Source organism: Camellia sinensis, chromosome 1 (assembly GCF_055761805.1).
Source record: "Camellia sinensis isolate YWXY chromosome 1, ASM5576180v1, whole genome shotgun sequence".
Lineage (NCBI taxonomy): Eukaryota > Viridiplantae > Streptophyta > Magnoliopsida > Ericales > Theaceae > Camellia > Camellia sinensis.
In genome coordinates this window covers 148,109,677-148,181,765 of record NC_138961.1, presented here as the reverse complement: position 1 = coordinate 148,181,765, position 72,089 = coordinate 148,109,677, and the positions used below count along the sequence as shown (strand labels likewise).

Genomic DNA, 72,089 nt, shown 5'->3' with positions numbered 1-72,089 from the left:
ATCTTTTAAGTTTTGAATTTGAACTCTCAACCCTATACTTAAAAATAAACTGTTATAAAAATAATGTTATAAAAAATTAAATAACTAATAAATTTAAATGTTTGTATTTACCTATTTGTTGTGGAATTTCTAAAAAGCATAAATGTGTCAATCAAAGCAGCCACAAATTTCGACTTGTATGTACCCAACCAAGATGAGGTAACATAATGAAGTGCATCTTCATAAGTACTGAACTCACTATGTAACAAAGATAGTCGTTGCATGTATACTTCTTCAGGCGATGACATAACCAACATATTCTAGCTCATTATAAACATTTCCCATTTATCCTTTGTCTCAAACATCTTTTTGCAATTAGCAAGCACATTTTTACCAACATGCCATCTACACAACAAATTTGTAGTTCCAGGAAACACCATACATATGGCATTCATAAGGGCCAATTCTCTATCTATGACAATAACAGAAGGAAGAGTATTTTCATCCATGACACTACGCAAAATACCAAGTGCCCATGCATAGTTATCCTCCTCATACTGGAGGTATACAAATGCAATTAAAAATGTCATGTCTGTCGATGTCACATCTACAATCTCTAGAATGGGAAACTGATATCAATTGGTCTTATAAGTACAATCCATCAACAATACTTTTGGAAATGCACGTAACAAATTCAAACTAGTAAGATGTACATAGAACAAATCAATCATTGTCTCAATATCTACATAGCTCCTATGCCACTCAATGTACTTGTTGACTGCTAACTGACCCAATAGTTGGTGCATTTAAGATCTCCCAGCTTTCTTAGCAACTTCATACCTATGACGTGCTGTCAAGAGACAACCCCAGAGACTTAGAGTTGGAATCGTGACTTACTAACTTATTCTTATTCAAAACAAATTAAACTGCACAAGCGAAAAAAAATATATATATATATACTTAGACAGAAGTTTTATTCCATATTGCTATTTTAAAAAAAAAAGAAATACATTTATAGGGCTTTCATTATTTTATTATTCAGTGACCAGCCCCGAATAGAGACAAAGGAAGCAAAAATATAAAAAAAGAAGGATAAAATAATAGTTTAACAACAATCCATAAGCAGATTCCATTTCGTGGGGTTAGGGATTTTCCGTACATCTCATCACCTGAAAGGGTAACATCTATAAGCACACAGCAGAGTGAGAAATACTATGCCAAAAATGTAGAGAATACAAAATATCCATGGATAATTAATTAGGCTAAAACATTTGCAAAATTTAAATTAAAATGACAATTTATTTAAAGTGGCAGAATACAGAAATCATGTAAATAAATAATCATAACCACGGTATAAAATAGAATAGAACAGAGGTCACAGAAGTGACAGTCAGAACAGAGGTCAATGGATCCATGACAAACAGAGGACCACAAAGTGGTCAAACAGAGGCCAGTAGTTATTTAAGTCCCCCAAGGCGTGGGACTCCCGTGGTGGTACTTATAAAACATAATTGTTTATAAGGTTATAGTCAAATATATACTAAAATTTAAACTAACATATCCACGGGTTTCCTTTTACGTAAATAGAGTTTAGAAAGTAGCCCACGTAACTGAAATATTTATAAACATAACTTTTATTTATATAACTTAATAAATGTAACTTGAAATAAATAAGCTATGATAACTCAAAACATTTGTAAAACATATAGGCCATGTTTGTTTGGGTGGACATGAGCTTGGAATTGGACTAATAGTTCAATAAAATTATTAATCCGATGTTTGGTTAAACAATTGAAGTACAGACTAAATATTTTAAACTTGACTATTAGTTAAGATAGGATACATAATCCAACGGATTCATAGTTCTAGGACTATTAGTTATGGAAATGTTAATCCAGTCCGCCCAAACAAACATGGCCATAATGGTAAATCAAGGTATAACATATCTCACCTTAGTTATAACCCTTAGCCTTACTCTTTTTTTTTTTTAAACTCTCCTAGTATGAGTTTCTTACCCTCAACTGACGAGTCTCTCTCTCTCTCTCGGTTTTTTTTTTCTTTCTTTACTTCCTTTCCTTCACATACAGCACTACCACCCCTATTTATACACAATATAAGTGATGACTCAACACCCTAAGCTCCAGGTACTCACTCCCTCTATCCGAGTCTAGTGTCCAGGTGGCTTCTCCGTTTCTCCTTCGGCAAATTTGTAATCTAACTCATTAATGGTCCTTGATCTGTTTGGATAATATGGCAAGATTGTATTTGATAGCCATTGATTTGTTTTTATCTACACAACTAATATATCTTAACTAAAATTAGTATTTAATAATAAAATTGATATTTAATTTATCTTAATAAATTTCTGTGTCATATATTTAATAACCATAATGATAAATTAATTTACTTAGCACATATAACTTATTCATTTTATTATTGTCATCATTATTCTTTTCATTCCATATATTATTGTTATTATTATTTATTTATTTACTATCCTTAACTTTAATTTGACCCAACTAGTATTAGAATTTCATATTTCTGGTCTTTTGGCCCTAAATAAAAATCCCTAATTAATCCCATATAACCCCGTGCTAAATTAGATTATGTATTTATTAGTAATTATTTAGTAATATATATTGCATATACCCATAATTATATAACTATAAACATTTATGTGGTATTTAATTAAACATTCAGAGTGTCACATTTCTCCCCTCCTAAATAGGAGTTTGTCCCCAAACTCGACGTACCTCAATTTTCGAAGAGGTGTGGGTATTTAGCTCGCATTTGACTCTCCATTTCCCACGTAGCTTCCTCGATGTGATGATTTCGCCATAAGACCTTTACCAGTGGTATGGTCTTGTTTCGGAGAACTTGATTACGACGATCTAGAATCTGCACTGGCTGTTCTTCGTAAGAGAGATCTTCTCGAACTTCCAAGTTCTCATAGTCGATGACATGTTTTGGATCTCGGAGGTACCGTCGGAGCATTGATATGTGAAACACGTTGTGGATATTAGATAGCTCAGGAGGTAGTGCAAGGCGATAGGCCACAGGACCAATTCTTTCCAGTATCTCGAATGGCCCGATGTAACGCGGGTTTAGCTTCCCGCGCTTTCCGAATCGGATCACTCCTCTTGTTGGGGAGATTTTAAGAAACACATGATCTTCTACTTGAAATTCCAAGTCTCGTCTCCGAATATCCACGTAACTTTTCTGGCGACTCTGAGCAGTGCGAATCCGCTGTTGGATGAGTTGGATTTTCTCACTGGTGACTTGCACAATTTCGGGGCCTAATAATTTCCTGTCTTCGACTTCCGTCCAGCACAGGGGTGATCGACATCTCCTTCCATACAGAGCTTCGTATGATGCCATTCCAATGCTTGCCTGATAGCTGTTGTTATAGGTGAACTCTACTAAAAGTAGGTGCTCATCCCAGTTACCTTTGAGGTCCAACACGCATATACGTAACATGTCTTCCAACGTCTGGATCATTCTTTCGGATTGCCCATCGGTTTGTGGATGATAGGCCGTGCTGAACTTCAATGTAGTTCCCAAAGCTTCTTGCAATTTATTCCAGAAGTGAGACACGAAACGAGGGTCTCTGTCAGACACGATTGAAACTGGAATACCATGCAACCGGATAATCTCTTTGATATATAAAGTGGCAAACTTATTCAGAGGGTACATGATTTTGATTGGTAGAAAGCGTGCCGACTTTGTCAATCGATCTACTATAATCCATATTGCATCATTCCTTGAAAAAGACTGTGGTAGCCCGACCACGAAGTCCATAGTAATGTGTTCCCATTTCCATTCAGGAATAGGGAGTGGTTGCAGCAGCCCCATCGGTCTCTGATGTTCTGCTTTAACCTGCTGACAATGCAGACATTTAGAAACATGGTTTGCTATATCTCTTTTCATTCCGGTCCACCAGTAATGTTTCTTCAGATCATGATACATTTTTGTGTTGCCAAGGTGAACTGCAAATCTTGAGTTATGAGCTTCCTCCAGTATCTTCTTCTTGAGTTCTGGGATGTCGGGTATGCAAATTCGATTTCGAAATTTCAGTATCCCATTGCTTATCATAAAATCAGGATCAGGCGTGTTCCCTTGTTCCTCGTACCTTTTCTTCAAGAGTTTATCTTCCCATTGGCGTGCTTTGATTTCTCCAATCAATGTAGGCTCCACGATTACATTGGCGAGCAACCCATTGACCTTGTGGGAAACGAGAGTGCATGCCAAACTTCTCGTCGACTTTCGGCTTAGTGCGTCTGCCACCACATTAGCTTTGCCCGGATGGTGATGGATCTCTATCTCGTAGTCTTTCATAAATTCTAACCACCGACGTTGCCTCATATTCAGTTCCTTCTGTATGAATAGATATTTTAAACTCTTGTAGTCAGTATAAATCTCGCAGGTTGCACCATAGAGATAATGACGCCAGATTTTGAGAGCAAAGATCACCGTAGCCAATTCCAAATCGTGAGTCGGGTAGTTCTTCTCGTGAGTCTTCAATTATCGTGACGCATAAGCAATGACCTTTCCGTTTTGCATGAGAACACAACCCAACCCATTGTATGAGGCATCACTATAAATTACGAACCCATCTGCTCCGGTAGGGAGTGCTAGCATAGGGGCTGACACAAGTCGACCTTTTAATTCTTGAAAGCAACGCTCCTGTTTATCAGTCCATTCAAAGGGTATGTTCTTCTGAGTTAGCTAGATCAAGGGCGATGCTATTTTTGAGAAATCTTGTACGAAGCGTTGATAATAACCGGCTAGACCCAAGAAACTTCGGATTTCTGACACATTAGTAGGTCGCGGCCAGTCCACGATTGCCGTAACTTTTTGGGGGTCAACCTAGATGCCATCTTTACTAATGACGTGACCGAGAAAGTGTACACTAGTGATCCAGAATTCGCATTTCTTTAACTTGGCATAAAGTTTATGATCACGTAGTGTTTGTAGGACCATTCGCAAGTGCTGCTCATGGGCTTCTGGTGACTTGGAGTATATGAGGATGTCGTCAATGAAGACGATGACGAACTCATCAAGGTAGGGTTTAAACACTCTGTTCACGAGGTCCATGAAGGCTACTGGGGCATTTGTGATGCCAAAAGGCATAACGAGAAATTCGTAGTGCCCGTAACGGGTTCGAAAGGCCGTCTTTTCAATGCTTTCCGTTTTAACCTTTAGCTGATGATAGCCAGAACGTAAGTCAATTTTGGAAAATACTTGTGCACCCTGAAATTGATCGAACAAGTCATCGATTCGCGGCAGAGGATATCGATTCTTGATGGTGACCTTGTTCAGCTCTCGGTAATCGATGCATAATCTCATCGCGCCATCCTTTTTCTTCACGAACAATACCGGAGCTCCCCAGGGTGAGGTACTAGGCCGAATGAAACCTTTGTCCAAGAGTTCCTGGAGTTGAGTCTTCAGCTCTTTCAATTCTGTCATCGACATGCGGTAAGGAGCTTTTGATATAGGCTGCGTACCAGGTTGGGTTTCAATGGTAAATTCGATCTCTCGATCAACGGGAATACTGGGTAGATCTTCAAGGAAGACATCCGGGAATTCTCGAACTACAAGAATTGTATTAACGGTAGGAGCCTCTTTTTGTATATCAATCACATAACAAATATAACTACCACAACCCTTTCTTAGAAGTCGTTGGGCCGCCATGGAGGATATGATACAGGTAGGGTTAGAAACTTCAGCCCCATCAAAGACAATTTCGGGTTGGTTTGGTAATTTGAGGGAGACCTTTTTGGCTTTACAATCGATAGAGACGTGGTTGGCAGCCAGCCAATCTATACCTAAGATTACATCAAAGTTTTCAATATGGAGGGGAATCAAGTCTACATATAAGGTTTTTCCTTTTAGGAATACAACACAAGATCTGTACACATCAGTACTACAGGCAGACTTACCAGAAGGAAAAGACACAGACAATGTATATCCTAATGGTTTGGGTGGTGATGTCAACTTGGTAACAAAGTGTGGTGCAACAAAAGAATGAGTTGACCCAGAGTCAATAAGGACAAGAGCTGAAAGACCACAGATAGAAAGTGTACCTGACACAACATTTTCGGTAATTTCTGGTTTTCCAGGTACCAAGGCGAAAGCCCAACCTTGGCGGTTTTGGCCCTTCTTTTCTCCTCCAGGTCCTGCGGGTCTCCTGACTGGGCCAGAGGGGCTAGCTGTAGGATTAACCATCTTTGGACAATCCCTTAGCAAGTGGCCAAACTGTCCGCATCTAAAACACGCTCCCGTGTCTCGATGGCATTGTCCCCAATGAATCCTCCCACAAGTGGGGCAAGTTGGAATAGTGCCACATCAGGGGTTGGTAGGACCGTAGTGGCCTGAGTTGGTTGTGCCCATGTTCACCTTTTTTTGAGATGCAACACCAGGTCTTCTGTTATCTCTTTCCCAGAATCGCTTCTTGTAGCTTGGTTTTCCGGAACGCGAGGCTTTAATTCCCTTTTCTGCTATGTATGCCTGTCTATCACTTCTGCATAGGTTGGGAATTTCAAGACTTCAAGCCTGTCTTTAATTCCAGCATCCAATCCTGCTTCGAATTTTCTTGCTTTTCGAGTTTCGGTAGGGATGGCGTATGTTGCAAACCGAGCGAGTTGCGTGAACTTGTTCTCATATTCGGCCACTGTCATGGTTCCTTGCTTAAGATGTATGAATTCAGATGCCTTCTGTTCCCGTAATGAATCCGGAAAGTATTTTTTGTAGAATACTTCCAAGAATCTTGCCCGAGTCGTAATCTCCTCTTTGGCCAGAGCGAGAAGCCACCATTCCTGTGCATTGTCTTTGAAAGTGAAAGTGGCGAAAGTTACCTTTTGCCTCTCGGTGCAAGGCAGGGCACGAAAAATCTTTTCCATGTCTTTAACCCAAGCGTCTACTATCATTGGGTCTGGGCCGCCGGTAAACGTGGTAGGTTTCAGATCCTGGAATTGTTTTATGGTAACCAACCCTTCTTGCTGTCTCGGCGTCCCATTATTGATGTTAGCTTACAAGGTTTGTAGAAAACTAGTAACCGCTCTTTCCATTACTCTTTCCATTGATTCCGTACCACTAACTGATGACTCACTCCCATTACCATTAGCCATTCTACAAGTAATAAACGAGGTATTATATTTTCAATGCAATATATATATAGCACAACATGTAGTATACTTTATATTTATATAAACTGTCAACATTACACATTTTTATTCATTTATTTTACAATTCATATTACATTAGTCAAAATATGTTGGTGTCCCATCCCTGTGGTAAACAAAAACAGAAGTCAACAAAAAGGGGATTAGAACATATCAAGATTAGCATACAAAAGATTTTCTACTAGCCAGATCTAGAGTAGTGGGTCAGATGGGCCAAAAAACCAGGGGAAATAATGCTGCATAAAAAGCTCGAACTCCCACCCCAACTGGATTACACCAAAACACACCTATGCTACCTGGACCGCAAAAATGGGGATAGACCGTATATGACCCACAAATGTTCGGTCGACAATCCAAACAAGTGTCTCAACATATAACAAATCATTTTCGAAGTCAACACTTTGCATATTAATGATCTCTAATGGATTTGGGACTGTGGTGAAAATGTAATCCTCGGGGTACACGTTTCCCCTTCTAGCTGCAAACTCTAGGGGTAGAGGACCTATAATATAATGTGGGCGGTCATGACCCGGGGTGAAGCCAAGGACGCGAAATGGTCCGAGAAAACGTCTGCGTGTATGGGCAAGGCTGTGCCTCCATAACAAGTGTGGGTCGTTAGTAGGGTCAACCTGGATATAAATTGGCCGACCTATCAACCGGCGAAGACCTGGGTGCAATTCCCTGACTATCTCCTCATAATCTCCCCAACCTTCAGGTGAGGCGGGGGCAGGGGCAGGGTGTTCAGCTAAGATTTCATCTAAGTTGATGGCCTGGAGGTCATTCCAAAAAGCATCGTCAAGGTAAATTTCTGACATCCTACAACACTAGAATAAACGTGAGATTTTACACAGTTACATGTAAATATTTATTATTATTATTATTTTATTTCGATTTTACCATATATATATATATATATATATTGGTTTTTAGCTATATGGTTTTAGTTATAGATTTATTTATAACTCTTTTCTTTTTTTTTTTGAACCGTTGCTCTGATACTACCTTTGTCAAGATCCAACCCCAGAGGCTTAGAGTTGGAATCGTGACTTACTAACTTATTCTTATTCAAAACAAATTAAACTGCACAAGCGAAAAAAAATATATATATATATATACTTAGACAGAAGTTTTATTCCATACTGCTATTTTAAAAAAAAAGAAATATATTTCTAGGGCTTTCATTATTTTATTATTCAGTGACCAGCCCCGAATAGAGACAAAGGAAGCAAAAATATAAAAAAAGAAGGATAAAATAATAGTTTAACAACAATCCATAAGCAGATTCCATTTCGTGGTGTTAGGGATTTTCCTTACATCTCATCACCTGAAAGGGTAACAGCTATAAGCACACAGCAGAGTGAGAAATACTATGCCAAATATATAGAGAATACAAAATATCCATGGATAATTAATTAGGCTAAAACATTTGCAAAATTTAAATTAAAATGACAATTTATTTAAAGTGGTAGAATACAGAAATCATGTAAATAAATAATCATAACCACGATATAAAACAGAACAGAATAGAGGTCACAGAAGTGACAGTCAGAACAGAGGTCAATGGATCCATGACAAACAGAGGACCACAAAGTGGTCAAACAGAGGCCAGTGGTTATTTAAGTCCCTCAAGGCGTGGGACTCCCATGGTGGTACTTACAAAACATAATTGTTCATAAGGTTATAGTCAAATATATACTAAAATTTAAACTAACATATCCATGGGTTTCCTTTTACGTAAATAGAGTTTAGAAAGTAACCCACGTAACTGAAATATTTATAAACATAACTTTATTTATATAACTTAATAAATGTAACTTGAAATAAATAAGCTATGATAACTCAAAACATTTGTAAAACATATAATGGTAAATCAAGGTATAACATATCTCACCTTAATTATAACCCTTAGCCTTACTCTTTTTTTTAAAAAAACTCTCCTAGCATGGGTTTCTTACTCTCAACTGACGAGTCTCTCTCTCTCTCGGTTTTTTTTTTCTTTCTTTACTTCCTTTTCTTCACATACAACACTACCACCCCTATTTATACACAATATAAGTGATGACTCAACACCCTAAGCTCCAGGTACTCACTCCCTCTATCCGAGTCTAGTGTCCAGGTGGCTTCTCCGTTTCTCCTTCGGCAGATTTGTAATCTCACTCATTAATGGTCCTTGATCTGTTTGGATAATATGGCAAGATTGTATTTGATAGCCACTGATTTGTTTTTATCTACACAACTAATATATCTTAACTAAAATTAGTATTTAATAATAAAATTGATATTTAATTTATCTTAATAAATTTCTGTGTCATATATTTAATAACCATAATGATAAATTAATTTACTTAGCACATATAACTTATTCATTTTATTATTACCATCATTATTCTTTTCATTCCATATATTATTGTTATTATTATTTATTTATTTATTTACTATCCTTAACTTTAATTTGACCCAACTAGTATTAGAATTTCATATTTCTGGTCTTTTGGCCCTAAATAAAAATCCCTAATTAATCCCATATAACCCCGTGCTAAATTAGATTATGTATTTATTAGTAATTATTTAATAATATATATTGCATATACCCATAATTATATAACTATAAACATTTATGTGGTATTTAATTAAACATTCAGGGTGTCACACGTGCATTGTAAATTGTCTTCATTTTTGGAAGCATTTGCATCATCACGTTGTTTCAATGTAACCAATATCTCACCAGCCGTACCATACTATTCGACACGTCTACCAACAAAGAGGTTTCCTCATGTGACAACCTTCTAGCATAAGAATGACCCTCAAGATATTCTATAGTAGGATGATTATGCACACCACAAACAACCATCAAGATCCAGTCATCATTTGCGGCTAATTTTTTGCCCTTCAATAAAAAAGGACATTCACATTGTTAGTACCAATCAGTCTTGCTTTTTTTGTCTTAGGCCTGCTGTTTTTTCGAGTGTCCCTATAAGATCCACTCATCTCACAAGCTAGGCTAAGTCTTGGCTTCCTATCACGAATACCACCCCCATCTGATTTCTGCACGACAATAAACAACATCATTCTCCACTAAATCACTACTCCCACCACTTCTTGAAATCTAGTGGTAACAAGAGAAAGAGAGAAGTTAGGGAAATATGATAAAAATCAGTGATAAATTTATCACTGATATCTTATCACTAATAACAGACATTTATCAATTTTGTTTAACTCACTTAATCAATTATTCCCTTTCACCCTTATACTCATATTCACATACATATACTTTGCTTATTCATTCACAGAAACACATCAATATACCTAAGCATAAAAATAAAAAATAAAAACTGATAAATGTATCACAGTAAATTTATTCACTAATATCCATATTTTACAAACAACAATTCTACTTTAACTAGATCTTTGTAAACAAATTGATAAAGTTCCATCAGTATGTATACATACGCACACACACTTGATCTCATTTGTAAGAGTTTCGGTAACCATGTCATAGCTAGATCAACATCCAAAAAGGGCTAGATTTGAAGTCACCAGTGAAGATTTGAGTTGAAAATGGCTAAATCTAAAAGCCACCAGCGATAACAACAATAGAAAAAGACAACAATGAGAAGTGTGCGACGTTGATGGTGATAGAGAAGAGTGGTGATGTGTAGATCGGCGACGGTGGAGTATAGGTCAGTAACAATAGAGGTAGTTGTTAAACAATGATGGCAACTGAATGATGACAACAACGATGGTGAGTGGATGACAAAGTGACGGTGAAGGTGGACGGTGGTAGTGTGGTGATAATGGAGGAAAACAATGGTAATGTGAAGCTCTCTAAAAAAATGATAGAGAGAAAAGAAGAAAAATATGAAAAATTATTTGAAGAAATTGTGGAAAAAGGGAGAAGATAATAGAAAAAGAAAATTTTAGTAAGGAAATATATTAAATGAGGGCAATATAAATATTGTAGGATTCATTGGTGAATTCAAAAAGTAACTGTTTAAGTTCATTTAATGGGATTAATTGATAATTAACCCTAAAAATAAAGGGGAAATTACCCGTATATCCCGTTTGAAAGATCTCTACTCAGTTTAGTCCCATAACCTTCTGTGTAGACCTAAAAGTCCTCAGGCATGCCTTCATTCTTCTCTTTTTCTTTCTGATATACACGTATCGGCGACCACCATTGATTGGGGTTCACTGGCAACCACTGACTCCTTGTTTCGCCCTCACTAACAATGAAGGAGATAAGTTCCCGATGATATTTTTGACATAGATATACTTAGATGTCATGACTCGAAGCCGTCCTTAAAAGTTTGCATCATAACCAGCCAGTAATCATGAGATTACCTATGGCCTCAGATAGAAATCTAATCATATTTAATCATATGGGGCCAAAAGTAGAAACAGAAATATAAATTTTGTCCAATGAGTTGTGCATAAATGACATAAACAGAAACTTCTCATAAATTAATAACTCACACTCATACATACATCAAAAGATTCATATGTCCAAGATCATTCATATTTCATTGGCATACAAAAACCAAAGCTTATTTACAGACACAGTCAAGCATGACCAACAAAAGAAAATAGAAAATCAATTGGCAAAAGCCTCGTGCGTAAGGCATCATTAACTGACTCCACAAAACTTGGTATTTCTCCACAGGTTCCCTAGAGCTAAGGCTGGACATCTCGCTGCTCACCTACATACATATATTAATAGAGTGAGCTAATTAATATCAAAGTAAAGAGGTTATATGAATGAATTTTCATACTTAAATACAATCATTCTCATAATAATTTCGTATCATAACGGAACGACCTTGGGTCCAATACATGACAACATGACCTCGGGTCCAATATAAATAGAGATTCAGAACAGAAACAGATCTTACTCATCAGAACGACCTCGGGTTCAATTAGTTACAACTGTATAATGACCATTGGGTCAACAGATAAACAGATATTCACACTTATCAAATAATCAAAATGACCTTGGGTCCATCTTGTCAAAAATACGGAACGACTTCGAGTCCAATTCAAATATAAATAATGACTTTAGGTCCATCATACATATTCATGCCACATCAATTACATTTACAAATCTCATGTTGATTAGACAGATAGAACTCATTCACACTTGGAAAATCATAAATTCGGAAAACATACCACTTTAGGACGTTCAGAAAATATAGCAAGTAAGAAAATATCTTTATTAAGATATTACTCACAGTGATTCGGTTGTTATCTCATTCTTGCGGATGATCATACACAATCATAACACACACATGTTGACTCACATTACTTAACTGAATTGTTCTTTAACTCATTCAATTCTCTTAGGCTTCATTCTAATTCTTAAATTCATTTAGAATGTTCAACTCATGCATAAGAATGCTCAGAAAGGAATGAGAATGCACATCTGATCAGAACATGTCTTTAAAATTTGCTGAAATAGAGCACTTCGCTCAAGCGCAACATTGGCTGCTCAAGTAGACCACTTGGTCTGCAAAAGTACTAGATGGTTCGAATCTAGGCTCGATGTTTGCTAGAGCCAAGGTGCAAAGTAAAAGGAGGTCATTCGAGAGGTGACTTGGTCGCTCGAGCCGACTGCAATTATTTGCAAAAATACTAGATCCATAAAATGTGCACTCGAGCAATGGATTGTTCACTCGAGCGGTAAGGCAAAATTCTGAAAATTCCATAACAGAGTTGAGCTTCAAAGCTTGTAGTTTCAAAACAAATTCTTGCATGGCTTATAAACAACTTCTCAAACACTTAAAACTTTTCCAAAAATATGATTTCAAGACCCATTCTCAAGCCTCATGGCCAAACTTCATGAATTCAACTCAGATGATCATGCATGTATGATTAAACTTCAAATTCCTGTCCAAAGTTTACAAAATCATGCAATTCACTTTCAAAACCTTGTAAATCATGGAATTAAGCTCCAAAACTTCATAATTCATGAATGCATGTAAAAGATAGCTTCAAAACTCAACATGGATGACATAAATCTTGTTCAAACTTGTAAAACTCTATCAAATTATGCATGCATGTATGAATTGACTTTGATTCTAACTCAATTCTTACATTTAAACACATAATCTCTTTGAATTCACATATTTGATGGCTTAAACTCTTGAATTATGATTCAAACTCTTACCTAAGGCCTTCAAATACACCAACTCTAGCAAAACTTGAGTAGTCTTCCTTAATTCTTCAATCCTTAGGTAAAATTCTTCAAATTCAAGCTGTTTCTCGCTGTACAATTGATTTCTCCCTCTCTCTAAGGCTCTTCCCTCAGATTTTTTAGTTCAATTATGATTAAGGAAGTCCAAACTCCAAATTATACCACATATATACATGTGGATTAGTTTATGAGGTTAATTAAGGTTTAAGTTAAACTAATCACACTTAATTCTAATTGATTAATTCTAATTAATTTAGACTAAATCAAATTTTAATCAAACTTTCTAATAGACTCTAAAATTTATGTTGATCACAATAAATTAACTAAGCCGTTAAGGTCTTTAATTTTCAGATCCAAGCAGAAGTAGTAACAGATTTTCCTACCATCAACATATATGTAGTCAAAAGCACATTAATGACATGATTATCACACAAATTCACACTTAGCACATACACACATGCACAATTAAAGAATTAAAAGTATAATACAGAACGGGGTTGTCACATTAAATCTAGCCAAGCTCACATGACAACTCATCGAAATGTTCAAATTTTGAGTAGATCTACATTAGATCAGGCTAGGTTTAAACCAAAAATGATTGTCGGAGTACAATACTCTCTCTATTTATGTCTCTCTCCTTCGATCTTTCGGTTTTTCTTCTTCTTCTTCTTCTTCTTCTTCTTCTTTTTCTTCTTTATTTTTTTATTTTTATTTTTATTTTTTTAACTACACACTTCTCTTTTCCTATTTTAATGGAGAAAATTTGCAAGTTTCTAAACAAATATTTTTTGAGTTTTAGTTACAGGCGGTGAAAATTACAAAATTTTGCAATTTTGAAGATATGTTTCTACTTTTCTCCATGACTCTAGTTTCTTTTTTTTCTCAATTTATTAAAACAACGAAAAAAAATAGCAAATATTGACAAACTGAAAAGTTACAAACCCTTAGAAACTACTGATCTAATATCTCCACCATTGTCGCGACATGAAATTGTGTTTTAATAAACTACAAACGAGAAACTGATAATTTTAATAGTTTTGAAACTACAAACTGATAATATTTTCAGTTTTGGAATAGCACAAATTTGTGCAGTTTGATGAGCAATAAATTCAAATTCTAAATTTTTACAATTTTGTGAACTAAAAATTATGTGTGATGTATGATAAAGATTTTTTTTTCATGTGGCATTGGAGAGGATGTGATTAAATTTTGTTATGTTTTCACTCTAATTTCTCCCTTTCTTCTTCTTTCTTTTTTTTCCGGTGATATTCTAGACATTCCGGTGAATCTCTAGCAATGTTCTTGATGTCCATCGACATTCTGGACATTTTAGTGACTTTCTGGTAACATTTAGAATAGTCCAGCGGATTTCTGACGATACTTTGTTGATTTTTCAGCGATATTCTTGACGTACAACGACGTTTTGTACATTTTGGCGACTTCCGGTGACTATTAAATGAAAGTTTGGTGGTGGTCCGACGGTGATGGAATGTGATAGCGTCTTTAAATTGGAAAAAAAAAAAAAAAATTGGTGATAATTAAAAATATATAAAACTAATTGATATAAATGTTTTATTTTAAAACTAGATGAGCTTTGAACTGTACGAATAGGACCTCCAGATGAGTGACCCAAAAAAAATCACCTGTTATACAAGCCCAAAAAGTTTCATCAGTTGGTTTGACCCAAACTTTGGCAATGGCTCTCTACGAAATCATCCATCAGAGTCTCAGATAAGGCCCAAGCCCAATTTATACCCTCTCTCCCGCCCAATTTACAACTCAAAAACTGATCGCACGGCCACAAAAGCACATAAATCTGCGAAAGTAGAATGTGCAGACACCTACTACTAGCATCAAGATCAAGAACTCAAAAAGGCGCCAAAAACTCTCTCTCTCTATCTCACAATGGAGAACCAATCCCAACAATCTCCGACCAAATTCACTGGCCAAATTCTCATAGTCATCGCGCTGTCGTTCTTCTTCTTCTTCGTTTCCGCCTCGGCCACCGTTGACATCGGCGAGATAATCACAGAAGGGGAACTGGAGAACGTGACAAGAGCCATGAGAATGAACGGCTACACTCTCTTCGGCAACGCCATTGCTACGTCGGACCTCCGGTACCAAATCCTGGCCGGCAAATCCTTCACCTTCTTCGTCCCTCCCGACTCCAACCTCTTCTCCCTCGACATCTCCTCCGACGCCTCCCACTACGTCCAGTCCCTTCGCTATCATGTCTCCCCTCTCCGCCTCTCCATTTCCGACCTCCGCAATCTCTCCTCTTTCGCTGCCCCCTACCTCCACACTCTCCTCCCTCACCACAGCCTCTTGATCCGTACCCACAACAAGCTTCCTACAAACAACGCCCCCCTCGTCACCACCGTTGATGGAGTTCGAATCTCCTATCCTGATCTCTGCCACGGTTCCAGAACATTCGCTGTTCACGGACTCGACGGCATTCTCTCTGCCGTACCCGTGTCCGTCTCCGTATCTTCTGATCGAATTCAGCGGAAACGCCATCAGAATCAAATTCACCGGAAACGCGACCATTTGAGCTTTTCTCGGTTTTGAGACTTGCTGATGATGATGATGATGATGATGAGGAGGAGGAGGAGGAGGAGGAGGAGCAGGTTAACGATTTGCAACAGTCCAGATGGTTTTCGTTTCGGTTCGGTTGAATTTGCTTGTTTCACCGGCGAAGACCTATATGATCTGTAATTCCAATTAATGCTCTTGTTGAGGAGATTAAACGGTTTTTCTTGTTAATTAGGGATATAGTACATGCTGTTGTATGTCGTAAGTAGCAAACAGTTTTAACCATTTGCAGTGTAAAAAACCCTAGACGATCTGATCATAACTGTTGTATATGATGTCACATATATCCAATGCTACACATCGCAAATTTCAAATTTACACGAGTTGAGTGTGGAGAGAGTGCCAAGAATCTGTCCCCAGTTCTCTTTGTTCAGTTTTCAGCCACACACAACGGATGAAAATCTCCACACACACATACACCAAAATTTCAATACATGATCATATGATTAACTAACTGTCTGTTTGGATGTGATGATTTGGTGAGAAATAAAAAGAAAAGTTAAGAGAAATGCAACTGTTTTTGCAATCATTTTTTTTTTCTTCTCTCATTTGTTATATCAAACGGACTCTATGTTGTGTTTGGTTGGAATTTGGGAAGAGATTTAGAAAATAAAAGGGAAAAGTTATCTGAAATGTATGTATATTTTATTCATATTTTACTTACATTTTTTCTTTGTCTTTCCAAATTATTTTTCAAATTTTCTAACCAAACACAGCATAAAAATGTGTTTTGATTTGACAGAAAATCTCATGCCATTGCCAATTAGGAGACTTAGCAGACATCACTGGTGCATGATAATAGTAGTTTTGATCTTTTTAACCAAAAAATTGTGCCGTTTTGGGAACTAAAATAAAAAGCCACGTTTTTTATCTTTGGCCAAAAACGCAAGTGACAAAAACGTAACAAAATTGGTTTGGGAAGTTATAAAAACACAAGTGTGAAATTACAAATTGGGACTTATGACAAAAAAATAAAAAAAATAAATTTCTTATGTTGGGTAGGGGTATTTTGGTTATTTTAATTTGATTTGACACCATAAACAAATATTAAACTAAAAAGTCAAAAACCAGCTTTTTACCAACTTCTCAAATCACTTTCCAAAAAACTAAAAAACTTCGTAAAAAGCCTGATAAAAAGTCAAAAGTCAATTTTTTACCAACTTCTCAAAACACTTTGTAAGTGTGATGAAACAGAGACTCATTTGATAACATGTTACTCTTTTAGCCTTTCTGACATTGACAAGGCAACAAAGCAGACGCGTACATACCAAAATCCACCAAGGATCCTCTAGAGTATTTTTTTCCTAAAGTTTTCTAAAGTAGTTTATTGTGTGGTTGAGATTTAATGCTGAAAAATTGATGTGACTTGTCATTAAATCTCAACCACACAATGCACCACTCTAGGAAACTTTAAGAAAAAAAAACTCTAGAGGATCCTTGCTCACCAAAATCTATTGCAGAACTTGGTAAACGACTTTTTTGCCAATGACTTCATTCAAACGTTGGACAGTAGAATTCTGAGAGTAAGAAAGACACTGTCAAATTTTATTGGGATTTTGGTCACTGAGATTGGTACTTAAATTGTAGTATGGGGGTGTTGGAGATGGAGTTGTGTGAGGTGTTGACTGATGCTGGGATCGACTTTGGTGTTTGGAGGAGGTGGGCTGGATGAGACACAGTAGCCACGGAGGATATCACCTTCTTGGGAGGTGAAGCCAAGGGAGCCAAGCATGGCCTCCAGCACTAGTGTTCGATGGTTTGGATTCCACTTGCAACAAGTGTGAACCAGATATGTCTCACCCTTTAGGTAGAAAAGAAATGAGCTGCCTCACCAGCGCAGGAGTCCCTCAAAAGGACTGGAGCCGAGCCCTCTTGGTTGTTGTGGTTGGGGTTGTTGTCTAGTTTTAGCCCAGCCATCAGGAGCGGGGGTTAATTTGGAGTCCAGTGGTAGTGGTAGTGCCATGACTGCGGACGCAATGAACCATGCTAGCAGAATTGTCGGGAGGAGTTTGAAAGGGTAAGCCATTTCACACACAGATTATAAAGACGTGGGCAGTGAAGGATGTCCGAGGAGGAGGTGTTTGATATATGGGAAAAGTCAGGATCATGAAAATTTTGTCATGAAAATAATCATGAAAAATTTATGATCCTTAGATTACCTTGATTAGTGTGTGGTGCTTTATTCTAAGTGTAATCCAAGGATCACAAAGCTTTCATGATTATTTTCATGACAAAATTTTCATAATACCTAGCATTGCTGCTGATATATATATATGGGGGGATGGCACGTTTATGCGAGGGGAGATGAAGAGATCACACAATGGAATAGAAAAATGACATAAATCCCAAGAAAATTATCAAAATTTTTACCAAACGGTCACATGAGTATGGGACCTATTGGGTTCTCTAGCATTGTTCTCTAGCATTGCTCAATGGAATATAATCCTGCTTATGAAGTAGGAAAACCCAAGGGATTAGGAGGCTAGAGAGTTTTAAGAGAAATGTTAGAGGTCATGAAAATTTTGTTATGAAAAGGGTCATGAAAAATTTGTGACCCTTAGATTACCTTGATTAATGTGTGGTGCTTTATTGTAAGTGTAATCCAAAAGTCACAAATCTTTCATGATCATTTTCATGAAAGACTTTTCATGATACCTAGCATTGCTGGAGTTTTAATTGCCTAGTTGTTAGATGAAGAGTTTGTGAAACTGCTTCATACTATACTTTTCTTTATACTACACTTTTAGCGTAGCATTGTGTTATTATGGCCCTGTTGTGTTACCTGTTATGCCTGATGAACAAAGAAGGCTCTGTTATACCAACATTGCTGTTTAGTAGTTTGACCAGATATTCTCAAGCTTCAACACCACCACCATATCTTCTTCTTCTTTTCTTTTTAATTCAAAAAGTGTAGATGTGGATTGATAAAACTAGAAAGATAGTCATTACCCTAAAATATTTAGAAATATTTTGCAATAGAAAATACTCTTTTATCTAAAACATTTTTATGAAACTTAATAAATAAATAAATAAATGTTTAGTTGATATTCAAAACATATTTTTCCAGAATCAATTCTGGTGATTGTAGGAAATAGCCCACAACTTTGTAAAGCATGGCGAGCATCTCCAACGGTAGTAGGCATTTTACCTATCTAAATATTATTATAAAGTATATATTTTATTTTTATGTTTTTACTCCAAGCATACTCTTTATTTTAGCTACTAATCCAAATACTATTAATTTTATAGAATGCCACGTCAACAACAAAGATGGAGGGAAATGATCCTAATGATTGAATACATTTTGCCTAGCGTTGAAGGCTAGCTACATGTAGCTAGTGAATATGAGTTGAGCCAAAATGCCTAATCATATGCCTAGTGCGTTGGAATTGAAAAAAGTGAATCACACTAGGCATTTTAATTAACAAGTATGATATGCCTAGTGCATTGGAGATGCTCTTAACTAAGTAGCTCGTAAATACCCATAGCAAACCCAATAGTCAATGATGCCTCTCTACTTCTTCACTCTCAAGCTTTTTCAGATTTTTTTTTTTTTTTTTTAAATTTAGAGGCTTTTTCCTAGGAGTCAAAAAAAATTGTATTGGAATTAATTTTTGACAAAAAATAAATAAAAATTATTTTAAAAGTGTTATTATTCTTCAACACTGCTAAATCAATTCATTCATATTATTATAGCATAAATGGCATTGTGTATCCCACAATCCCTCGCTCAGGATGAGACTCTTGTGACTCAAACCCATAGCAACACAACATGGCTCTAATATCACTTGTGCTCCCGACATATGATATAGACCCAACAGAACAATATGCATTAACTTGTGACATGGAGCACCATTTCGTAAGTGTACACCATTCAAAAGTAAAAACAACATTTGTAATTTGCAGACTCGGGATGCAATGATGAAAATGAAATCAACCATGTTAAGAACGCGAAGGACTAAACATAAAATGGACACAAATGTCTCACAAATAGTTGGTTCTCTTGTACACTTATAGAGCCGGCCCTACAGTGTAGGCCCTGTTTTAGGCCCTGTTCTAAAATAATGCAATAGTTGCATGTCTTGATTAGTCTTTGGTTTAAAAAAAAAAAAAAGAAGATATCATAAGAACTAACAAACCTTGAAATCATATAAGTTTTTCTTATTAATTGATATGTTATGCAATTAATTTGTAAAATTTGTTAATTTATATAACATTTCATTTTATTTTAAAGTGACAAAATCAAAACTTCAACTATAAGAATATCATCACCATTGAACACAAGATCCGCAAACCATTCATATATATATATATATATATATATTCACCCATAACAAGGTGCAAGAGAACAGCAAATACCCAGATGATGGAAAACTCCACCAACCAAAATAAAACTAAAGCAGAGACAGATGAAAATTAAGTAGTCTACTCATAGCAATCACCCAACTATGGTAAAACAGTCCAACATTACTGTTATTTTTTGAAAACTATATCAACATGAAGTCATGAGTGGAAGCCGGAGGTTGGACCGAGGGATTAGCAGCCGGGGCTGAGGAAGAGGTGGAGGAGGATGAAGAAGACGAGGATGCGTCACAGTAACCTTGTAGAATGTTGGTTTCGTCGGGTGTGAAACCAAGTGCAGTCAACATGGAAGCCCAGCAATGGTGAGTGATCATACTAATGGCTTTGCAACATGGTGGACCGATATCTGTGGTGCCGTTTACAAAATAAACTACAATCTCATTCGAGCATGATTTAATCTCTGTCAGCGCATTCCAGCAATCAACCACACCTCCATCGGTTTCCAGTCTCGCTGTGAGGTTGAACCCTGGTTTCATAAGAGGATGCAGCTCCCTACCTGCACTTGCATTTTCCATCAAACACGTCATTGAAAAAACCAAGAAAACTATCATGCATTTCACAGCCACGCCCATCTTATGCTTGCTTGCTTTCTTGCTAAAGAGAGGAAGAGATATGTAAAGAGAGACGCAGATGATCAAGAAAAGTACAAGGAAAGGAATGAATTTATAGGTAGGGATGGTCTCAAAGAGAGAGAGGAGAGGAGAGGAGAGGATTGTAATTATTAGTTTCAATAATGTGGATTTATTAATATTGCAGAATCCAAAAGGCAGATGAGAAAGAAGATGAAGGGGTATTGGAAACTGTCATTGATCTGAAATATTGCACATGCACAGACATGGCTGCACATGTTAAAAAAAAAATATTTGGGGAACAATTAAGGTCAAGTAACAATGAACAACCATTCACCAGTAGTGGAGGATAAATCAATGTGAAGTGTTTTTTGGGCGTTTAGACGTAAAGAGCACAAAAGGTCATCCCATTTGCACAGCACACCTTTTTTTTTTTAATACACATTTGAATATCAGTTTCTAAATAAAAAATTAATATTTCAACAATAATTAATTTTTATTTAACAGTTGATATCCAAACAATCGATTTTGTTCAATTCAAATAATATAAATAGTGTGTACTAAAATAATGTGTGGTGTGCAAATACAATTTCACTTCACTAAAAGGTTTGGCTATTTTCCCACTTTGACAAATGAAGTTTTTTTTTTTTTTATTTTATTATTATTATTATTATTATTATTATTATTATTATTAACTTTGATCCTTCATATTTTAAGTTGTTTTTTTCAATTTTCCTAAAGCAAATATATGTTTAAAATTAGGGGGGGAAAATTCAGTAAAAAATGTCATGTCATAAAAATATATATAGAATTTAGATTTGTATTAGAGATGTGAGTTATGTTAATAAAAAAAATTAACATAATTATGTTTAAAAAAAATTAAATAAATAATTTTGAATACTCCTACAGTATTAACTTCTTTTTTTTTTATATAGATGATATAATTTTGAATTTTTTTGTTTCAACATTAATTTATGATTTTATTAATTAATATTAAAAAAATTATGATAAAACTATACGAATTTGATGAGCAGCATATGTATGCAACCATAACATATGCTTTCCCCATGAAATAGGGTGCCTCTGTTTACGCACCACCTTTTATCTCAAAGCACACTATTAATTAGTTTATTTTTTATTATAATATTAACTAGGGGTGAGCAGCAGATATACCGATCCATCAAAACCGACCGAACCTAACCAATCCGCCGTATTTTGGACGGATGCGTGATGACGAGCGAACGGTTGCAGATTGATTTTTTCCAATCCGCCAATTTGGCTGACGGATGGCAGATTTGAGGTTCCTTTTACCACAACCAAATCGCCAAACCACAAGCACCCTTAGTAATTTATAAGATTTTGTGTTTTCAATTTATTTAAATATTTAGTTTATGTTTTCAATTGAAAAAGAGTTCAAATGTTCTGTTGAAAAAAAGTTTTCAACTTGAATATATTTTTTGGTTTTTAAATCTAACTCTAAAAGTAATAAATAGAAAATATGATATATGCTAGTTGGTTTTTATTTTCAAAAACATATATAAATGTAACAATACAAAGACATACAATCTCTACTATTACTTTGTTCATGGTTTTAGTGATTTGAATTGTTTTTATATTTTAAGAATCACATATTGTAATACTTTATGTGGATGAGACATGCTGCGATTATAATATGTGGATGAGACATGTAGTGATTGTGATATTCTAAAATTTCAAACTTCTTTCTTTGGATGAGGCATACAGTAATTGTAATACTTTTTTAAGTCATTGACTGTAATACTTTATTTTTTTCTTTTTTTTTTTGAGGAAGTGCACAAGTTGAACTATGTTGAAAATTTATAAAATTTCAAACCGCCAAACCGATTCACATCCATCCGCCAAACCGCCAATCCGCTCAATCCACATCCGCCGGATTGGTGGACGGATGCGGATTAATTTTCTCCAATCCGCCAATCTGGCGGACGGATGACGGATTGGAGGTTCTGTGGCCGCAACTGACCCGCGCCCACCCCTAATATTAACCTAATATAAAATGACCACAAAGGACAAATGTTATAATACACTCTTTACGTAATACACACCAATTACTCATTACACACCACACCCAATTTTGATTTTTTTATTTTTCACTCAATACACACTATCAATTTTCAAATATTCTCAAAATATCCTCATCTTCTCTAACCATAACCATAACCTTAACCCTAACTCTACCCCCAACTGTCGAGCTACTTTCAAATTTTCAAAGTGACATTACCCATTGGCAACTGTTGGTCCTTGTTAATTGAGGGTGCTAGGAGGGTTAAGCCTAGTTGCAAACCTTACCATTGATTTGATAGAGAATACGATCATAAAGAAAGATGATAAAGAAAAAAGGATTTGATTTATGAAAATCAAATGAAAGTATAATGGGTATTGATATTGATTTAAGACATGATATGATTGCCTTGGTCTCAAGGAGGGTATAGCTTTAAATAGAGTTAAGTGGGATGAGTTATTTACTCAAGCAATCAAGTGACTGGGATTAAGTAATTGAAGGATAAAGATGTAATAAAAAATTTTAAGGAAATGGAAGATTGAAGATTTTGGGTGGGGTGTGTGAGTGAGTTAGAGTAAAGATGGAAAATTGTATACGGAGTGTGTAAGTAAGAGTAAAGATGAAAAATTGTAGTATAGATTGAATAAATTTCTTATTTATTAAATTATTAAAGGTGTGCCTTGAGTAATGGTGTGCCTTGAGATTAAATGTGCTGTATAGGAGAGCGAGCTTCTATCTACAGACACCAAATACCCTCTTTGCACATCCTTCTCACTACACACACCAAAAAAAAAATCATTCCTAATTCTTTTACTCACTGTACACACATTTGATTCCATATGTAGCCTCACACACACACACACACACACACACACACCCCCTCAAACCCAACTCTCCCGATAGTGCACACCCATTGAAGCTGCATCTCTCACATTGCTTTCCCAAAGGTGCAAATACACCCATTGAAGTTGCACTGCATCTCTCACATTGCTCTCCCAACGATGCAAATAGCTCCCTGCTTCACATAGTTGGGGTAACTTTTTTCACCAATCTTTAATTTTTTTCATTTGCCAAATAGCTCCCAACGGCTAGCATACCCCATGTTCTGTTGTAGAGTTTTTTCATTTGTAATGTAGAGTTTTTCATTTGTAATCGTCGTTCGGAACTAGTTTTCTGAAAGATAACAATTGGTTCGAACATAGAAATCCGAAAATAATCAATAATTTCATCAGTAGATTTCCGAAAATGTTTCATTGTTTCGATAGTCAACTTCTGAAAATTTTGAATTTGGACAACACTCAACTTCCGAAATTATGTTTGTGTTTCGGATTTCAACTTCCGAACAGAATATGTATTTTCGGTTGTGAACTTCCGAATAGGTTTTTTTTTTCCCCCCCTTCTGTTGTATATTGTTGTTTGAAGGGAGCTTATATTTCCACATCCCCATTCCCTTTTTTACACACATTTAATAAAAATTATTTTTATTATAATTTTATTTTCAAGTGAAATTACTATTATAGACATTAAATAAACGCATTCGGAAGTTGAATGTCAAAAAAATAAAAAAAATTCTGAACTCTACTTCCGAACAAGTTGTTTATTTTCGAAATGCTACTTTCGAACCAATTGTTTATTTTCGGAATTCTACTTCCGAACCAATTATTTATTGAAAAAGATGTGTAAAGAGGGAAATGGGTGTGTGCAAATAGAAACTCCCGTGTTTCAACTGTATAGTCATTAAACATATTATTTTTTGCAGATAATATGGATTCTGAATGTCAACAATGTGTCCCACCTACTGCTTCAAATAGACGACGTTGTGAATTGGATGTAGACCATGAACGGGGACGAGGGCGTGGGAAAGGACGAAGTCAAGGTCGTGGTCGAGGTCATGATCCAGTTTCGGTAAAATATGATATCCCCAGTGCCAGTCAAAGTGGGAGCTGAAGCCAAAGACGAGTTCAAGGTTATGATATGCCTGGCATTGTTGTGGAGGATGCCTCTTTACCTGATTCTCCTCTTGTCCAGGAAGAGGACCTTACTCATGCTTTTCCAGGTGGACCAACTGATCCATCAATACTGCGGAGTTTCAATAGTCATGTCGCTGCAGCTGTTTGGCACGGGGAGGTAAACATTCCTGAGTAGAAGTGAAATTCATTTGTATATGAATTTTTTTTTCCTGTGTGTGTTGTATAGTAGTTTCTAATGAGATATTATTTGTGTTATAGGAACGAGGGCCCCTAAAGTGTTATAATTACTCTTCGAAGATCCTTGCATGGCCATGGTGGTCAATAGACAACAACGCCAGATTCAAAGCCATTATTGAGCAGTCTGGGCTGTCACAGTTAGCTCGTTGCACTTATCGGTTTGTCAACAAGCTTCTAATCTCCAGTTTTGTTGAGAAATGGTAACCTGAGACGAACACATTTCACATGACAGTTGGTGAGATGACCTTGACCCTGGATGATGTTGGCACTATTCTTGGCCTTCCCATTGTAGGCAAATCAGTCAGCCTACCAGATGTGACAGATCATCATGGAGTTACACTACTGGTTTATGGCTTGGGGATTACTGAACATGCAGCACATGAAGAGGTTTCTACTGCTGGTGGCAATTTAGTTAGGCTTGAGTGGTTGCGAAGTCAGTTTGCTGGTGTCACAGATTCAGATCCTGAGGAGGCTATACAGTGCGTTGCTAGAGCTTATTTGTTGTTTTTGTTGGGATGTACACTCTTTAGTAACAAGAGTGGCGGTAGGATTCCTGTTGTTTACCTTGGCTTATTGATGGATTTGGGATCCATTCATACTTACGCCTGGGGTGCTACTGCATTAGCATTTTTATACAAATAGTTGGGGTATGCTAGCCTGTCCGGGGTTAAGCAGATGGGTGGTTATATGACTCTTTTGGAGGTGTGGATTTATGAGCACTTCCGAGCATTCCGACCTCACCAGAACATGGGCTACAATGAAGACATGCCACACGTGTACCATTGGACATCTAGGAGAGAGGCAGGTTCCTCCATTGATCGTTTGAAATCTTTTCGAGCCAAGCTTGACAGTTTGGTAGCTACTAAGGTAAGTTTACTCATCCTGAGATAATTTTAACACTTTCCATTTATCTTACCCTTTATATACTTTAATTCAAAAACACTTTATGTTTACAAGTTATTTGGGATCCATACCACAGCTGCAGAGACCGGCATCCACATGTAACCCGGTTACGTTCTACCATGAATGCTTTAAAGTGCTTAGACGTTGTCGAACCCTATCATCCAGATAGAGTTCTAAGGCAGTTTGGCAGGGTTCAAACCATCCCAGATGCACTGCTAGCTCCCAGTCGTGGTGCTTGAGGCAACATATCTGCACGATATACAGTCATGTATAGATACTTGGATAGGATCTAGGAGGCTTGGGATAACCACGTGTTATCTGAGCAACAGAGGAGCACACCAGTTCGTCAGCCTTGGGAATGTGTACCGGGTTACATGAATTGGTATAAGAATATCACGCACCTATATGTTGAGCACACTGATGAACCGCGTGTCCATGACCATCAGGATTTCAGCCAACATGTCGATGTAATATATTATCCTCTTTTATGCATTTGTAAATTACTTTTTATTTTCTGATATGTTCCCTAAAATGTGATATTCTTTTTAATGCAGCGTATTGCACATGCACTGCAGATTTCACATCCTATTATTGACGCTGGTTATGAGGAGGGGATTCGACATCCTTACCGACTTTACCAGGCTATTGAGAGTATGACGCATGTCCTTCAAGGTCAGCACATTGACGAAGCTGGACCTAGTTATACTGGAGGTCGCTTTCCATCTTCGACATTGACATACAATCGTAGGCCTAGGCGTAGGCATATAGCTGATTCGTGGCATGTTATTTGTTAGTTGATGAATTTTTTTTGGTGTTTTTTGTAAGATGATATTGTTGTAATGGTAATAGTGGATAATATTTTCTTATTAGAATGGAATGGCAACAATGGTATTGTAATGACATTTAATTATTAGAATGGAATGGTAACAATGGTCGTTGATTTTGTAAATGATATTTTCTTATTACAATGGAATGGTAACAATGGTCAATAACATTCAATCTAGATTGCAAAACAGAACACATCAACATCAAAAACACATCCATTAATTTCTTCCATAATTCTAACATTGTCAAATGCATACATGTGTCATGCGACATCAACAACATCAAATGTCTCTCGAGTAGCTACATTATCATGAATAATGTCCTTGAAATGTTGAATGTGACGCACATATGCATCATCTCAGTCGACAGCGCAAGGGTGACGGTATTTTCGCCAATTAGTGGCTATAGGAGGAACTGGTTGGCCTAGCTGCAACAAAACCTGCACCAAATAGAAGCTAATTTTGTTAGTGGTCATACCTCATAACTTCTTGTACATGCACAAACCCAATTGATAAGTTTCTGTTATACCTGGACGAAATGATTTCCGTTGACAAACCCAATGGCAATCTCACGTCTATCAATTTGAGGCACTAACACTGTTCTAAGAGGTAAAAAGGTGAGTATAGCGATCCCGGTTATCCCTTTACTGCTCTGTTGTATTCCGGACTCGGTTTCGTAAAGTTGATAGTTGTATCTATCTTGTTGTCGTCCTTTAATTCCATTTATTTGAGTTTTAGGATGTATTGGGCAGAATTGTTACAGGTTGGTTGGGCTTTGGTTTCAATTCTTTGTTGCCCAGTTTTTAAGAGGTCCGCTCGAGCGGGTCTTCTTGCGCTCGAGCGGAGATTGCACACCTTCAGTATTTCGTGTCCCTGCAAAACTTCTGCAGGTGTGATTTTTACGCTCGAGCGGGTTTCTTTATGCTTGAGCGGCAGCGCTCGAGCGGGTTTGTTGGCGCTCGAGCAGGTAGCACTTTCTAGGTATAAGTTCTGGGAGGGGGAAATCTATGCTCGAGCAGACTGGTTTTCGCGCTCGAGCGGAAGTGCTTTATTCTTGTGTCTTGGTGCTCGAGCGGGCCTTCTTGAGCTCGAGCGTGTCCAGATTTTTGTTCTTGGCGCTCGAGCGTTGTGTTTTCCGCTCAAGCGGGAATGTCGTATATCAGTTGGCAGCTGGACATTTAAAAATCACTTTTTCTCATTCTTTCTCTCTCTTACTTTTCCGAAGAAGCCATTTGAGAGCTCCTCTCTCTAAAACCATAACTTCTCTATAAGTATTGATCTAGCTAGGGTGTTTTCCTCACCTTTGGTCTTCATAAAAGTTGGGTTGATCGTCGAGGGCTTTACCTTGATCTAAAAATTTTGAGTTTTGGAGCACGTTGAGTTTCGTCATCTTTTTTCCTTGAGCTCCAAATTTGAGGTAGGGATTCCTACTCACTCTTATGGGTTTTAACATAGACTTTGAGCTTATTGTTTAAATGGTTGATTTTGGGACTTAGGGTTTCAAAATGTGTTAAAGAGAGTTTGTGATTTTGGGCTCATAATATGTATTTGGGGTTTCAAAATGATGATATAGTTGTTGGTTAGTGATATTTGAACCTTTGAGTTGATATTGAGAGTTGGGGGTAAAAGTCTTAATTTGTTGTTTAAAATTAATTGGTATAATTAATTTGGGAAAATTGTAGCTACACGGATTTGAGTTGAAAATAATGAAATTGGTTCATTATATGGTAGAATAGTGGAGTTAGATTTATTAATCGCTCACTTTTGAAAACATTGATATTTTATCTGTTGGAGCTTTTATTATCTGTTTAGAAATAATTGTTTGGGCTACCGGTGGAGAGTAGTTTTGATTGTTGTAGACAATGCATGATGATTAGGCAAACTAAAACTAATCAATTGGTTATGTCATAGAGTATGACGGTTGATAAAATACATTAACGTTATGTATTGTTTGATTGTGTATATGACCTTTGTGTATATACGTTGTGTGTGTGGGAGGAGATAGGGGATGTACTCCACGGTTTAGGGAAAGATAGGGGATGGACCTCTAAACCGGATGTTGTTTGGGAGGAGATAGGAGATGGACTCCACTGATACAGCTCATATGCTTGTCAGATAATGTGTTGATATAGTTCATATGCTTATCTTTGGAAGTGTTGATACAACTCATATGCTTATCTTTGGAAGTGTTGATATAGCTAATATGCATATCTGTTGAAATGTAGATACAGCTTGTATGCTTATCTGTTGAGATGTGATACAACTAGTATGTTTATCTATTGTAAAATGGGAAATGTTTAATATGAGTCACTATCTCATATAAGTGGTTGGCCAGGTTCTGAGCCGTTGATGTAAATTGTGAAACTGATAAGAAATGAAAATTGAAAAGAAATGGAAACGGGTTATGAATTGGTTTATGGAAATTGAACATTTATCAATTGCAAATGTCTTAGTTATTGCTCATACTGTGTTTAGCATATCTCTACTGGGCGTTGACTCACCTTATATGGGACATTATTTTCAGGTACAGGTAGTATGCCACATCCAAGGACATAGCTTGGATGAGGATGAGAGTTGAAGACTCTTTTTTTTTGTTTATTTTGATGTATTACATGTAAATTCAAGCCAAGGGCTTAATATATATTGAGTTAGTACTCTTTTTTTGTAACCAAGTGTTAACTTGGAAAGCTGTAAGCCCATAGGACATTTGCTTTTGTTGTTAACATGTAATACAGTTGTAAGAATTACTCTGATGAATAGCAATGGTTGGTTTCTTTTATATTAATGCATGTCTAAAGTAATGGGTTTTATGTATTTTTTTGAGGGCGTTACAGTGAGACATCGCTGTAATGACAAGTGGTATAACACAAAATTGTAGCACGATGCAACAAGATGCCCCATGTCTGACATAGTCATCCAATATGAGTATCTAGGACTGTCTTCAAAGTATGACAATATGCTTGTCAATACTTCAAACCTTTCGTAGGACCCATAAAGTGTAATGTATTCCTCTTTGTGTGTGTGCAGCTTACCCAACAGATCACGCCTAACCTGAGCCCAATCATCTTCTGTATGACCAATTGAAGCAACTATAGCCCTGAAAACACAATTCCCATCTGCAGCTACATCCTTGACAAACTTAATGTATGGTTTCAACCCAGAAGGGAAAGCATCAACATATGCACTAGGTTTCATTGTTCCAGTAATGTATACCTTCCCTTTCAGATTCACCTTCTCCTTCCCTTAACAGGTCGCTTCTTCTTGGTTTACAGAGTAGAAGCTAATGTAGTGATTTGAGTGTCCCTAGGTGAGAAGAAATCATGTCCAGATTGCACCAACTCAAATGCACATGGGTCACGACGGGTAGAAACATTGATCTTCTTATGATCCCGAGGACGTGTTTTGGGCTTCACCTCCGGCTCAACAAGGAAAGTGCTTCCCGGATATACAATCTCTTTCAACTTCTTCAAAAGCTCCAACCACATGGTTCTATCACTTTCATTAAACTTGTTCACAAACAACTCTACTTCTGCATGACAACTCACCTCCGTTTCCTCTTCTTTCTTGCATGTGGAGATATGAAGTTGCCTCCACTGTGAGTGTATGGTAGCAAGTGGTATAGGACGATATTGTCTGATGTAGTCAGCAATCTCATGGGCACAAGGTAAACCATGAGTGTGGCGAAGGACGCATCTACAAGCTTCAACATCAATACCAATGGAATTGGATCTCTTACTCTCTACAAGCAAATACTCCAATGCAGAAATAGACACATTACCCCGTAGCTCCCTGAACTGAGAAGATTTAAATTGATGTTGCACAACAGTTAGACTTTTCTCAAATGAAGCCTTGATATCAGTGTGTTGCAACTCAAGTAGACTGTGTATTTTCTCAAATGATGTCTGAAATGAGGCTTGACATAAACCCAATTGTCTTTTAAGTTTTGCATGTGCACTCTTAGCCTTGTTCAATTCAATGTAAGTCAAATTAAAATCAAGTACATGGCACTTATTAATAACATATTGAACAAAAGTAATCTTACCGGTTCGTTGTAACATTGCCACAATGTATACACGTGTCTGTCCATGCCGCCACAAATTTGTCCTTGTAAGGAACCAACCAAGTATCCATGACGTATTTGACTGCATCAGAATAACTACTGAATTCCTTAAGTAATGATTTAAGACGCTCATCGTATTGAATTTCAGAAGATGAATAAACTAAAGAGTTCCACTCATGGTTGAACTTCTCCCATTTCTGCTGTGTCTCAAACATTTTCTTGCATTTGGTCAATACATTCTTACTGATATGCCAACGACATAATAAATGTCTGCCACTCGGGAATATCTTTTGTGTGGCATTCATCAAGGCTAGCTCTCTGTCAGTAACAATAATTGTTGGCACAACAAAACCATCCATGACATCACGCAATGTAGCTAACACCCACGCATAGTTATTGACCCTCTCATACTGTAAGTATGCGAAAGCTACAGAGAATGTTATTTCAGTTGATGTCACTCCCACAATTTCAAGAAGAGAATACGATATCTGTTGGTTTTATATGTGCAATCCATAATTAATATACGTGGGAAAGACCGAAATAAGTCCAAACTGGTAGGATATGTCCAAAACAAGTCTGTCATAGTCAACGTGGACTCTTTAGATCGATGGCGCTCAATGTAATTATACTTGGCCAATTCACCCAATAAGTGTTGCATCTGTGATCTTCCAGCTCTCTGTACCACCCTGTTTCGATGGCATACATTGTAAATGGTTTTAAGTGTGCTTACATTGAGGGCATCTCGCTGTTTCAAAGTTACTAGGATTTCTTTTGGCCGAACCATACTCTTTGACATATCCATTAACAATGCTTTCTCATCCTTTGATAGCCTCCCCGCATATGAATGTCCCTCAACGTGCTCCGCAAGTGGATGATTATGTAATCCGCATATTACGGTCAATGTCCATTCATCATGTGTGGTAAACCTGTGAGCCCTCATATCAAAAGGACAACCACACTTCTTCGTACCGGTTATTCTTGATGTATTGTTGCCATCATGTTTTAACTTCTTTGTCGCTCTATATTGGCCACTCTTCTCACAAGCAAGATACATTCTGAGTCTTTTTTTCCCTCCACCATAGTCTGATGTTTTGATTACAATGACCAAACCATTTCTCTTTCCAACTTCACGTACCCAGTTGAGCAATTCATCCTTACTTTTGAATACCTACAAAGTCAAATAAATATTATCAAACATTTACATTTGTTGCGCAATTTGAAACATAATCATTATAATTTCGTAGAGTGAACTTGTTCAGTTGTGAATTGAGTAGTGTAATCCAACACAAAATCCGCGCAAACCTGACTTCCTTGAGTTGACACATATTTCTACATATTTTGTATAACATTACAAATTTTTAATGGCATTATAAAGATTAATTTACAATTCGAAACTGTAAATTTAGTATGCAGTTTGCAAATTTGGAATATAAAATGGGAAATTTTGTTTTTTTACTTCATTCGGAAGTAGTTGTCCGAATTTATTTTAAAATTTCGGAAGTTGAATGTTGTAAAAGTTAACTTTGTTCGGACAACAACTTCCGAAAATAAATACTTATTTCGGTAATAGATTTCTGAACCAAATAATACAATTCGACTCTGGTTATTCGAACGACGCTGGAAAAAAAAAAACAAGAGAAACTCACATTCCCTTCGCTATGTTTCTCATAAACACTTATTTACTGATTTTCAAAAGGCAAATCCTCCATAACAATGATGCTTTCCCTATGAATGAGGAAGGTTGATGAATGAGTGCATTGAGAAGCTACGAACTTGGAGCTTAATGGAAGAAGTTACGAACTTGGAAGAAGTTACGAATGAGTGAATACTCTGCTTTCACTTCTAGCCCAATGAAGCTACAAACTTAGAGACATTTTGAATTGGATAGATGTATGCACGATGCAATAGATATAAAGTCTAGATGGATGTGTGCATTGAGATGTTTTGAATCAACAATGATGTCTAAAATAATAATTTCATTTAGGATAAAATTATAATAAAATTAAATATGATTAAGTGTGTGTATAGAGAGGATTTGGTCTGTGTAGATAGAAGCTCCCGCTGTATAGAGGCAGCCATGAAATATGGTCGAAATAACCTCAGCCCGCAATAAAATTGGGGGCTGTAAAGTGAGAAGTGACACAGAGAGATGAGCGGAGAAGTGCTGCTGCCGGGGAAGGAGGCGAACGTATTAAAGGGGCACGAGGGGGCAGTGTTGGCGGCGAGGTTCAACGCAGACGGGAACTATTGTCTGAGTTGCGGCAAGGACAGGACCATCCGCCTCTGGAATCCCCACCGTGGCATCCACATCAAGACTTACAAATCCCACGGCCGTGAAGTCCGTGACGTCCATTGCACCCCGTACACACTCTCTCTCTCTCTCTCTCTCTCTCTCTATATATATATATATATATATATAGAATGATTACACTGTTGTTCCATGTTAATCTGGTTATTATGTTAGCTCTTGAAAGATTGATGAATTGAAATTTTAATTTTAATTAGGACTTGCGACAAACCTAAACCCTTTATTATTATTAATAACCTTCTCGCTCTGTTTGATTGGTCAGAAAGTGGAAGCAAAGAAAAATATGGTTTGCATAGGGTGGTGGTGGGTATGATGGTCCAATTAAGCACTAGTATAACTAATCAAATTCTGGTGACTCCTGAGATTCAAAGCCCTTTGTGAATTATTTGTTTTACTTTTGATTATTGGGGGCTGAGGTTTTGAGTAACTGATGAGTTGAATTCAGCTGTGTACATGGCTAGAATTTCATTGAAATTTTCTCCTGTGAGCCTATTGCATTTCTATTTCAGGTTTGAAATTACTGACCCACTTGTATCTCATCAATTGCCTGTTTATGAATGAAACTTTATTCTACAATATGCATATGCAATTCATGTGCATCATTCAATTACTTCTAACATAAACTCGGATTGGCAGAAAAAGTGAAGAGGTTGTCTTCAACTCCACTGTATGTTTGTCAAGTATTCGAAGTTCTAATTATCTAGGATGTAAAAGTGGGATTTGCCTCTCGGTATGTGGGCCATAATTGAACAGATATGTAGGTCATGCCCCGGCGGCCTGTTGCTTTGCACAGTGGCAGCTGCATGGTGGGAAACCATTGACCCCACAAGGACATTTGGTCCTATAGGAGGTGAATGTATACCTTGGGATCTCACCTGGTTAGAGAAAGTACATGGGCTATATATGTGATCGTTTACTGGTGACGACATGTTTTAAAGTTGAGTCGTGGACAAAATGGGTAATATCGTTGCTATTTGGGATGAGGCCATTACACGTGGTGTCCATGATGTAACGGCAGTGAGGAAGGAGAATAGAAAGAAGAGATGACAATAAATAGGTCATTTGTTGTTTTAAAAAGCCCTAACTAACATATGTATGTGTATTGTATACATGCCATGGTGTTAAGGCAATGTAGTTATAAAATAAAGGTATTATAAGACTTTGACAGTAATTGGGGCCGGAGTTTCCTATTCCCAATCTCAACATGAACATAGTCAGGTTTTGCCTCATTGCCCCAAACTCGCTCCTTGTCCCATTAGGGGCGGGGCAAGCAAGGTAGATACATGGTTTTTTGGGTGGAATTACCATCCCTAGTGGACCAATACATGTATGATGTATCTTCTAGTGGACATTGGCAAATGGGTGGAATTAGGAACTTTGGCAGGTGTGACCATGGTCCCTACCAGTTCTCCTGCCCTCAGCACTTGTTTCAAATTGCAAGTGAAAGGAAAGCTTGATGGCCTTTCAATTTTTATTTGAAAAATGTTATTTACAAATGCATTAATTCCCATCAAGTCCTATTGAAGATAAGTCTTGGTAAAATTGTCGCTAAAAATAATTTTTTTGTGATAATTTTTTATATATATCGCTAAAAATTGACAATTGGTGACTTTTTTTTGTCATGATTTTTATAAATTGTCGCTAAAACTTACAATTAGTGAATTTTTTTATGACAAATTTTTCCCATAGGACCTATTAGACAATAAGTTCACTAATTAGGACCTACATGTAAGTTTCCCTAAACATATTTGCACATTTCTCATTAAATTGTTATTCTATTGTAGGCATATGTGCACATTCTCATTAAACTGTTATTCTATTGTAGGGATAACTCCAAACTTTGTTCTTGTGGTGGTGATCGGCAAATCTTTTATTGGGACGTATCGACTGGTCGTGTGATTCGAAAATTTCGTGGTCATGACAGTGAGGTTTGTGAAAGTTAATTTTCTTCTCATTATTAGCATATTAAATGCCTTTATTATCAAATTTTGTTTGATGTTAAGGTAGCTCTGCTTCAACAATTAACATCATTGTTGATATACTTCTAAATTGACTTTGAAACTGCATTTTCTTGCCACCATCTCCAATAATTCAGACATATTAACGTCCTGCCTACTGGGTTTAAAGGAGCAAATGGGAGTTAAAATGAAGATATTTCCGAGTGTATTTACCTGCTATGAAACAACTTTATATTTGTGCTTAATACTTAAATGACAAAAGTTAAAATTGTGACAGGCAGGTTACTAGTCTAGCAAACTCCAATTCCAGCCATACAAGTATTGAACATGGATATATAGTTGTCTCGTGGCTGACAGATGCATTTGCAAATATCATTGTGGTTTGGTCCTTTAACACGGTAGACTTTGAAGCAACAAAGCTCCTAACAGTTATCTTTCTTTAAAATTGTTTAGTGATTTTGAAATTTCTTAATGGACAAAAAGGAAAAAGATATGTACCCTGAACATGTAACCATGAAATCTACCCTGGAAGTGAAGTGCGTGGTGGAGGTTCAACTTATTGTTGTGTTTGCCTTCCTAGAATGAATGTGATTCACACATTCCATTTTCAGGGTTCCTTTTTAGGGTGCCTAGCATTGCTGTAATAAAAAAAAGTGTTTTATAGGAATGGAGAAGAGGGAAGTTATATTTTATTGGTTAACAACTTAAAATATATTTTATTGATTAACAACTTAAAATATATAAAATACAGCAGCCTGCACTATAGGGGTGCAAATCATTTTTATATTTTTAATATTTGTAACTGATAAATTTATTTTTCTGGTGCACTGCATTTATCTTTCACTATTTTGTACAATTGATGATATTGTGTGGTAGGCAACCCTAGCTTAATTCTTGCAAATAAATTGAAGCTTTTAAAAGTGGATTTAAAGAAATGGAATAAAGAGGAGTTTGGTGAACTAGAAAAGTAGAAGACAAAGGTGTTGGATGAGATTCGAGTTTTGGATCAGCAAGAAGCTAGTGGTAAGCTATGGAGAAGGTTAAAAGGAAGAGAGGCATACTTTGTAAGGGTTGCAAGGTGAAAGAGATTAGCTAGAAGCAAAAAGCTAGATCTTTGTGGTGTAAGGAAAGGGGACAAAAATTAGTAGGTTATTTCATTGGATAGCTAATGCATATCGAAGAATAATCTTACAGGGAGGGTGTGTGTTGATGGAAGGCTTCTTATAGAGTATAAAATTTAACATCTCTCTCTCTCTCTCTCTCTCTCCAGCTGTGTGGTTGGAAAGATCTTTCATGGAGGGAGTTGTTAGAGCCCTCATTGATCTCAATAGGGATAAAGTCCTAGGACCTTGTAGTATAATTATGACTTTTGTTAAGAAATTTTGAGATGTGGCAATTCAGGAAGCATTGGAAATGATGACATTCTTCCATGAGCATTCCATTTTTGTAAAAAGCTTAAATGTGCCCTTTGAAGCTTTGATTCCTAAGAAAGAAGGTGTAGAGGATGTTAGAACCTTTAGACCTATTAGCTTGCTTGGTGTGCTTGTATGTTGTTTGCGTAAGTGTTGACTACCCATTTGAAAGAGATAGTGAATGGGGTAATTTTGGAGTCTCAAATGCTTTTGTTGAAGGAAGGCAAATTCTAGATGCGATTATTGAGGCTAATGAATGTGTGGATTTTAAATTGGGTCATGAGGCAGGGATGATCTACAAGTTGCATATTGAGAAGACATGTGATCATGTAAATTAGGGCTTCTTATTGTATGTGATGGGAAGTCTAGGTTTTTGGTGAAAGATGTTGAAGATGGATTCATTTTTGTATTGCAACAGTTCAAATCTCGATTTTAAAATGAATCACCAACAGGCTTCTTGCAGAGGTGTTTGAGGCAAGGTGACCTATTATCTCCACTAGTTCATTCTTATTATAAAGGTGCTACTAAGTTGTATGTCTGGTAGGATAGACCTAGGACAATTCATAGAGGGTTTTAAGGTAGGTGTGTTAGGGGTTCCCTCTTGGTGGTCTCTTACGTATTATATGCGGGGGATACTTTCATTTTTGGTGTGGCAGATCTGGTGCAAATGGGTCACCTTCGATGTTTTCTGTTGTCATAAACGTGGCGAAGACATAATTGATTACCTTACTGTAAGAGAAGTTTTGAATGTTGAAGAGTTGACTTTATCCTTGGATGTAGAAGAATTACCCTTCCAATCACATACGTTTGCCTTCCTTTGGTATCTACCTATAACTTGAAGGTTGTATTGGGTTATAGAGCAGTCTTGGAAGAGATTAGCAAGTTAGAAGATAGAATATTCAGCTTACACTTATTAAGAGTAATTTGTTGTGAACTTATTTCATATCCTTGCATCTGATTCTAGTTTTGGTGGTGAGGAGGCTTGAGAAGTTACATAGAGACTTTGGAGACAATGTGTTTAGAGAGCCTTTTCTAATATTTTTTTCCTAGCCTCAACCAGAGGCTTCAATGGTGGAAGCATATGATTGATTTGCTTAGTATATTTTATGGGATTAGGCTTGTTGGGAAAGGTGAAGCTCATTGTGGTAAGTTATTTTTGAGAAAGGAAGGTTGGGGTATGAAGTCCAATTTTGAGGCTTTGTTGGGGAGTGGAATGGTGAATTTCCCTTTAAAAGACATTTGGACTGTTGGGGTTCCTTCAAAGTGGCCTTTTTTGTGTGGAATGTAGTCCATTAGAAGATTTTATGGTGGTTAATTTAAGTAGGAGATGGTTGATCTTGTGAATTGGTAATGTGGCAAAGGATTTCTTGGGGCTCATTTTTAGGGGCTCATTCTTGCTTTGTTTGGATGTAGTGTGTGTTTCACAAAAAGATGTTGTGGCGTTATGCTTGGTTGGGAGGAAGGGTGGGGAAGCATAGGCAAAAGGCTTGGTTTCTAGCTTTGTGTTTGATGGGAATTTCATGGAGGGAGTAGAACAAGAGAACTTTTCAAGGTGTAGATGAGCCTTTACATGTGCTTGAGAGTTTCTCTTTGGATATTTTGTATAGTATAGTTGGATATGGGGATAGGTTCTTCCATATCTCGATCAAATTATAGCTTTTGTTGATTCTCTTCACTTATAAGTTGTTGGGCCTTTTTGCCTTAGTGTTTGATGCGGAACATGGCATGGAAATTTTATTTATATTTATGTTTATTTATTTTTTACTGATAATTTAATTAAGATCTTAATATTTTGTTCTTGATCAACAAAAAAGAGACCTTTACTGATGAAGATAACCAATACAAAGTTTAAGAACATTACATCAATAGGGGAGGGGAGGGGGGGGGGGGGGAATGGTGCAAATAGACTTCCAAATCCCAACTAGGTTGACACCTAGAAGCAAGCACAATCATATGACAGTACCAAACCCAGAGTTGGTGAGTAACCAACCAAGATAGAAGTGAAAAACAACCCAAGAAGCAGCAACTACACAAATCTAACAAGACAAGAAGCTAACCACACTCTGACCACCCGCAATCAACCACCTCATAGACATAGCCTGATTTGATTCAGATTATCCACAATATCATTCACTGAATAGGGGACAGTAGTCAAATTTGACTTAACCCACGGCCCAATCGTCACTTTCACTGTTTCACCAAGCTCATAGTTACTTATTTTATTAGAGATAAGTTTCCAAATAATGTTATGATTAAGTTTTCTATTTTAAATTAAGGTTTCAAACTTGTAAATATTAGGCCTTTACATTGTAGTCTTTAGCCTTGAATTATTGATAATGAATAAAAGTTGTCGCCGTTTGTGATATTAGGGTTTCGACCCTTGTATTCTTCTCTCTTTTGGTTCTCCTTTAAACTTTTGATCTTCTCTTTTGGATCAATTCTCCATTTATTTTGGTTTTGAGATCAATCGAATGGTAGAATGGATTTCTTAATAGCCTTTCAGCATCAATTGGTATCAAAACCCAATCTTGATCCATTGTTTTTGTTCAATCAGTTTGGTTGTTTTTCTTACTACGGCCTTGTCGATCAAACCATCATTATCCTCACTACTTTATCCTCACCTCAGTCTCTCCAGCTACCATCGCCGGCAACCACATACAATCTGTTTCTGCCATTGCATGCCCTTGCTGGAGAGCATTCCCATTGCGGCTCCCATTCTTGTGACCCTCACACCACACTTTCTCTTCGTGATCGTTGCCCCTCCTTGGAACCGACTTATCATCAACAAATCAGACCTTGCACAAATTCTGGTGACTCATTGCTTCCTCACAGCTTTGTATCATTATCATCTATGATGTACGATGTCCATTGTCGTTGATTACCTATCTGGAGTTAACTGTTGTTGTTCCATCGTGCCTTCACCATGACTTGCCAAACTCTAGAGCTTTGATCGTTCAGCATTGCGTGAGGAAGGCGTTGTTGCAGAGAAAGGGTTATAAACCCTTGACCCGACCCAAGTCAACTTGACCTATATTTCACTGACCCAATTCATTACACAACCCAACAACTGATTTACACCAGTCCACTTAATCCTTTAAAATCCAGCTCAACGCAGTTTAACCGACTACTATTCACCAAGAATCCAATATTTTCAAACCAACTCTGGCCCAGCCCACTATTCTTTTTACAACCAGCGCCAGCCCAATTAAATACCTTCTTTAGACATCAAGCCCAATCAAGCAATCAGTCCCACACTGAAACTGACCCAGCCTACCTCAATCTCACAAAACCCTTGACGCACTTGTTCAGCCCACCCAAGCAAGTAGAACCAAACAGCCTCACAAAAAAAATTTCCCAAACCCAACCATTTTCTTTAAACCAACCCACATACAGCCACATGAATAAGCCCAAATCAGGATCAGTAATCCAGCCTTTAAGCCAACAATCACTCAACCCAACCGAAGACCTCACTAAGAAGCCCCAACCCATTTTCATTTTGTCTAGCCAAGCACAAGACCAGCTTAGGTTTTACCCCATTAACCATGTTCACCAATGTTGACATATACTCAAAATTTGATGCCCTACATCCAATCCTACATGGATTGAAGGATCAAATGGTACAAATACAATATTCTTTGGATAAGTTGTTGGCCCTTGTTTTAGGAGATGTTTCGGAAATTCCTCAGGTGCTTGTGAGAATCATATGGAAATTGTTGACGAAACTATTCCAATGTGTGAGGAAAGTGCAATTATTTTGGAAGAAGGTTTGGAAAAGGTCGAAATATTAGAAGCTGCAATTACAGTGCAGGAAAATCTTATGCAGGAAGTGGTTCTATCCAAAGAAGAGATTGTACATGCAGAGGGACTCAAATTGTCAGATTTTATTGATGTGCCACCAACAGAGTATTTCATTACAATAGAGAAGGTTGATTTTATTCGTGTCGAAGAGTTTCTTCACTCATTGAATCCAAATTTAGTGGACCTCTATGAAGCACAGACACCTCTTTGGAGGTGATGTGCAGGTGTCTGACATATGTTGGAGACAGAAACCCACTGGACACTTGGAGACATGTTGAGGACCATTTTTTTTTTTTAAATTAAATTTTTTTTTTTTTTACCAAAATAGCAAATCTAAGATTGATAAATTTGATAAAATTAAATATTTGACATAAAATAAATATTAAATATTTAAAAATATGAAATATAATAAATATATAAAATTATATATTTTGCACATGTCCCCAACGTGTCGTGTCCTGCATTTTTTGAAAATTTACGTGTTCGGTTCGGGTCGTGTCGCATGTCCATGTCTGTGTTCGTGCTTGTGCTTCTAAGGTGGACCTCATCAACACCTTGAGTACTGAGATTAGTTAGCAAAAACAACTTGTGTATTCATAGTATTTGATTCTTTTTCATAGACCAGTTCAATTTTTAAACAGGGAAAACTTAAAGGACGAGTTCTTTTTCTCAGTTGGAGAGATGATGCAGAACGTGGCATGGAAATTTTATTTATATTGTAATTTTGTATTTATATTTATTTATTTTTTATTGATAGTTTAATTAAGATCTCAGTATATTTAGTTACTTATTTTATTAAAAAATAACTTTTTTAATAATGCTATGATTCAGTTTTCTATTTTAAATTAGGGATTCAAGACTATAAATATGAGGCTTTACTATGTATTCCTTAGCTTTAAATTTTGATATCTAGTCCAAGGTTGTGGCCGTTTGTGAGATTAGGGTTTTGACCCTTGTATTCTTCTCTCTTTTGGTTCTTTAAACTTTTGATCTTCTCTTTTGGATAAATTCTCCATTTATCCTAGTGTTGAGATCATCGAATAGTGGAACGTATTTCTTGATAGCCCTTTGGCACCAGTGTTATAATTCGAGTAGAAAAGGGGTTTGGTGAGTATTATAATTTGAATAGAAAAGGGGTTCCAAACTTTTTATAGGCATAATTGGCTAGAGTGGCTAAGGCTTCATAGTTTAACCTTTCGTACATGGGCAACACCCCCTTTTGATGTGTTTTAATATAATTTGCTTTACTTATAAAACACATATATATATATATATATATATCCTTCACTCTTTTAACAGTTTTTTCCTATATATTTTTCTTTTCAAGGTGAATGCTGTAAAGTTCAATGAGTATGCATCTGTTGTAGTATCAGCAGGGTATGACCGTTCAGTGCGTGCTTGGGACTGCAGATCTCACAGCACTGAGCCAATTCAGGTTTCTCTCTCTCTCTCTCTCTCTCTCTCTCTCTCTCTCTCTGATAAGACCTGCTGACTTGTTCTCCCTAAATTCGGGTCCATTTGCAGATCATCGACACATTTTTAGACAGTGTGATGTCCGTTTGTTTAACAAAAAGTGAAATTATTGCTGGAAGTGTTGATGGAACCATTCGAACATTTGACATTCGAATTGGTAGGTATGTAACATTGTAGCAACGAAATCATGAAACTACATATTTTGGCCCAGTATTTAAAAGAGGTTATTCACCATGCTTTATTCTTCTGGGACACCTTCCACCACAACAGTGCTATATGCACAGAATTAAAGCACAGAAAGTGCATTGTGTGGTCTAGATTTATTTTAAGCATGGCCCACTAACACTCAAGATGAATCTTCACCACACATTAAACTTTCTGTACATTTTTTGTATTTTAGTTATGTGCAACAATCATTTCTCCCTTCCATCATGACATCTCTCTTACAATGACTTTGATGCTTTTGACTAGAGAAATATGTGATGACGTGGGGCAGCCTGTCAATTGTATCTCACTTTCAAATGATGGTAACTGCATATTAGCCAGTTGCCTAGATTCTAATCTACGTCTTCTGGACAGGTAATTTCTCTTTCCACTTGTTCTTATTATAAATATTGTGAACTTTCCAACCTTTTGACTGGTTCTTTTACATGTCAGATCTACTGGTGAACTATTGCAAGAGTATAAAGGCCATACTTGCAAGGTCAGAAAAGGAGCCTAGATTAAAACTTTGTGATGGTGTCTTTTAGTTCTTCATAATAGTTATAGCAGTTGTTAGGTTAAGCATTTATTTTACAATGTTCAACTGTTGGCTTATGCATGCTGTTAAGTTTCAAACCAATTTTTCTGTATCTTATTTTCAGTGATACTCAAGGCCAGCCTGTGCCTTGAGTTGTGTGTCTGATTTCTAACTATTAAATGATCGTTCTAATTTTTCCCATTCTGTTGTTTCTCCATCAGTCATTCAAGATGGATTGCTGCCTTACAAACAGTGATGCCCACATAATTGGGGGATCTGAAGATGGTTTTGTTTTCTTTTGGGATCTGGTAGATGCATCTGTAGTGTCCAGTTTCCGTGCTCATACCTCTGTGGTATGTTTCTCTTCTAGAGCTGCTGTATTTCTTAGTATGGTCATCAATGTTCATGTTATGGCTTCTAAATGTCCTGTTTCCTACTTGCAAATGGATTTATGGGTTCCAGAGTATATTCACATGTTTCCTGGAATTTTTTAAAATATATATATATATATATGGAGAAGCCTGTCAGATGATTTGAGAATTAAGTCTCCATACGTCCTCATGTGTGGAAGTTGGATACTAAATATATAGTTGGAACTCCCCAAAGCTTGAAGAGTCCTCAATTATACATTTCCCTTTCACTTTGTGTTATCTTGTATAATTTGAGAATGTAAATATTGTTCCAACTTCCATGAATATCACAAATATAGTAAACAATTGTTTTCAAGAATTTATATGATTTTTAGAATATTAAAATAATATGGAAATTGCGGTTTCAATTATCTCCAAAGTTCTGCCTATGACTTTATTTGTTCAGTAATCCATTTGCTATATTATCCATGAGTGAATACTTTCTGTTTCTCTCACTAGAAGGCTTATCTATATTTATGAGAACAGATTTTATGGAAATTTTTCACAACACTTGTAAAGCCACCACTGTTGTGACAATTCAATTTGTTGAATCCTAAATTCAACTTTAGGAATAACCCAAATGATTAATTTAGTTGACCATAGTGTTGTTTTTGCAAACAGAACCTGTAGAAATTTTGCGCATTTTCGTACTTTCAAAAGATTGCGGCCTCCACTTTCCTCCTTTTCTCTTTCTGGGGAAGATCTTGATTATCTTTTGGTTGCAATGAAGTTCTCATTATTCTAGTCATATTTTTTATTTGCATCTTCTAAATTTTCAAACCTACCTGTTTTTTGTAAGTGCGTGGAGGAAAACATCTAAATCAAATTAGTGTACGTTGTTGATGTATTCATCCTTTAGGGAAGTTTTTGAAGGATAGAAATAATCAAGCCTCAAAAGGCATCTTGAAATGACTCCTTGTGACAAATCACAATTAAACCTGAGTTAATATTGTTTGGTATAGTCAACATCCATAGTGTATGTACAGCCATTTGTACGAATCTATTCTCAAATGCAACTGATAATAACGATTAAAAATAGTTTATGAACTGATATTTGAAAGAAATGCCACTTCTATATGTTCTGAAAAGTGGCAAAAGGTGTCTAGAATGTGTCTACAAAATCTTTTGTTATCCTATGAATATTTTTTTCTAAATTCAGTTACATTTTTTTTCCCCCTTCATTTCCTAAATATTCAGCAGTTTGGTAGTATATGCAGCAGACAACTAATAAATAAACATTTTAATTTTCTCAACATAGTTTATTTAGAAGCAGACATTATGCAGCATGCTTAATCAGTTTCTGAGAAAGAAAATATCTTAGTTGCGGGAACCTCCTAGTTGGGGTGACAAATCCGCTCTAGAACCATGATTTTGTGATGCAGAGTAAAAATCTTGTTTCCATCGAGAAAGAGCCGTGCTTTCAACTAGGATGGAACCTCCCAAACATTTGAATCGCACCAAAAGAAAAAGAAATGCTATTGAACAAAAGAAAATCTGTAGCAGCCATCAGATTATTGGAATAAATTTGATTCAAGTTTATTCGAATACTTCGTATTTACATAATATTTATTTATATTAAAAAAAATAAAAAATAAATAAATAAATAAATTTGACACCAAGCAAAAAAATATTACAACTAAGCAAAAAATATTTCTTATAATATATTAATAAACACTCCCAATCTTAGAATCTTTTATATGTCCTCACTCTCTCGCTTCCCGTTTCCTCTTCTGCTCCGTGTAACAATGAAAGTTTCGCTATATTGTTGATGTCTTGGTTAAATGAGGAAGTGAACTATGATGTTTTAATTATTTGACATTCTTGCTATTATTATTTTGTAAAATATTGTTGATCCCATAAAATTGAGAATGTGTTGTTTTACGTTGGCAGGTAACTAGTGTGAGTTATCACCCAAAGGACAGCTGTATGATAACTGCCTCTGTTGATGGCACCATCCGGGTTTGGAAAGCTTGAGAAACTTGGATTAGTTGACTGGCTGTTATTTGCTTTGCCCTTTTTCTGCCACCTGATTTATTGAGGAATATTTATATCAAGAGTGATGAATTCTTTTAACATATCAAACCTGCAACTTCTCGTTCAAGGAATTCAAACTCTGGATCAGAGATAAGAGGGTACAAATGGGGATGAACCATCTCCATTTGTTTTAATTTTAATTTTTATATGTTACTGAGATTTCATCTTAGAAACTTGTGGTTTATCTCTACCTAACCATGCCAGAGGAGGTTGATGTCTATGAAGTATTCGGAGCTTATCAAAGTTTGGAACGTTTTCTGCATTGGACATGGCATAAATATATAGTTTAAACTGTGAGTTCAATGTACATTGTATAGAGCAATTAATTAGCATTTCGATGAGTTATCTATGTATCAATTTTGTAGGTACTGAAAAGCCTTGCCTTCTGGCCCTTGTGTTGTTACATTGGGGCAGAGTCAGAGGTTCATTTCATGTGTGTTTTTTTTTTTTTAATTATTATTTATTTTCTGGTTGGAAAATTAAATGTCATTAAACCCTGTTTCTGTAGTGACTCAGTCTGACTGCTTATCATCGTTTGCTACACTAGCTTTGAAAACACATTATGATTCTTTGACGCTATGTTTGGTTGGGGGATTTGGGGAGAGATTTAGAAAGGAAAAGGGAAAGGGAAAAAGTGTGTGAAACTATATGAAATGTAAGTATATTTTTTTTCACATTTCATCTACCTTTTTTATTTTTTTTTTCAAATTTCTCCTTAAATCCCTCAACCAAACACAGCATAAGAGATTTATAAGATAGTTTGACAAGAATAAGCTTACCTACCCTGATTCATATTATGAAGTTGCATTCGTTTGCACATTTTAGGTATACAAGTGGTAGGCACGTGAATAATTTTTAGAGGTAAGAATTCAAATTAAATTTTTGTGGGAGTTGAAAAATAGCATCTTAGTCATATTTTTCTTTCAAATGATAAAATTCTTAATGTCAACTACTATTTTATGACTTGTTTGACGATAATTCCTGGAATTTTTTTATTTTTTTGTTTTTGGTAGTGAGTTATGGAAGTCAACCTTGCATTGTTGCTTTCACCAAAATTTTCCTTCTTGTATATTTTTTTGTACCATCATCTTAGTTGCCATTTGATTTTTGTCTTGTTTTGTTCCCATTGATTTTTGTAAAAAATATGTACTAATTTATCAAATCATTATGGAACTTGTTTTCTTCTTCCTACAAATAGGGAATAGTGTTGAAGAATTACATTAACTTAAATTTGTATTTTGAATTTTATTTATTTATTATTATTTAAATTTGTATTTTGAATTTATTTATTTATTATTATTATAGTCACATGCTAAACTACACAATTTTTTTTAAACTTCAATATATTTAGATATAGAACATTCAACAAGTTTTCTAATCAAATCAAATAATGTGACATTAATTTGTTGAATCAATCACGAACATTAAGTTTCATCATGTATCATGTATCAAATAATGAACTTTTTTAACTTCATCAGTTGATTAGTAAATAAATAGTGTGTAAATGTTCGGAAGCATGAGAACTTACGAGTACTACTCTTTTGTGTGTGTGTGGGGGGGGGGGGGGGGGTGGGGGGGGAAGGTTATATAAAAGCTAAGAAGAGTCAAGCACAAATCTGGGATAAGAAGTTCCCATGGCATCCATACAAACATGTTCAGTAATAAAACTAGGCATAGTAGAGTAGATATGAAGGCCTTCAGTCAACTTGTGTCCTTCTTTGGCCAGTAGGTCTGCACAAGTGTTTGCTTCATGAAAAATGTGATGAATTTCCTGCACTCCGAGTTGGTCGAGGAGCCACCTGCAATCAGAAATTAGATTACTAAAATGATGATGTATTGGAGACCGGTTGTTCAACAGGTGCTCCACGGTGGTGGCATTAGTTTCTACTTCAGTATTAGGCAAATTAAGGTCTCTCGCCAACTGTAGCCCGTCGCGAAGTCCCCACAATTCTACTGCTACACTAGTTATGTATCCAATGTTGCGGCTAAATCCACTGATCCAAGTACCATTGGAATCTCTGATGATACCCCCTGCTGAGGCAGCCCTGGGATTGCCACAAGCTGCTCCATCAATGTTAAGTTTGAAACTGGGATGGTCGGGAGGTTTCCAGTTCACAAAGGATAAGATCTTGGTCTTGGGCGGCTGGGGAAAATTATAGATGAATTGCCAATGGACAGCATTAGCAGTGATGGCGGTGGGGTTGGGGAGGGGGGTGGTATCAAAACAGAAAGCGTTGCGGTGTTTCCAGATGGTCCAACAAGTGAGGGGGAAAAGGACAACCTAAAGACACGATTAATGGCGAGCGTTTGATTCACAATTGGCGTGGAGCCAAAGGGGAGTGTCCAAAGAGAAGGAGGGGGTGAGGGATTCAGGAATGCTGATGAGGGTCCATAGGGCCCAGGAAGAGGGACAGTCACGCAGAGCATGGGTGATGGTTTCCGGGTGGGATAGGCAGCAGGGGCAAAGGTTGTCTTGAGTAATCTTTCGAGTGAAGAGGAGAGATTTGGTGGGCGTGTGCCAAATCCATTTCCAACTAGAGAAAGGAGGGGTAGAAGATGGTTTGAGGGCAAGGAGGTAAGCTAATTTGTTGCTAAAAATACCATCACAAGATGGTGTCCAAGTGAAAGTGGCTTCGGTGTGACCATGCCAGAGAAGTGTGGTGCTCTCGATTTTGGATTTAATAAGGTTGGGGAGGGTGGTGGAGAGGCAATCAAAGTTCCAATGGTGGTCAACCCAACAGTCCTTTACTTTGAGGCCCAACTCTCTAAGGGTAAGGGGGCCTTGTATGTGACTGCGGATGCTCTCCACTCCTAGCCAATTATCAAACCAAAATGAAGTGTGGCTACTAGTTTTGACTAGTTTACACGAGCCCTCATCGAATAACTCTTTACCTTTCCTAATACTGCGCCACGCATGGGAATGCCTACTCGAGATTTTAGTTTCCATGGAGTATTTAGCACTGAGAATTTTGGTCCAAAGGGCTTCCTTGTCCGAATGAAATCGCCAATTGAGTTTGGCCATGGCAATTTGGTTGGAAAGGTGAGATTGGCGAATACCTAGACCTTTTAGGTTTGTAGGTTTGGTGACTTCATTCCAATTGATGGCATGTATTTTTTGGTGATTGGGAGATGAGCCCCACAAGAAATCCCTGTTGAGTTTATCAATGTGGTTGGTGACTAATTTGGGAAGAGAGTGACATTGCATTACATAAGCTGGGATAGCTAAAGTAACGGTCCGAATGAGGGTGTTTCTACCTGCGAGGGAGAGGGTCTTAGCTTTCCAGCCATAAAGCTTTTTTTGGATTTTTTTAATGATGAATCTGAAAGTGGCCTGGTTGGGTCGCTCTTGGAGGATAGGACAACCCAAATATTTGCCAATATTTTGGGAGACAGGAAAATGGAGGATGTTAGCCAGGTGATTGCGGTGGGATTGGTCCACATTATTAGAGAAGAAAATTTTTGATTTGGATGTACTATTTTTTTGGCCCGAAATGGTGCAAAAATCATCCAAAATGGTCTTCATCGTGATGCAGTTATTTTCGGTCACTTCTCCGAACAAAATGATGTCATCCGCAAAGAAGAGGTAGGAGAGGCAGGGGTAATTGTTGGCAATTTTGATAGGTTTCCAAGATTTGTCCGTGCAAGCTTGAGAAATGGTGGAAGCTTGATATTCCAAGCAAAGGATAAAGAGATATGGAGAAAGAGGGTCCCTTTGACGAATGCCCCTAGACGGAGTGAAAGTTTCAGTGAGATCACCGTTGAAAATGATGGCAAATTCCGTGGAGGAAATACAAGAAAGAATAAGCTTGATCCAGTGGGTGGGAAAGTTGAATTTGGTGAGCATTAGTCTAATGAAACTCCATTCAAGGCGGTTGTAAGCTTTGTCAAGGTCCAATTTGATAAGAAGATTGCCTTCATGACCTTCTTTGTGTTTGAAGTTATTAACCACTTCTTGGAGGATGATGACATTGTCCGTGCTCTTGCGGCCCAAAAGAAAGCTGGATTGGAACGGACTAATGAGATCATTCAGGAAAGGTCTTAGTCTATTCACCAGGATTTTTGAAATGATTTTGTAGATGGTGTTACAAAGGCCAATGGGATGAAAATGGGTCACCAACTCTCGTTGTTCCGTTTTAGGAATCAAGCAAATAAAGGTTCGGTTAAAAGAGGGTTAAGTTTGCCGGTAGACAAAAAGTCAACAATAAAATTATAGACTGAAACTTTGACAGTCTTCCAGCATTTCTGAAAGAAGATGGGGTGAAGTCCATCGGGGCCTGGGGCCTTGAGAGGTTTCAAAGTCCAGAGGGCTTGTTTGACTTCCAGCATGGAAGGAATCGCCGAGAGGCAGGGGTGGTGGTCGGACTGAATGATAGGGAGGGTTAAGTCAAGGGACAGAGACAAGGGTGCAAAGCAGAGACTAGAGTGAAACAGGTTAGAGAAGTGGTCAACAAAGATTTTCTTGATGGAAGCTAAATCAAATATCCAGTGATCATTCGGGTCCTTGATTGCGAGGATTTTATTGTGACGACAACGAGATAAAGTAGTGAGGCGGAAGAATCTAGTGTTGCGGTCACCATCCAGGGTGTAATTGACGCGGGACTTAAGGGCCCAAAAATCTTCTTCTAATTTGAGAAGGCTATGGTATTCTTGGGTGAGAGTGAGTTCTAAGTTGAAGAGGAAGGGAAATGAGTGGGATTTAAGAGCCCATTGGGTATCAAGAAGGCAGGCAACAAGCTTTTTTTTCCGAAAAAATAGGTTGCCAAACACCTCTTTGTTCCAGGTTTTAATTTGGTCTGTGAAAAGGTCGGCACCAAACTTGAAGGGGGTTTCACGAGGTTGCCAGCAACTATCTATGACGCTGAAAAAGGAAGGGTCCGAGAGACAAATTGTTTCAAAATGGAAAGGCCGGGAGGTGTTTGAGGTGGAGATAAGGGTTGGTGTCAAGAAGGACAGGACAGTGGTCAAAGTGGAATCGGGGGAGGTGTAGAACATGGGTATTGGGATATAGGGTGTGCCAATTGTTGTTACTCCAACGTCTGTCAAGACATTCCCGTATGAGGCTACCCACAGCTCTAAGATTTGACCATGTGAATCTTGGTCCAGAAAAGCCCAAGTCGACGAAGCCACAATGATTAATGCAGTCTTGAAAGCGGAGGGATCTATGGGTGTTAATGGGTCTACCACCTACCTTATCTAAGCTTGTTAAAATTTCATTGAAGTCTCCCATCATAAGCCAGGGGGATTGGTGAGAATCAACAAAACTTTTGAGCTTAGACCACAGGGTTTTCCTGTTGCTGCACAAGGGACTAGGATAAATAGAAGAAAAGATCCAAGAAGTGGAGTTAGGAGATACCTGGACACAAGCATGGATTTCTTGGGTAGAGATGGACAGTATTTCACAGTTGATTTTAAGCTCATTCCACAGCAACCAAATACAACCCGCATAACCAGCTGGTTCGACAACATGATTGTTTGTGAAGCGTAGGTTTTCCATAATAGCTTTGCCTCTGTTTCCCCCTACCCGGGTTTCAGTGATGACCAGCATTTGGGGCTTATACACAGTGAGTAGATCAAACAGATGGTGGCGGAAGTAAGGGTTCGCCGCACCCTTACAGTTCCAAAGGAGGATCTTCATTAAAGGTGTGAACAGAAGGGGTGGGGGGCGAGAAAGATCGCCCTCCGGTAAGGTTTCCTCCTCCGGGGTTAGCCACCCGGGGTTCAGGTGTAGTGGTGAGTTATTCCAGAGAGCCGGGATTAAGGTAATCAAGTGTTCGAAGCTGGAACTTGCGAGCCTCAGACAGGACTTCACGATAACGCGAAGTTTGAAGAGGTTTGGTTTCGCCACTATGTGTTCGGCGCTGTAGGATGCTCAATCCATTAGGAATTTTCATGGATGCGCTACTAGGCAGTGAGAGTCTCTTTGGGGTGGTGGAGGGGGTGGGAGAAAGGTTTCCACAAGAATGTTTTGGAGGACCTGTTGCAGATTCGGGAGGAAGTTGTGAGAGGGAATGGGCACTTGGTTGTATTGAATCATTTGGCGAGGAGCATCCTCTGCATGAGTGTAAGGTGTTAAGAGAAAGTGCACTACCACTATCTGTCTGGATGAGGACAGGTTTGGAGGGGGTAGTAAGGGATTAGGGACATCCAAATGTTAAGAATGTCGGGTTGTACCAGCTGAGAAGGTGAGATGGGTCCCTCTGGATCATGGAGATCAATTAGTCGTCTACTCGGTTCAGAGAGTTGGTGCCCATGTTCCAGCATTGTCTTGTATGTTGGGAAAGATTTTGTGGGTGAAAAGGAAAGCAAGGTTCTGTCTTGGCCAGAGAGAGTGGGGTCGAGTGATTGGGGGGAGTAGAGAGGATGAGGTTGGGGGTGGGGGTGGGGCCATGGCTGATGTGGAGGGCGGTGTCGGCGAGGTATTTTTGGTGAGTGAAGGGGGGGAGAAAGAGGGGGGGTAAGAGAAGAAAAAGGGACATAAATTTTGAGAGGTTTAAGGTTGGAAGGCGGTGAAGGGGGTTTAAACTAGGGGGAGAAAGCTGAGGGTGACAGGACGGTGGGGAGTTTCAAGGTGTTACTGGTGTTGGACAGACGAGGTGGAGAGGGACGAGGTATGAAAAAGGGGTCTGTATCTGCATGGGCTGAGGCGTGGCAGCAGTTTAGAGCATCTTCAACGGTGACTCAAATTTTTCACCAAATTTGAGTAAAAAATGACTCATTTCACTAAATTGATACCACTCGCTCCAACGGTTCACCTTTCACCAAATCTATCCCGGGACAACCAGGTGGTCGACCGGCCGGTTGACCGGTTAGGCAAAATTTTTTTTTTTTTTTTTTTTTTTTACGAATTGTCTGAACTTTTTTTTGAACTTTCTGAACTTTTTCGGGACGACCGGGGTGGTCGACCGGTTAGGCAAATTTTTTTTTTTTTTAACGGTTTGAACTTTTTTTCCTGAATTGTTTGAATCTTTTACTGGTTGACCGGTGTACCTCTTTCAACGGTTAGTAATAGTGATTTGGTAAAATCTGTGTCTCGTTCTCACTTTGATACTTTTTTTGCTGAAATCTCATTTTGATATCAATCTGGTGCAACGGTTGGAGCTTGAAAAAGTAGATTTTTCATCAAAATTTGAATTTGATGCTGGGTTTGGTTCACCGTTGGAGATGGTCTTAGGACAGCAAAAGAGTTTGAAACCGGGGTAGGTGTCAAGCACACATGGCTCGAGGATGGGATGGATAGAACATAGGGGTTTGACTTCAAGGTGTAGGTTGACAGGGTAGGGACAGAGGGGTCAGAGAGGTCAACTGGGTCAGGGGGGGTAGGTGGGACTGTTGTCTTCTTCCTCCAGACCTTAGTGGTTGTCGCCGGAGAAGGCCTTGACGCCGGTATAGAAGAAGATGCTTTTTGAGGTCGAGAGGGTTTCCGCCGTGCCACTAGCATCCACTTTCCAAACTCGGGTTCAAAAGGTGCTTGGGTTGTCAGCAACTTGTCACCAACAGTGGATACTGAGGCTAAATCTTCCAAAAGCAGTGGGTGGACTTTGGATGGGAATTTGTCTTTTGTGTGGCCCACTAAGCCACAATGGAAGCAGATATTTGGAAGTCCTTCGTAAGCAACCCGTTGGAGAATGTTGCCAATTCTGATAGTGGGTGTTGGGGGTTTGTTGAGGTCCACTTGAATACAAATTCTAGCGAATTTGCCTCTATTGCCGGTTGCGGTATGGATGTCAACCTTGATAAGTTTGCCAAGTTTTTGGCCTATTCTTTCCAACACAGTGTAGTCATAGAACTCAATGGGAAGGGAGACTAGGCGAGCCCATATTACTGCAGAAGAGATGACAACAGTTTGTGGTTGGAACTCGGGCTCCCATCTGCGAACTGAGAGGAAATTGTTGCCGATATACCAAGGACCATTAGAGACGACCTTGGTGAGGTCAACTTCCTCCTGAAATTTGATAAGAAAGAAGTGGTTGCCCAGATCTAAACCGTGACAAGTACCAGAAGGCTTCCACAGTGTCCTCACCTTGGACATAAGATAGTTGTACCCCAGAGTTTTGCCAAGAAGTTTGATGATAATAGAATGTTTCCAAGGGTTTCTGATGCGGGTGAGTTCATCAGGGGAGAGTGAGATAGTTGGATAAACTTCGTCCACAACGGCATCGTCTCTTGGGACGACAGAGACAGAGGGATCGGGTGAGGAGTCAGCTTCTTGATGAGACAAGAAGGGGAATAACACCGCGTTTTTGAAAGTTTTGGAGCTAGATGTGTTGTCGTGGCTGTTCCCGTGCAGAGTTGTTGCAGAAATGATGGTGGTGGGAGGTGCTGTGGTATCAGTTGAGGCAGAGTGAGATTGGATCATTGTGGGGGATACTGTATCTTCTACCTGAAAAGCCAGAGAATGTGTCTCAGGTACCTTTGGTGGTACATGAGCTCCTGCTGGAGCATGGGTTCCTTCTGGTGATGCAGGTGTCGTGGTGGGGCTGGGGTCAAATGCTGCCTCGTCCGCCGGTGACGTAGTTTCGTCTGTCACTTTTGCTGTAGTCGTGGTCGTCGTCGTAAGTGATGTCTGTCTTGCCGTCGGCGTCTCTTTCTCTTTCACCTTTGTTGTTGCCTCTCTCTCTTTCTCACTCTCTCTCTCTCTCTCTCTCATCGCTCCAAAAGTCCACACTAACAAGACTCAATTTTCACTGTACCGAGCACTACTTTACCTCCATAGCAACAACAACAGAAACTTAAAGGTTCATATTAGAATATTTTTTTTTTTGCACAACAAAAACCACATAATCTACTTTATTTTACTTAAATTCAGAGCAACATAGACCTTTAGGAAAACAATTATAGAAAATTTTAAGCATAAGTTATGAGGAAACATATAAATTGATAGAAATTAATTTAATTTTAACTCGTGCCTAGTTTTGTTTGTTTTTTGTTTTTTTTCCTTTCTTCAATTGAATTACTTGGCACTTCAATAGTAATTGTAATTTGTAGATGATTCTGATGTTCCTTTACAATGTATGTACCCTTTAGAGTGGTACATTTCATCCTCCTTTTATAAAAGATATTCTGCATGTATTGTTTTCCTTTTTTTCAACTGTCATTTTAACATAGCGAGTTCTGTTGTACAAAATATATGTTTAAATAAAATAAATAAACTCATATTTAATTAAATTAAAATTATAGAATAAGAAATCATGAGACTAAATCATACAAAAGATTACAACTTGATAAACAGAAATAGATAACAAAAGAAAATGAAGCAAATTAAAACTTGTGTACCACAAACTCCTTAAAACAGATTCGTCATCTCACCGTAAGTATTAGAGGTACGCCAGCGTATATCTCCCAAGATATAATAGTTAGAACCTGCTAAGTCAGAAACACCTTCTATTTAGCTATAGCGGACTGACAATGGCAATACTTTCTCACACAGGAAGAATATATTATGAGTATACTGACTATGACTTGAGAGCAAAGAAATTTTGTATGTCACAAACAAAGAGGGAGGTCTCTTTCTATACACAAAGAGGGAGAGATAAGGAGCCTTCTATCAATCAATGTAGAATTCATTTCTACAAAACTGCCCAACTAATACAGCAAAATTGATCGGAAATAAGTGTACAAGTTACACAATCTATATACACATGTGTATATTTGCAGCCACCAAACAGACTTAGTCCAAAAAGGATTAAGTTGATGGGCCACCAATCTAGCCCAGCCCAAACTTAACCCTTAAGCCCAAGTCCCAAGATCCACAGACCACGGACCCAGCTCGGGCGAGCAGTGCGCACATGTGACAGTTTTTGCATAACTAACTTGGACCATAGTCTTGGCCCAAGCTCATCCTTAAGGCATTCATAACTTCCTTCCTTCAAAAAATTTGGATGCCCCAAAAAACTCATGCCCTTATCAAAAACTTGGGATTTAAATACCCATTAATATTTTCCTCTATAATCAATATGGGATAAGTATACACCATTCACAATACCTTATTCATGAGACTAATTTTATGAGACAATTTCTTATTCAGTTCTCAACGATTTTTTGTCATTCTTTTTGTGGCGTAAAGATCTTGTTACAAAAAATCTAAACCCATTTGATCTCACCTCAATCGGGGATTAGGACCTAATTTAATTTCACATTAAAATTACCATAAAATTATTTTTTCCAACAAGTTCCTCCTATACTTTCAATGCCATAGGTACAAATTCTTTTATACCCAAGTTGGTTCTTGTAGAGAGAATTCCTAACCTTCTTTTGTCCCCATTTGTTTGGTTACAATTCTCATAAATTATTTTTAAACGGATTTTGTTTATTTTTATTGAAATTTATTTTTTCATATTTTAGTCAATTTTTCATTTTATTTTATAGATACATCAAGATTAGATACATCTCACTAAAAGCAAATAAAAACTTGAACAAAAATGCACAAAAATTTTTGTTTGAATTTTCATCAATTTTCATTGCTTTTTTTAATATTTTGATTAATTTATTTTACTTTTTATATGCATATAAGAAATACAAAGAATTGATTAAAATATAAAAAAAATACTAAAAATAAATGAAAACTCATCTAAAAATATTTTATTCCTGATTGAAATTGTTTTTCTTTTTCTTCTTCTTCATGTGTGGGATGCATCTATACAAAACACAGTAAAATAGAGAGAGAGAGTGAGAGAAGAAAAAGGAAAAAAAAATGTTAATAAAATAAGCAAAAAATTCTTACATACAATATCATGGTGATAATACCAATATATTTATTTTTTTGATAATTCAATATCCAGTCTATTAGATTGAACAATTTGAAACACCAATTACAAAGTCCCAATTAAATCCAAATAAAGCCCCATATGTGAACTGACCCCAACAACACCAGTATATTAGGATTATTTTGAAAAGTAGGTTAAAAATTAGTTTTTGGCTTTCTTTAAAAAAAATATATAAAAAAATAGAGAGACGATGTAATCTAAAGAAGCCTTAGAAGAGTTTATGGATAAGTTTGATTGGAGCATTAACAGGGGTATTAAATATGAGTTGAAATTTGTTAAAGTTGAAGATCTCAATTTCATGGTGAATTGATTAATTTTTGTGATATAAACTGTTCATCTTATATAACATAAAATTATTTATGCAAAAAATTAAGTTAATTCAACATCAATTGTCATATTTTTAGATTATTTTTATTTTTGAGGCTTACATGTTTGTAAGAATAAATCATCCATCTGTTATAATATATACACAATTTGATCATGTGATTATTTATGCTTGAACAACCTAATTTTTTGTATGCATATTCTTTTCAGTTTGTCATATGAGATGAACAATTTAAATCATTACCAGATAAGTACGTATTAGTCATATAATGCACTAACTTTACATGTTGAGATCTTCAACTTTAGCAAATCCAAACTTATTAAATATGGGAAAAATTCTATGGTATACATTCCTTAAAGGTGTATACCATATATGCACTTGTTACGTATTTTTATGGTGTATGTTATTCATTTTTGTGATAAAATATTACATAATTTTTTGGTAGAATTACGATAATTTATGATTTAGAAACGTAGTCACGCATTTTATAGTAATATTACACATTTTTTTATTCAAATATTTTCTAACAAAAAAAATTATAACATTATAACAAAAATATTAAAAATATATATGTAACATTAACTCAAAAATACATAATTTCATTTATGAATCACAAATTGTCATAATTCTATCAAAAGAAATATATACTATTTACCACAAAAATGTGTAATAAATGGTGCATATAATATACCATAGCATTACCCACATTTGAGGGGTATGTACCATAAAATTTTCCTAATACAAAACAAACACAATTTCTATATAAAAAATTCATACATAATGACATGACATTCTATAAGCCTCTCATTTCTTGCCAATATACTCAATATTGTGCCTTTTAATTACAAGCATGCTACTGCTATATCATTTTGAATGTATTTTATATATACAAATTCTATTTGTAAAGTACTTTGTTATTTCAAAAGAAGGATAAATTACAAATATACTCCTTGATATTTGTTTAAAATACTAATTTTTTCATGTAATTTTAGAAATTACATTTCATCATTTTAAATTTTTAATCGCATAACAAATGTCTTCTTTCATTAATCAATCATTAAGTCAATTAATACTTTTTAATAATGTCAAAAATATATTTCAATTATCAATTCTAGTATTTTTTTTTTTTGGTATAGATTGATCTAGTAATTTTATTATTCTATAGGAGAGTAATTAAGAATTTCAAATTTTTTTAATTTTGTTAAATGACAAATTCTGATAAAAAAATATTTATAATTTTTGAAATCACATAAAATAATCGGTATTTTAAACAAATTTTCAAAAATTATTTATAATTTACCCTCAAAACAAATATGATTAATGTGAGACATACGAGACCGTTAGTTCAATTTTGAAATATTTTAATCAATATTTTTTACTTTTATAATCTACTAAATTTAAATGTATTTAAAAAGTATAAAATTTATAGTTTTTTTTTTAAAACAATTCACCAAATACTAAACAATACAAAATAAATACAAAAGTATTTTTTTTTTATATTTATTGATTTTTTAAAATATTTTTTCACGAATATTTTTTAGTTTTTTAAGTATATCCAAATTACATACATTTAAAAATAAAAATAAAAAATTAACCAAAATATTAAAAATAAAAACTTGAAAAACTGAAAACTCTAAACAAAACAGAGTGATTTTTAAATATGAAGTAAAAAATACATTTGAGAATGAATTTTAATTTTTTAAAGCAAGAATATACAAAATAAATAAATAAAGTGCATAGAATGAATATTTAATTGTTTTTATATAAATTAATATATTTTTTATAATTTTGTTGGGAGTAAAATGTTAAGAGCAATGATTCATAACTCTAAATTTGGAGTTCTAACAATGGCACTAATGATGTGGCATGGACCAAAAAAAAAAAAAAACATACATCAAATCATTCATGAGTAGGGTCCACTGCCACATAAGTAAAGTTCTCATTAGAACTCTACTATTAGTGCTTTCAAACATTTTTGAAATGTTAATTACCCAATCGAACCTAAAACAGACAGGGCTATGTAGGTGTGTTTTTGGCAACACAGTAAAAGTCAATTTTTTAATTTTTTTAGTCATATTACCTCTTTCTTTTTTAATACAAAAAAAATTAAAAAATCACAAAAAAAAAAAAAAACCAACAAAAGTGTTCGGAAGGATTTTGGAATCATAGTTTTATACATTCTAGTATGATATTTAGTTTGAGTTTTGAAAAATTAATTTCACCCCCTCCTTTTGAAAACTCGTTCTAGGCGGGCTTTTAAATTTTGAAATTTGGTCTATCAGTCGTCCGGTCGGTTGATCAACCAATTGACCTGAACAGTGCGGTTTTTTATTTTTATTATTATTATTTTTTATTTTATTTTTTTAAGAAAAATTATTTATAAGTCCTATTAGGGAGACTTATGCTACATATGGTCCTACTAAAAAAATTATGTTCCCATAAATCCTGTGGGAAGTTTGTTGACACATTTACCCTCAATATTAGTTGTTAATATCATAAATAATAGTAATACCATATATAGGAAATTGAATGTTACCATAGATCATATCTATATAAACGTAACGTAACGTGACACCTATGATCTATGGCAACATTCAATTTCATAGGAAATTGAATGTTACCATAGATCATATTTATATGAAACGTAACGTGACACCAACATAAACCAGTAACATTTTCACATTCAATTTTAAAAAATAAAAACTCATTCAGTGTGTTTGGTTTGAGTTTTCTAGATTAAGTTTTTTGAAAATTGAGTTTTTTGGTTTTAATATTTTTTCGTTTTTAGTGAATATTTTTAAAATTTTAAACATTTTTTTTTATTTTTTTAGATACACCTTACTTAGATGTATCTAAAAAATAAAAAAAATATTTAAAAAATATTTTAAAAAATTAAGAAATACAAAAAAATACAAAAAATGTACTGAATTCTTGTATTTTTTGTATTTAGTAAATTTTTAAAAGATTTTTTTTACAATTTTTTTACTTTTTAGGTGTATTTATGTTAGGTGTGTCTAAAAAGTAAAAAATTTGCATAAAATATTAAAAAAATTCAGTAAAAACAAAAAAACACGAAAAATAAAAAAGTAGAATTTTCTAAAAACTGTTTTTAGAAAAATGTAACCAAGCAAGATCATTAAGTTTGCGAAATGTAACGTGACACGTTACGTTACGTTTATGTAGGTGTTACGTTACGTTACGTTTATGTAGGTGTCACGTTACACGTTACGTTTATGTAGGATTTTGTGGAATACATTTCTATCTCAATAGGACTTGAGACTCTATAAGAAATTACACAGGACTTAGTCTACCATAATTGTCTGAAAAATGACTTATAAATAAGTCTCCCATTTTTATTTTTTTTTGCAATTGACACTTGTTTTTTTTAATATATTTTTAATAAAACAATATTTTTGGATTTTTTAAAAAATTTTTATGAGCTTTTAATAGATTTTTAAATTATGTGTTTGGTTATGAATTGTAAATTTTTATATCAGATATCATATATCACATCAAAAATTTCTCACTCTTTTTAAAACTCATTCACCAAATAAATTATCTACACTTAAATCATAATTTTAAAACTCACAAACCTAAAAATACAATTCTATTCTCAAACCATATTTAAAAAATTTTACCAAACGCTACCTAACTCTTTACTAATTTCTCAAAACACCACATATATATCTATATAATAAGGGAGAAAAGTTTTTGAATTTATATTTGAGACAATTGTCCTACTAGGACATTTCAATGGTTAGAATTCATTCTGCTTAAGGATGGACGGTAGAGATGAGACTTTCTCTCCCACTCTACTTTAACTTCCCGCCCACTTAACCGTAAAACTTTGCACCCAAGACTACAAGGCTTGCAAATATTCCTTTTCAAATTTGCACCTCTCTCTCTTTCTCTCTCTCTCTCTCTCTCTTTAAACTTCTCAGAGGTCTCTCTCTCCCTCGGCAACATCTCTACCACTGACAACAACTCTCCATAGTCGCACCGCTTCCACCGTTACGTCGCCTCCGATCTCCACTGACATCAACTCTTCATCTCTTCTCCCTTTCGGATCTTCTCTTAACCTGCCACGACACCTCCGTTCACCGTCAAGAGTGTTTGGGTTTGTGTTTTCGAAATCTTAATCCATGTATTAAATTGAATCACACTAAACCTAGAAAAAGTTGAACCAGGGCATACAATGACACTATATACATCAATTTGGGTTTGTTTTTCTAAGGTTTGTTTTTTCTAAATATTAAAACTGATATGTTTGTGTTGGGTTTGTGTTTGTAAACCTTAATTTGATGTGTTTGTTTTTGTTGTTTTTGTTTTTGTTTTTGTTTTTGTGGTGTTCTGTTTGTTTTTTTTATTTTTCTTATGCAGCTTTTAGTTTTGGATTTGAAATGAGTTTTGATTTCTAACATGATTTTGATTTATGAAATGGGTTTAATGAGTGTTGATTTTAAAAAACATGGTTTTCTATGATTCTAAAAGTGGGGAAGATGGAGAGAGAGAGAGAGAGAGAGAGAGAGAGAGTGTGTGTGTGTTTTCAAAAATAATTTGGAAACATTTTTAAATTCTGAATATGTTTCTAAAAAAATCATATTTATGAAGAAAGAAATATCAGCTTCTTTTTTAAGTGTAACACATTAACCCCAATCATCCATTCAGGAAGGGTGTCTCTTAGTCTTAGATATAGATATCTCAACGAGATGAAAAGAGCTTGAATTTATTGACTTTGTTCTTGGCTTTAAACAAGGTTCTTTGAAACTTCCTCCACTGATATCTATTACTTGCATTTTGTCTACTTCAGCTTCAGCACCAAAGAAAACAAAATGACTACTCCAACTTTCAAAAGCTGTAATGTAACAATCACTGATTTGATATAGAAAACAATAACCCTCCCTAACTGTTTCCAACCCCACTTCTTTATCCCTTCTTTTCATTACAATTAGAATTGAAACTTTGTCCTTTTATTTTATTTAATGCCATTCTATATTTACCTCTGTTTCACATGGTTCCATGTATCCCCTTGCACCCAACAATATCACTTTTATTTTTTTTAATTGAAATCAGGAACTTGGAGTTAATCAATTTAATTTGTTTATATTAATGATGCCACAAGTCTTTAGGGAGGAAGGTTAGCAATTGTAGGATCTATAGAAAGGTAGACTTGGTTATTTCGTTTCTAAATAGAAAATTATTAGATACTCTAGGAGTAACATGTAATATAGTTTCTTTTTTACTTTCTACTACACCTTTCTTATAGGTTGAGGGTTTTATTTATTTATTATATCTAATTTCCTCTTAATAAAAAGTTTTTCCTATAATTTACAGGTGGATGAGACTTAAACCCAGGTAAAACTCAATGCTTATTCATTTTCTCAAAATTTTCCCTTCGCATACTATTTTTGATTTGATTATAGGTTATAGTCAAACTCTTATGTTTTTATGTGTTGCGATTATATAGCATATTCTGTAATTTTGTCAGTAGAATGTTTGATAAAATACCTAAAATAGAGTCTCTGCTTTATTTCCTTCACTGTAGTTACCAAGTGGAAGCATAAGCTTGACTACCTTCAGAGTTTTTGTGCTTTGAATTTGGTATGGTAACTCTCTCTATTTTATATCAAATAATACTTTTGTGAGATGCAATTTGGCTTTGCAATATTTATGGCAAATGATGCCATGGCTTTGACCCATTTTCGTAATAGGATGGTGAAAGAACATGTTGTGGATGACTTTGACTATTTTAATTTGATCTTAATTTTGTTTTCTCCAATTGAACCCGTTGCTCCATAAATGTTTTGGTTAGCAGATTGGTTTTCCATTATATATGAAATTTCAATGAGAATGCTGTGAGTGTGGAAAAAGGTCATTGGAGCTATTCCCTTCCCAAATTCGCATTTCATTTTTTATAATCTATTTTAAGCAATGGGGTATCTTTATAAAAATTCCATCCTGAAAGAAAAGGATGGTCGAGATAGCTAATAATGTCCTGTTACATATTTTTTGTACTCCTCCTATTGAAAATTAGGACGTAGTGTGTGCCTCTACAGCTTGCTTCTACTCTATGATAAGTTTTTGATCGGTCATGCTAATTTGGGTCTGATGAAAATGAGCAACCTTGGTTGTGGTGATGAAGTTGATGTCATTACTAGGTTGTGAGCTACTTATCAATTATGACAGTTAGCAAAATTGGTGAGTACTCTATTGAATTTGGTAATTCTGTTAAACCCAGTGAAGGTTGACAAGTGCTACCACTTGAGAAATCCCAATAATCAGTGTTATCAGTTTTTTTTTTGTTGGGATTGCCTTCAGGCACGAGTTATACACTAGGAGAGCTTAGGCATCATTAGCTTTACAGTTATTTTTGCCCTTTTGCTGATGAAGAAACTTATCTTCATTTGTCATTTTCAAGTGTATGGAACTATACACTTCGTTTTCAAGTGTAAATTTAAAACTTTGTGAAAGTAATTTGTGAATATACTAATACATTTTCTGAATATACTAATACTTCTTTTAGCTATCAAAAAATTTATATTGGTGCAAAGCTAGGAGTTTGAGGACAAAATTTATACTATTTTTGGTTTTATCATTGCCAAATTTTGAAAATGATTGGTCAGGGCAAAAATAAATTTTATTATATCAGTTTAGTCCTATAGTTTATTTAGTTTCAATCTAAATTTTGTTTTGTTGTGGCAGGGGGTTGGTTGCTGCCCATGAGCTAACCAAATGGATCCAAAGGGGTTGGTTTGATATTTTGCTTATGGTCATGTATTGGAAGTGAAATGAATATGAATAGGTGTAGGTGAAGATTGAAGAAAGTGATAGAGGGTTATCCTAAATAACATCCAAAGTGGTAAACTCACATGAATTTTATAAAATTTTATATTCCACGGTTATCTTAATAGTTTAAATGGATTTTAATGTGTACTATTTGGGCGTTGTTTTTATATATTTTTTAAGGATGACACTTTTGCCAAGTAAATTTTAAATTTTCTACTTTTAATGTGTACTATGACAATATGTTATGTTTCTAAATACTCCTATTTAGACTTTATGTTCCTAAATAACTTTTTGAAATATGTCATGTTCTTGAAGTAATTTTGTTGTTTTAATCTTCTTCCTTATTCATGCTAAATACTCTACCACTGTTGGTTGGATATGAATCTATAGGAATTGGATGAGATGAAGAAGCTTTTGAAAAAGTCTGGGGTTGTTCATTGATAGAAGGAAACAAACCAATGGCACCCTTGAACTCTCCAATCAAGGTAATTTCTTCAAGCTTCCATGTCATATGATTTATCTTTTATTTTTTATTTTTTATAGAGAAAAGATTCAGCCATTTAAGCTGTTTATACGAGAGTGCTTTTAGGCATGAGTGATATGCTAGCAATTCATATTAAACTTTTTTTTTCTCTAAATAACATCCTTTAATCCGTTTGATTTGATTTGATTTTTTTATTTATTTCATATATTGCTACTAAAACGACTATTGGACCACTTTAAAGGCATTTTACTTTAGTTATTTTTTAATGCAACAATTTCAATTTTAAAGTTGTCGTAGTTGATGTAATTAATGACTTTGATTGCCAAATTTTGAAAATGATTGACATTGTATAAAGTTAAAGATTATTTAGAGGCAGATTGACGTTGTGTAAACTTATATAGATTTGGTTTGAGAGGTAGACATTTGCAGGGGTCTGCTATTTTGATTTTGATCAAGAACACCATTTTCGTATTGGCATGGGGTGCTCCAAAGGGAGAACACCATTTTGTTATTCGTCTTATTTTGAAGTTGTATCTATAATAAAGGGGATCCTTTTGCTCAAATGCATGCTATCTATTCATTTTGTGTGTCATGGGTAAACAGAATTTTAAGTATATTTAATTGTCAATGTTCCTAGCTTAAGAGAGAATGATAAATGAAAATTATTCAAAAAAATACTATTTACACCGTGCCTTCAGGCACGGGCATACATTAGTTTATTAAGATTGCAGAGCACTTGCGGGTGTGTTTTATTTGGTGTCCAGTAAATTTTTTTTTTATTGAATGTTAGCAAGTATACAATAGTTTTGATTTGTATATTTTGTTTAGTGTTAATAATTTTTTTTGGCTTGCTCTTATATTTTTAGCATTTTAAATTTTATATGTTTGTTTCTTAATTTGCATTAAAGTTAGGGGAGTTGTTATTTTATTTGAGTCCTATAGAGCGTGTGATACAAGTAAAATTATTACAAGTTCTTTAAGAAAAATAGTATTTCTTTATATTTTTTCAATATTTTTATCAATAAATGTCACACCCCAAATCCGGGTATGACCGGCCGTGGCCCACAGGGCCTTAGCCCAAGGCACACGTAAGCCTAAACACGAATTCATAAATACATTGAATAACTATACAATAGTCCAGTAATAAATAACCAAAACTCAATCCAGTGACATGCCATAACTATAAACGGCAAAATCAACCGTAATCAAAACCATCCAAACTTATGGGGTATAAACAGCCCACATATCAAAATAATCCTAAACGAATCTCAATAAAAATAAAAAGAAATATGCACAAACTGGACATGACAATCTAAAACAAAATAAATGAATGTCCTAGAGGTCCATGCAATTGAGTCCCTGCTATGCCATAAATCCACTCTAAATCCTTCTAACACCTGGAAGTGATAAAAAAACTAAGACAGCTGATAGCTCAGTGAGTAGCAACATGGATAGTAAATACAGTTTTGAAAACAGGGATAAATTCCAAAATAAGATATATATCACAGAAAGTAGATTGGCCTATAGTTTGGTAAATACAATCTGTTTCAAAAAGAAGGTTCCACAGTTCAGTAGTTAAACTACTCATGTCTCGCAAGAACATGATAAATGACATTTTTCACTTAAAACAGATTACAACATGAACACCAATAATTTTCTGGGTACCAAGAAAAACAAATAATATGCCACACAGTTCTCAAGGTTATAAGCCCCGTTGGATCCAATACCGAACTAAGAGTTATTCTCAGGATGGCAACCTGGGCCTTTTCTCTAAGATGATCCGATTGAAGGTCACCTACCTTTTTTTTAAGGTCTTTTCCTTACAATCGTTGAGCACTAGAGACATCACGGCCCAACCCGGATCTGTTCCCTAGTGGCCAGAGTCACCACATACAGTGGAATAACTTCCCTGGACTAAATACACATATGGTCTCAATAATCAATACACCTCAGTTTCGCAAGACATAGTAGTTCATCATTATAAACATGGGGCCAAAACAAAAAGTTTATAGTATACCAAGTTCACACATGTTTCAGAAATAATTTAATTCTATTGATAATATAATAATTTATCAAAACAGTTTAGTTATGAAACAACAATTTAATTTTCCAACAGTTCAAGGTAGGGAAACATTTATAAAAATATGTAGCATGAAACTACTCACCTGAAAACGAAATAATATAATCCTCAAGTAAAGTATGAAAGTCCAACTAGTGCCCTGAACAAAGTATTAAAACTACACGTCACCATTAATTCAAACATACTAAAAGGAATAATAAACTAAGTAACCCCAAACTAAAGCGCACTAACACGGCTTAACCCAACTCACCGTTACTCTTAAATATTACCTATATTCATGTTCTTCAAGGTCTAAAATCACCCAAGACATGGGTTCCGATCAAAACTTAACTAAAAATAACTTTAAGATAAAACGGCGTTTTAAACAAGTTTTTCCAATCTATTCGCTAACTTTGAAAATTACAAAACTTACTCCACGCTATTCGAAAAATTTCAAAAACCTCAAGATATCAACTAATAGATCCTAAGTTTCAAACCCAATTGGTTTCACTTGATTTGCTTATCAAAATAATTATCTACAATTTATTATATCCAATCAGGTTGTTTTCTACAGCACTTTAAAAGAATTGACGGTTCTCTTAATATACACGAGCAATCAATGTAAGGCAAAAAATGTAAGAAACTAGTCTCGTAACCGGTTCTAATGACACTGATTTGATAATTTTTGAATTTATACCCAAAGAGAACAACACTCTCGAATTTACAGTTTAAAACCAGTTTTCTGGACAGATTTGAATGCATCAGTTTATATGGATTTTGACTCCCAAAAATTATGAAAAAATTCAGATATGCAATTCAATATGTAATTAATCTACTGTAAAAATTTTAGTTCAAAATTCATTCGTTTGATATGATTTCTTGATTTTTAAAGTTTGTTATTCTGTGCAGAATTCTTATCTAACGACTTTAGCTCCCTAATTCGCTTTAAAATTTTGTATGATAATAATATACACAGAATACTAAGAGAATCACCCAATTCATTCCTTTTTCTTCCAATCAATACACCGAAACATCTATACACAATAATCATAGATATAATATATTATAGAAGAACAATACCTTAAAGTTCTAGAACCACAAGATGCTAGAAATTTCTCTCTCTCTCTCCCTCGCAATGACTTACGGCTGCTAAGAAACCTAAAGTGGCTGCGTTGTGTTTTGAAAATAATAAGAGAGTTATGGTTTTTCTTTTGTTTTTTTATTTTATTTTATACTAATGGTTGGGTACACCTAAAACATGTGTAGGTCAAATAAATAGATAAATATAAAAACATATATATAAGTTGTATGCAATTCAAATGGTAAGAGTCTTATTTATTAATCTTATGGTCTAGAGTTCAAGTCACACCCTTCTCTCTCTATATATTTTTTAATAATAAATCTTGCCTCTCACTCTATATATTTTTTAATAATAAATCTTGCCTCTTAATTAAAGACTTTCACTCTAAATTTATTTTAGGTTTTAAAATTAATTAAAAGACCTTCCACCATAAATTTATTTTAGGTTTTAAAATTAATTAAAAGATCTTCCAAATATTTAATTTGCACTTTAAGATTCACCACCAAAATATTTGAAATTATAATATTATTATTATTTAATTATTTACTTAATTTTTATATTCAGATTTTCACAATAAATACTATAAACTTTATAAATTTTAACATGATATATATAAATTATAATTATATTTTAATTACAATATTATTTATATCTTATCTTTAAGTACGGGCATGCATTAATATATATATATATATATATAAAAGAATAATGCTTGAGACTCCCTTTTGGGAGTCACCCCTCACCCCCCTTTGTCACGTGGCGGGTGATGATTGGAGGAGTAAAAAAAAAAAAAAAAAAAAATGTAACCAATGAGAGAGAGGGGGTCAAAGGGGTAGGAAAAAAGAAGGATGAATCATTGTTATATATATAATAGTGTAATAGAAGAACGTGTTACGCGTGTTTAACCCCAAAAAAAAAAAAAAAAAAAAAAAATGAACGTGTTACGTGTACATCTCTCGATAAATCTCGTAAAACCTACGAAGTAGGATCTGCTCACGCGGAGAAGATCGTGTCATTGCATCACGTACATTCTACTCTCTCTCTCTCTCTCTCTCCTCCGTACTCTGTGTTGGCGTTTTTATGATCAACTTATTACTTTCCATTTTTCTCTCTCCAAAGCCTCTGCTTACTCTGCTAGCTGTAGAGAAAGAGAGAGACAGAGAGTTGAGGCACAAAACAACAACAACAAAAAAAAAAAAAAAAAAAAACAGCAGCAGCAGAAGAGATTAGATTAGATTAGATTAGATCATATCATATAATATATCATATAAATAGAAGACAGGCAAAGTTTCGCTCATCCCTCACGTACCCATTACTCTCTCTCTCTCTCTCGCTAACTGCGGTGGGGACTCCACCACTTCATACTGGGACCCATGCATTCTTCCTTCTCCTCCCTCCACCGTCTTCTGTAATTTGGTCACCTTCTTCAAATTCTCTCTCCTCTCTCTCTCTCTCTCTCTCACCACACACACAGATCGACCCCAGCTAGCCAGATTACAGAGCAGAATTAGCTTGTGAAGAAATTAATCTACATTGCACTTTTAGGTCCCATAATTATTATTCATCCATTTTTATTTATTTATTTATTTTCTATGTGAGGTTGGGTTTGGGTATCTTGGGATGGGACGATAAACAGAACAGAATGGCCTAAAAAAAACAGGATTTTTCAGGACAAAGGTGGTTCTTTTGAGAGATTATTAGAGGTGGAGGTGGTTGGTCACATTGGAAGTTGGATTTTCTGTTGGATTTGTTGATTTCACCACTTGGGTTTTGTTGGTGTTAGTGTTGGTGTTGTGGTCATGGCGGACACTGGAGGAGGAAGACTTTTTGCTGGGTCTCACATTAGGAAGGAGTTTGTGATCATCAATGCTGATGAGATTGGACAGCAGGTAAGAGACCCTTCAAAACCCTTCATTTTGATTCTTCTCATGCTTTTGTGTCTATATATACATATGATCTGCCATTCGGTTTCAGGATTCGGATTGCTCAGTCTTCTACTGATTAGGGTTTTTCAATTGATATGTGGGATGCTATAATTTGCATCTTTTGTGATCCAAAACTGGAGAATTCTTTTCCTGGTTTTTTGCTTTATTGTTAGATTGGATTATTTTTTATTTATTTTTTATTTTTTTTAACACATCATTCCTAATTCAGCAAAATACAGACACTGTCACTGGAAAAACTGGTGTATGAAAATTCTAATTTTAATTTTAATTTTTGATAACCTATGCACAAGGTTTATTTTGATCTTATGGGCGTTTTGGCCTGTCAATTTTGTTTTGTTTTGTTTCGTTTTGGTTTTTGTTTTGTGTGTGCTTGAATATGTGTATGTATGAAGTGCTACTGCTGAACTTTTGCATTTGTAGATGGAGGCAGTCGTTTGCATTTCTAAATTTGATATCATAAGAAGATGTACAAGAATCCAATTTCCGGATTAATTTGTATGACCTCTCTTATAAATTGGTGTACTGAAATATTATAACTTATTTGTTTTTAGGATTCACTATATTTTAATGGGTTCCCTATTTTAATACTGAGTAGATCTGGAGCACACGAAGCAGAAAATTGGAGAGACAAAACAAACAAAAAAAAAAAGATTTGCAATTTGAAGAGCTTTGAGTTTATAAAAATTGAAAGAAAATCTACTAATGTTGAAATGTTAGTTGTGATTAATCAAACCTATAAAGAATTTCAAAACTTGAAAGTTGCAATAATCACTAGTTTTCATTTGTAATCAGTTTGAAATTACAAGTTCAATCTCATAAACCTTATCCCCAAACGAACTTAGTAAACAAAACACTTTTGTAGCAAAATGAAATTGTATAATTTCTGTTTTTGTTTTTGTAATTTGTTCTCAACTTTTTTCATCTGGTACTGATAGCAGTATAATCATGGTTTTCTGTGTTTTTCCAGATTCAATCTGTTCAAGAATTGGGTGGGCAAGAATGTCAAATTTGTGGGGATGAGGTAGAGATTAATGTAGATGGAGAGCCCTTTGTTGCCTGCAACGAATGTGCTTTCCCTGTTTGCAGACCTTGCTATGAGTATGAGAGAAGAGAGGGAAACCAGGCTTGTCCTCAGTGTAAAACAAGATACAAGCGCATCAAAGGTGAGACTATTACTGCTATTTCCTGTGTCATCTTCATTGGAAACCTGACTTGATTTTTGTGAATTGACATTTACAACTAAATGAAAATTGCAGGTAGTCCTAGGGTTGAGGGTGATGAGGAGGAGGATGACATTGATGATTTGGAGCACGAGTTTGATTTTGCAAACCTTGAGGCTTGCAGCCCACAAGAACTGTTTGGGGAAATGGTCTCTGCACATTTTAACACTGCATATTGTGCCCACACTAATACATCTGAAACAGCCACACGCACACCCTCAGAACTTGGTTCTTCTTGTCCTCCTGAAATTCCTCGCTTGACCTATGATGAAGAGGTGAATAAAATAGCATTGCAATTTCTCCGTGTGTGTGTGTGTGCGCACACGCGCACATGAGTATGTGTGTACATGTGCATGTGCACATGCATATGCACATGCACAATTAAGTATACTAGCAACTGGTTGTAATGCTTATTGTTCTTCTTGTAGGATTCGGATATTTCTTCTAATCAACATGCTCTTGTTTTTCCCTCGTTTATGGGTCCTGGAAATAGAAGCCATTCGGTCCCTTCTCCTGCTCCATCCGTGTCTTGTATGTTATTTTACTTTGTCAAATTATGTTTATAGATGCTTGGAACAGATTTTATTTTAGATTGTGAAATTTGTGTTTTCAATGTCTTAGCACAACCCAGATCAATGGTTCCAGAAAAGGACATAGCTCTATATGGCTATGGGAGTGTGGCATGGAAGGAACGAATGGAGGAGTGGAAGAAAAGGCAGGGTGATAATCTTCAGGTGGCCAATCATCAAGGAAGTAGTAGTGGTTGGGACCTTGACGGGGAACTAGATGATGTTGACTTGCCTATGTAAGCTACGACGTATCATTTTTCTAGTTTCTATGTTAATTAGTTTCTTGTTGTATAACTTTTTATTTTTTTTTTAATGACAAAGAGGGGAAACACTATGGTGCACACCCTCATATGCACCCTATAATTAGAAATAAAAATGGCATAACTTCAATTTTCTGACTCATAACTAAAAAAAAGAAAAAATGTCATAACTAAATACAACATGAGGCATAGTTAAAAAACTCATGAGTCATAACTAAAATAATGTTATAACTTAAGAAGAAAATTGGTCATAACTAAAGAAGAAAATTGGTCACAACTAAAGAAAAAAATAGCATAACTAGAGGTGCATATGGTATACCCTTTTTAAAGAGATGTATATTAGAATTTCCCGGAAGAGAGAAACTCAAAATATTTAATGTGAACAATACATTTTCAGCAAAATAGAGGATTGTAAGAATCACTTAGAAGAAACAATTGCATGCCATGTCCTGTTAAACATGTTCAGTTCTAAGAAAATATGTTAAGAGTCCTTCACAAATAAACATAACGTGTGAATTGTAGCTGTTGATCAAATGTTTATCAAAGCACCTAGCTGCGCTTAAGCAACAAACTCTGGATATTACAAGTAAACCACCTTGCAAAAATTGGTTGTGTGCAATTGAGGTTTTATGAGATCACTTATGACTTCTTATCTTATACCATGACTCTTGGACTTTTTCTTTGGCTTGGATTGTTAGCAACAAAGTTCTGAAACACTAGTTTGGCATCCCTTCTTGCCCTTAACTTTGTGTTAAAGAATAGAGGTTCATGAGGGAGAATTCATTATTTCCTAAAATTAAATGGGAAGTATATGTTTATGTTCACATCCTGTTGATTTTGTATTGTCCCTAAATCATCGGTTGAAGAAAGTGGACACATGGTAATGGAACCAACAAAAAAAATAAAATAAAAAACAAAAGAGAAAAAGAAAAACAAAGAATCACATGCCTATGCCTTATCTTATGAGAATACTAATCTCCAATAGGAATTGAAAAATGAAACATACTAGGCCTTTTGTTTTCTGTTTTCAAAATGAGATAATATCAGGCCTTTTTCTGTTTTCCCTTTTCTTTTTTTTGGAAATGCAAAAAACTTGTTAGGTGAACTATTTTTTGTGTTGTAAAACTTCTCATTGATTTATTTATGGAAATAGAAAAAAACAAAAAACAAAGAAAATGAAAACAAAACCAAACAAGCCCTAAACTTGCAACTGCTATAGTCTAGTATGCTTTGGTAGCTGGCTCGTCGACTTAAACATTTGGTGCATGCCTTGTGTTGTTGTCACCTTGCTAGTTCCTTTTGCATAATCCCTGACAAATGCCTAGGTAATCAATGTTTTAAAAACCGGATTGGACCAGTCAGTTCAACTGGTTGAACTGTTGACCGGTCCTATAGTTCCAATCTGAGTACGCCCCTGTAACCATTTGAAACTAAAAACCGGTCAAAACTGGCAAAATTTGGAACCTGTGGAAACTGGTTCCTGTCTGCCACAACTGGCTGAGCTAAAGCCTAGCTGAAATTAAGGCTTCACACCTGATAGCATGCCTTCGGATGTGCAAGCA

General features: G+C 35.8%; 5 protein-coding genes across 5 annotated transcripts in view; 2 read left to right on the top strand and 3 right to left on the bottom strand.

Moving 5' to 3' along the window:
- Window positions 1-20,426: 20,426 nt before the first annotated feature.
- Window positions 20,427-20,873, bottom strand: LOC114296029 (egg cell-secreted protein 1.2-like). Its single transcript, XM_028240313.2, has one exon. The coding sequence runs from the start codon at window positions 20,871-20,873 to the stop codon at window positions 20,427-20,429; it is 447 nt and encodes a 148-aa protein (XP_028096114.2).
- Window positions 20,874-30,108: 9,235 nt separating this feature from the next.
- Window positions 30,109-31,956, bottom strand: LOC114296028 (uncharacterized). Its single transcript, XM_028240312.2, has 3 exons — window positions 31,633-31,956; window positions 30,885-31,312; window positions 30,109-30,631 (listed from the first exon to the last, which is right to left on the bottom strand). Exons 1-3 carry the CDS (start codon window positions 31,954-31,956, stop codon window positions 30,109-30,111), a joined length of 1,275 nt encoding a protein of 424 aa, XP_028096113.2.
- An 847-nt stretch (window positions 31,957-32,803) lies between these two features.
- Window positions 32,804-45,523, top strand: LOC114296020 (Transducin/WD40 repeat-like superfamily protein). The gene is made up of 8 exons (XM_028240305.2): window positions 32,804-33,263; window positions 35,036-35,138; window positions 41,706-41,813; window positions 41,903-42,012; window positions 42,323-42,430; window positions 42,509-42,554; window positions 42,812-42,943; window positions 44,891-45,523. Exons 1-8 carry the CDS (start codon window positions 33,052-33,054, stop codon window positions 44,972-44,974), a joined length of 903 nt encoding a protein of 300 aa, XP_028096106.1. The 5' UTR covers window positions 32,804-33,051; the 3' UTR covers window positions 44,975-45,523.
- A 3,651-nt stretch (window positions 45,524-49,174) lies between these two features.
- Window positions 49,175-53,681, bottom strand: LOC145820262 (uncharacterized). The gene is made up of 3 exons (XM_082915401.1): window positions 52,188-53,681; window positions 50,388-50,642; window positions 49,175-50,218 (listed from the first exon to the last, which is right to left on the bottom strand). Exons 1-3 carry the CDS (start codon window positions 53,679-53,681, stop codon window positions 49,175-49,177), a joined length of 2,793 nt encoding a protein of 930 aa, XP_082771527.1.
- Window positions 53,682-67,516: 13,835 nt separating this feature from the next.
- Window positions 67,517-72,089, top strand: part of LOC114296017 (cellulose synthase A catalytic subunit 6 [UDP-forming]) — a 9,857-nt gene continuing 5,284 nt past the window's right edge. Inside the window, exons 1-5 of the mRNA XM_028240302.2 lie at window positions 67,517-68,421; window positions 69,446-69,641; window positions 69,735-69,973; window positions 70,127-70,229; window positions 70,320-70,503. Coding sequence (XP_028096103.1) covers window positions 68,332-68,421; window positions 69,446-69,641; window positions 69,735-69,973; window positions 70,127-70,229; window positions 70,320-70,503 — 812 coding nt within the window. The 5' untranslated portion in view covers window positions 67,517-68,331. The remainder of the gene's footprint in view (window positions 68,422-69,445; window positions 69,642-69,734; window positions 69,974-70,126; window positions 70,230-70,319; window positions 70,504-72,089) is intronic.

What these genes read in the sequence shown, in the direction of transcription:
- LOC114296029 (XM_028240313.2), bottom strand. Translation starts at nt 20,873, where the DNA reads ATGGGCGTGGCTGTGAAATGCATGATAGTTTTCTTGGTTTTTTCAATG.
- LOC145820262 (XM_082915401.1), bottom strand. Translation starts at nt 53,681, where the DNA reads ATGAGAGAGAGAGAGAGAGAGAGTGAGAAAGAGAGAGAGGCAACAACA. An exon ending in TCCTAAGACCATCTCCAACG is followed by an intron (nt 50,643 to 52,187) that starts GTGAACCAAACC and finishes TGGAACTGTAAG; the next exon opens with GGTGCGGCGAACCCTTACTT. An exon ending in AAATCCATGCTTGTGTCCAG is followed by an intron (nt 50,219 to 50,387) that starts GTATCTCCTAAC and finishes TAGATAAGGTAG; the next exon opens with GTGGTAGACCCATTAACACC.
- LOC114296028 (XM_028240312.2), bottom strand. Translation starts at nt 31,956, where the DNA reads ATGTATCTTGCTTGTGAGAAGAGTGGCCAATATAGAGCGACAAAGAAG. An exon ending in AACAGCGAGATGCCCTCAAT is followed by an intron (nt 31,313 to 31,632) that starts GTAAGCACACTT and finishes GCATACTTACAG; the next exon opens with TATGAGAGGGTCAATAACTA. An exon ending in GGCAATGTTACAACGAACCG is followed by an intron (nt 30,632 to 30,884) that starts GTAAGATTACTT and finishes TTCTCAGTTCAG; the next exon opens with GGAGCTACGGGGTAATGTGT.
- LOC114296020 (XM_028240305.2), top strand. Translation starts at nt 33,052, where the DNA reads ATGAGCGGAGAAGTGCTGCTGCCGGGGAAGGAGGCGAACGTATTAAAG. An exon ending in AATCTACGTCTTCTGGACAG is followed by an intron (nt 42,431 to 42,508) that starts GTAATTTCTCTT and finishes TTTACATGTCAG; the next exon opens with ATCTACTGGTGAACTATTGC. An exon ending in TCCGTGCTCATACCTCTGTG is followed by an intron (nt 42,944 to 44,890) that starts GTATGTTTCTCT and finishes TTACGTTGGCAG; the next exon opens with GTAACTAGTGTGAGTTATCA.